This window comes from Larimichthys crocea, chromosome VIII (assembly GCF_000972845.2).
Source record: "Larimichthys crocea isolate SSNF chromosome VIII, L_crocea_2.0, whole genome shotgun sequence".
In the NCBI taxonomy this organism is placed as follows: domain Eukaryota; kingdom Metazoa; phylum Chordata; class Actinopteri; family Sciaenidae; genus Larimichthys; species Larimichthys crocea.
The window spans coordinates 10,030,901-10,102,989 of NC_040018.1; the positions used below are offsets into that span (position 1 = coordinate 10,030,901).

At 39.7% G+C, this 72,089-nt stretch overlaps 2 protein-coding genes across 8 annotated transcripts; one reads left to right on the plus strand and one right to left on the minus strand.

Annotated features, from left to right (window-relative positions):
- Nucleotides 1-26,126: 26,126 nt before the first annotated feature.
- On the plus strand, nucleotides 26,127-54,997 carry lmo7b (LIM domain 7b). Of its 7 annotated transcripts, none has more exons than XM_019261557.2 (30): nucleotides 26,127-26,260; nucleotides 26,451-26,554; nucleotides 30,123-30,193; nucleotides 30,751-30,820; nucleotides 32,355-32,461; nucleotides 33,918-33,948; nucleotides 37,640-37,753; nucleotides 37,834-37,999; nucleotides 38,667-38,811; nucleotides 41,783-41,842; nucleotides 42,568-42,736; nucleotides 43,207-43,352; nucleotides 43,556-43,739; nucleotides 43,933-44,559; nucleotides 45,566-45,892; nucleotides 47,178-47,292; nucleotides 48,076-48,237; nucleotides 48,389-48,564; nucleotides 48,703-48,766; nucleotides 50,188-50,213; nucleotides 50,341-50,448; nucleotides 50,556-50,642; nucleotides 51,371-51,564; nucleotides 51,803-51,847; nucleotides 52,322-52,374; nucleotides 52,468-52,639; nucleotides 52,772-52,960; nucleotides 53,062-53,170; nucleotides 54,122-54,224; nucleotides 54,398-54,997. In XM_019261557.2, the coding sequence occupies exons 2-30, from the start codon at nucleotides 26,486-26,488 to the stop codon at nucleotides 54,418-54,420; spliced, it is 3,912 nt and encodes a 1,303-aa protein (XP_019117102.2). In that variant the 5' UTR covers nucleotides 26,127-26,260; nucleotides 26,451-26,485; the 3' UTR covers nucleotides 54,421-54,997. The 7 variants fall into 7 exon arrangements, with proteins under 7 accessions (XP_019117102.2, XP_019117104.2, XP_019117108.2 ...); XM_019261558.2 differs by having other exon boundaries at nucleotides 26,128-26,260; nucleotides 51,374-51,564; XM_027281557.1 differs by having other exon boundaries at nucleotides 26,153-26,236.
- A 10,902-nt stretch (nucleotides 54,998-65,899) lies between these two features.
- LOC104922626 (BTB/POZ domain-containing protein KCTD12) lies at nucleotides 65,900-67,602 on the minus strand. Its single transcript, XM_010735508.3, has one exon. The coding sequence runs from the start codon at nucleotides 67,389-67,391 to the stop codon at nucleotides 66,591-66,593; it is 801 nt and encodes a 266-aa protein (XP_010733810.1). The 5' UTR covers nucleotides 67,392-67,602; the 3' UTR covers nucleotides 65,900-66,590.
- Between the last annotated feature and the right edge of the window lie 4,487 nt (nucleotides 67,603-72,089).

A 72,089-nucleotide genomic window follows, 5' to 3' on the forward strand; every position in this document is an offset into this window, starting at 1 on the left:
GCCATTCATTTCGAGAAATCTAAAATGTTTGTTTCGTTCTTTTTAAAACACAAATACAGATAGATTTTTGTGTTTTGCCACAAAATCTATATTGAAGCCCAACACTGTTCTGCCCATTCAACCTGGAGACATAGCAAGAGTACGAGGCAACATATTCGTCAGCCGGTTTATGTGTTGGTGATGAGCGGTGCCGAACGTGAGCAGGTATGCCCAAGCTGCAGGTGAGTGGCAGAGGGGTGGGTGAAGACAGCGGTGGGGATTATATATAAATCTGTGCATACTACATGAAGAGCAAGGTGTTTAGTTTCATCTGAGCTATTTTTTCATGGAAAAAAATGTCTAAACGTGGATGAACAGGGATGATTTTTTTAGAGGTTTAATCAATGCCAGGAAAGAAAATATGTCATGTTGGGTGCACATGGTCTAGGTGGTCTAATCCTACAGACTAAATCCATTTGTTACAGGCATATCATGCTCACAGACAAGGCTTTGAGAGAATTCTGCCGTTGTTTGTGTTAAGCACGCAGTATGAATGCTACATTTCTTCTGACAGTAACCTGCATCAAAGTGTGCACTTTTAAACACATGAAAGGAAGACATCTAAAACCCTCTCTTAAGCCCTCTTTACTTTAAACCGCTCTGACTTTTTTTCTATTCAGGGTGTTGTCATCAAACAGTAGTATTTATACATTCAGCAAAAGAGGTGGAGTTTTTGTGTTTGTTGTATTTTTAAGAGCAGCTCAAGTTAGAGTGTTAAACTTATATTACTAATAAGAACTGAAACATTATTTTGGGCACACATGTTCGTATTGACAATTGAATTGCCTTGAAATGAAGACTGAGATTGTATAACAATAGAAATGTATGAGTCACACATGAAGGTCTGAGACACAAGTAGTGGTCTGATATAGAAAGTTTCAGTTAAATAGTGTTCTCAGTTCAGGTCAAAAGACTCAGAGACTAAGGCGAATGTTTGAAGCAAGTCTAAAAGCCAGAGCAGCGTGCTGCTAAAATTGCAAAGCAGTAGCTTGAACTTGAAGACATGTTTGGACAAATGAAACAGGCACAGGAATCATTGGATCTTCATTTCATTTACAGAATCCCCTGTGTGAGGCATGTAAGGACAAATTATAAGAGTCAGAGCTGATTAAACGGGACAAGACTGAACTAAAAATATAGTGCTGCAACAGAACTCTGGCCCCACAACTACCCTGGAATAGTCAAGGTGAGAGGTGTACGGTTTCAGACCCCCACCTGCACACCAACCTTAAGATGTTTCTCGATTGCAGGCTTGATCTACAATGACTTAAGACAGGCTGGTGTTGACTTCCATCTTCTGCAGCAGTGCCCAATATAGTTGACTTCAAAGCCACCAAAGAAGTGCAGGAGAAAATGGGCGAAAAGGGTAATTAAGCAAGCCATCCGGGGCACTTCCTTTCACGTACAACAGGTGGTCTGACAACCTGAACATGTTCTGATGTAGCTTTTATCCCTACTATTACCCCTTCCTGCCATTAGGTAATGCTATTTGCTGCAGTTTGTGTAGAAATCCTAACCCAGGTCTTGCCCTTTCAGGAGCACACTTGTTCTCCAGTTGTGGAAGTCGTTTTTTTTCCATTGTGCTCTGTTTTGGTCATATTTCTCTAGCTGTTCAGAGAAGTTCAAAGGTAATATATCTCAGGTTGCAACAGGCCACCAAAGATAGAAAGCACTATCAGCAAAGCACCTTTAATAATATAGGGTCATACCACTCAATGTGAATGGGTTACATAATCCAGTGAACAGAAGCTAATTTATTCATTTATTATTCATTCATGTAAAATAAAAAGGGAAAACTCAGAGCATGAACATTTTAAAAATATGGGGTTTATTAATGTATTCCTCCCACAAATCAGATGTGTCCATATTACTCCCTAACAAAGATAAGTTTCAGCGAACTGCCCAAGTTAAAGATGATGAAAGTTGCTAAATTCAAGTTAAAAGGCAAGATACTACAGGAAACAAGAAACTACAAAGAAGTTACTTTATTAAACGTATATGCCAGCAGGTCATGATAGATCATTTATCAAAAAAAAGGATATTCAATCGATTAATCCAAACCTGCACAAGGGGGGAAGCCAAAATTCATTGATCATGCAGAAACTATTCAAGTAATCAGGTATGATAGATGTATGGAGAGACCTACAGTACAGTCCACAGAAAAGCAATTTACTTACCACTCCCCTCACCCTACAGAATACTTCAGAGTGGATTATTTTTTCATCTCGATCACAGATAGGCGCGGGATGAGCGAATTCAAGATAGGTGTTAGAGCTGTCTGAGACCACTCAGGAGTGTATCTTAGACTATACCCAGATAATAAAAAAGGAGGATATACTATTGAGACTCAACAGGGCTTTACTGAATGATAGAATGTGTGAAAAATAAATATAAAGAAAGAACTGAAAGAAGATTTGCAAAACAATAACAGTAGTAACTGTCTTGTGGGATGCTTGAAAGGCTGTGAGGTAAACTTACAGCTTTAGTTGCTTATGGTTTCAAGGAAAAACAGAAAATGCAAGTCCAAGATGAACCTAGAAACTCTATAGATGCTTAGACATTGGCTCAACTAAAATCTAAAATTATGAATGTATCCAAACAAGAAATCAATCTATAAGGAAGAAAAATAGGGTTCACTAAACAAAAATATTAGGAAACGGGTCTTATAGAAAAGCTAATAGAAACAAACAGTATTTACAAACTATTTACAATACTAGAAATGCAAGAAATACTAAAACTATAAAACTACAGACCCCATTTGTATGATGCCTGATCAGAAAAATACTGGGCCTCAAATTCAAAAGGACTGTTGTAGCACATAGATTCATTTAATCACCGTATGTCAACCCTTTCCCAGAATCAGTATTTTTACTGATTTTACTTTACTTTATTCTTAAAATGGTTATGACATTCATTCATTTCATCACTAAAGTAACAAGCAGTTAAGATAATTACTGGCAAAAATCTGATTGGTGTCGCATATCAAACTACCTCCTAATATGTCTTACCAAAAACAAAAAATACATTTTCATGCATTTTTTTTATTCAGACTTAAACTCAAATCAATCTGGATCTGGAATTATATGACAAAACTAGACATGTCAAACCAAATTGAAATTAACATCCATTCTGCACCTATTCTAGTGACTTCCTGTTGCAGTTTCCCCTGGATTGAATATCAGACCTTTGAATTATCAGTGATAAACATCGCTGTTCATCACAGATTTAGCTAAATGGAAAGATTTGAAATCAGTGCAATTTGAATTACTGGTACAGTCCATAGGTGATTACCTGCACCAGAACTGAATAAACCAAATTGTGGGGGACTGTAGAGGTGTGGAGACGGCTCAGGAGAGCAGTGCCAGGGGAGGTGATTAGCACACCTGTATCTGGCTGTCTAATCACTCTCCCTTTTTTTAACACAGTAACGTGCTGGACCTGGGCGCACGCCATTGAGCGCACCTGAATATAAGTCGCACCAGCTAAATTTTAAAAGAAAATCAACTTTGTACATATATAGGCCGCACCTGAATATAAGCTGCTATAAGGTTTTCATGTTGTAACATGAGATATTTAAACAGAAAGACAGTACACGGAAGATTTTTTTTTGTTTGTTTTAATTTAAGAAAAATTTTTTTTTTCAAACTGGACCTGAAAATCGGCAGTACGGCAACAACACGCCATCAACGCGGGATGCCAAGATTACGTGCAGTATCTCCTTCTTTGACGGCCAGATCGATTGCCTTTAACTTAAAAGTTGCAACATATGCATTTCTTTGTGTGTTTTCCGTGACGAGGGTGTGTGCATGATGTGCAAAATGACAGTTCAAGATCAAAATCAAAACTAGTGTCTTCTTCGGCGCATAAACTTTCCCCACATGTCTGTCTCACTTTCGTGTTTGGTGGCCGTTGACCAGTAAAAATCTATAAATTAGCCACACCGTTCTATAGGCCCCAGGGTTCAAAGCATGTGAAAAATATATAGTCAGAAGATTACGTTAGTGGCATACGATAAATTCAGTTTAAACCATCTTTACAGGGTACAAGCTTTCTGCATTATGGCTGATGATTGCTTTGAGTCTTTTGCAACTTTCAATGCATACAACCTAAAAAATAAAATCCAGATATCTGACTATAATACATAATTTTGTAACTACAAAACTGAAATTCAGCATTTCAGTGTGGTAATTTAATGGCAAACCATTTTCATATATTTTGACCTTCTATTTTTGCTCTCTAATCCATTAATATTACTATGGCAAAATCCTGGAAATACTCATGGCCTTGAATGAATTAAAAAAAAAGTCAATCACCTGGAGGTAGCTGCAGGCAAACCATGCCATCAAAGGATAAATGGATCGCAACTGCCAATGAAAAATACACTGTATAGAGAAACTGAACTTTTTCATCAAAAAAAGGTTAAGTGTGGGACAACTGGACCCTTTTTCCTGTTGCCCCAGACTTAACCTTCTTTGAAGAAAGATGACCTGGATGTCTGAGAACCTTCACAGAATTCTTAAACTTTTTCATAAGACTAAAATCTGAACAATTCATAAAATACTGGAAAAAAAAAAATCTGCATTGCACTAATGTGATGCCCATTGTTCTTCATTATTCCAACCTTTGCTCTTTTCTTTTTTAAAGCTGAAAAGACCAAAAAAAAAAAAAAGAGTTATCATGATGTAAATTTACATGCGCCATTGTGGAATATTCTATTTATATTGCCTGACCCCTTAATCTACTGTATGAAGCTGAAATTCATTATTCACGTGTGGATGCATGTGAATGTATTGCAATAAATAGAGAGCTTAACTCTCTAAAGACAGTGGAGATGGTTGTGGACTTCAGGAAGAACTATTATGTCCCAGGAGATAGAGCTGAACATCAGCTCCCTCATTATGAAAGCCCAGCAGAGAAAGCACTTCCTGCAGCAGCTGAAGAAATTCAACCTGCCAAAGACAATATTGGTGCACTTCTATACCATCATTGAGTCAATCCTCACCTTCTCCATCACCATCTGGCACACTGCTGCCACTTCGAAGGACAAGGGCAGACCGCAGTGTGTCATTCACTCTGCAGAGAAGGTGATTGGCTTCAACCTTTCGTCACTTCAGGACCTGTACACCTCCAGGAGGAAAGATTGTGGCTGATCCTTCCCACCTGGACACAAGTTCTTTGATTCACTCGTCTCTGGCAGGAGGCTGTGGTCCATCAGGACCAGAACCCCACGCCACAAGAATAGTTTTTTTCCCCCTGCAGTCCCTACATGTCACATAGACATAGTGTCTACAAACCCTATGTGTTACATTAACAGTTAGAATTTATTTAACATTTTTTGCATATTACCTGGTAAATACTTGCAATTCCTGCACAACTGTGCAACATGTACAATGTTTGTGCACCAATTACACCAAGACAAATTCCTTGTAAGTAAAAAACCTAACTGTTTTTTTTTTTTTTTTTTTAGCACTGATTGATAAGTTTGATTACTGTCTGAATCCTAGGTCATTAAATAAAAGTCTCTAGAAACTAGGACTCTCCCCGGAATTTTAGATTTTTGATTATAATGGGGGATGTAGCCCTGAGGGGGCCTGGTTCTCCGGTCTCTCACAGGGATAGATAGATGAGACAGAGAGAGATCAGTTTCGATATCCAGCCCTAATCAACACAATCAGCTGCAATGACAATTCAGTCTTTGGTCTCTGATTCTTTATGTGCCCTGCATGTCAGTAGACCTGCCTGAGTTTCCTGTGGTACACAGTGGAAGTTTAAGACAAAATTGAGGCCAAGAAAAAATATATTTCTCAATTGTCTTAATTTGCAGTGTCAAGGTAAACAAACGTACAGAAGCTGGACTGTAATGTCTGAATAGCATTGGGTGGCATGACCAAAAAAGTGGAATGGAAGATGGAGGGATAGTATCAGCAATGACAGGACACAATCACCTCTTTCCTTGAGCATAAACTAAGTAGCTATTGGTCATTCTTGACTAGGGCCTCCTAAATGGTAGAGGGGTTTAAATGTTTTTTAAGGCTGCCATTGTACACAGGACTTATTTGGCACCTTCGACTCTGCATGTGTCTAAGCAAGCATCAAGCTTAATGTGCTTAAGGGTGAGGTTATGCTTGATCAGAACTAGTTTAGTACGATGTTGAAAATCAAAAGTGTCTATAGCTGTGCCAAACAGCAACACTTGAAGGCGGAGAGAGAAAAGCTGGCATTCATTTAAATATGGGGATAATCATGCACATTTTCTTTTTCAGATTCAGGCACCTGAGAGATCCCCTGGTGTGTTTTTCTTTGAAGCTGTACCAAGAATGGTTGAATGGACGCCATCAGGCAAACTTAAGACACCATGGACTCCTCCAAATAAAGTCCAATGCAGTTTGTGTATTAAATGTGCTGTACCAATAAAAACTGATGGATTAGATTCATTATTTCACAACTCATTTATTGCAACTTGCTGCAGTCTGTTGCAAACTACTTTTTGGCACAGGCAGAATGAAACTAATTTTCTAACAAATTTTGAGATTCAAAACCACTGATGAATTCAGCTCACTTCTTATTTAAAAATGATTTATTTTACAATGGCTCTGATCGTAACCACTAAGTTTGAGTGATTTCACCCAAACCCTTTTTTATGATTCATCAAATTCATGTCTCACCCTACAGTTTACACCATGCTGTGATGGATCACATTAACCCGGATAGCACAGACAGATTCTGGATGTTTCTATAACGAGTCAAGCACTTGAGCACATGTGAAAAAAATAAGCACTTCTTCACCTTTAGTCACCTTTTTATTTTCACTTATAACTTGATGCAGACAGGAGTTCTGTGCTTTGGATTGGATTTGAACACACACTTTGTGTCCTCTGTTTTTAGTTTCTGTTTACTTTCACGTTTGATACTTTCATTTAAGCACATTGTGCTCCTACATTGGATTGCCCTTTGTGCTACAGCATCAATATTCTTGCTAATTAAGATTTAGGTCTGTGTTGTCCCCTGTTGAGTCTTTTGTCACCACAGTGTAAGTGATCTGTATTGATTTTATTTTCTCATTTCTTTTTAATTGCATGGATTGTGTCCCAGTGTAACTGAACCTCCCCACAATCACCCAGTTCATGGAACTTTTAACAGGATTTTTCCTAATAGACCGAGATGGTTTTTAAACATCAAATAATGCATTTAGGGCCAACAGTTCATTTCTTTTCAGTATGTGAATGAAAGCACGTGTACACACACACACACACATATACAAAGCTCCCTATCCATACCCAGCACCCACAGATGGAATGTGAACCACCCTGCGATCAATGCCACAGATGCATTCCCATCTGAACCAGAAGCTTAATGAGCCTAGTATTGTTCATGCTTATTTTTGTCAAATTATAAACACAAACCTCTCCTGCGTATTGTGTTTTTATGCAAAAAATGACAATAGTGAATAGTACCAATTATATGGATCAGCAAAGTCCCTGTAGTTATATTAGAGCTGATTATATTAATTGAGGATAAACAATAGTACTTCATTTTCCAGAGGGATATATGGAGTTAAAAAGTTATGAAGCTTTATAACTTCATTTATGACTTCACCTAAAGCTTAGCTCACAAGATCTTAAACTAACTTGTTACATACATCTTTTTAAAGGTCTGTTAGGTGAAACTTAGCTGCACATAATGGCTAATACACTGATGCTGACATTCATTTAATTTATTTAAAGCTTCATTCTGGAGTGTTCTCATTGAAATGAGTAAGGAAACTGTCTTTAGTCTTTTAACGCCATGGCCTGTTTTTCAAACGTGACAAAAGAGTGTCACCAAAGAGAAAAAAAGGCTCTTATTTTTGCGCTATTTCAAAGTACATTCATACTGAGAAAAATATCACACTTCAGTAGGTCGTGGCTGTCGTCAACTTTTCCTTATTTTTAGCCAAAAAAGAAACCATGTATATTATCATCCGCCGTGTCTGGCTACATTGAAAGAAAGTAAAACTAAGGCTGGGCGAAAGATTGAAATGTAAATGAGGTAAATGAACTTAGGTTGCTGTAGGCTTTGAAGCAGCTGGCAGTAGGATGAGGCGGAAGGCAACCCAACATCTTCCACAGATGTAATCGCTCCAACAGAGCAGGGGGAACATATTAGAACACAATAGAGCTGAGTATGGATGGGAAAATGTATGTGTTTATGGCTTTATTTTTAGGAGAGACACATGCCCTGTACTAGGAGGAGATACTGTACATGTGTTAGATGGATTGTGCCTCCATTACTTCAAGTATACCATACTTTTTAAGAGGACAGTAAAAAGATGGAAACAGTGTATGGTTACTTTGTAAAATGTAAAATTTTTCTATGCTTTGTGGATCTCTCTCCTAGTTTCTTTTGATTTAATCCTTGAAAAATCAAATATGTCCAATAAAATATAATTGTCTAGTTCAGTCTTCTGTCTCAAACTCTGACTTTAATTCAACCTGCATTTCATGCCCGTAGAAATACTTAAAATATACAGTTTACTCTGAGGGCAACTCTCTTAAATTGAACCTGGCTTGATCCTTATCCAGCCAGAGTGTAGACAAAGTGTTATACATAATTCACACTCCAGTCTCAAATTTAAAGGCCGTGAATGTGCTTTGGACAATAGGCTGAAAACATTACCACATTTCAGACTGGAAAACCCACTGTGAGGGAGAAATTATGTTAATAAACACTGTAAACAGTTATACGGATAATACACCATTCGAGTCCATTACAGGCAATGTGGCTATTTTCCGTAAGTATTCAGGAAAAGGAATGACTCAAACCTGATGCGTTTTCTGAGAACAAGTAAAAGTGAATTATAAAAAAGGGTTAGGCTTTTTCCATGAAGCACTTTTTCTTGTTTTGTTGTCTTTGACAGAGAGTGGTTTTAAAGATTCTGTCTAAGCTTATATTTAAACCAAAGCAGGTAATAGTGTGACCTTCCTAAAGCACAGAAAAGTTACAAAGTATTACAAAAGGATTATAGTCTGAAGAATTTTTTAATTTGACACAGAATGCTGAGATTTACATCCAGTCCCCTACCAACACTGAATGTCGGTCTTAACCAAGTATATTTAGTTACCTGAACGCAGATATACTCCGACCTTGGGGCTCATTTCAAAAAACACTACAATCTGTTTTGTGTTACAGGTCTGACAGCTTGCTGTCGTAGGAGGTGATGCAGCTTTTCGGATAAGATGATGAAGCCTGTCCCAGCTGGATCTTAGGTAATCCTTTGTTCTGTCTCTATGAAAGTGGTAAATGTAGAACTCCTCGGAGCATGAGCTCTTCAGCCGAGCCCTGTTCATTACCCTGCTACTGTGCAGGGAGCTGTCTGGTAAATGGCTTTATAATGGCTCTTCGCATCCACTGTGATTTCTCTGCCCATTTCTCCAAATGCTTCATGGTGCAAAGACCCATGTGACTCAAAACTACTATAAACCTAACAATAACTCTGAACATTTTACACTAACATTAAAGCTTTAATTTTTGTATTGTGAATGCACCTGTATTCAGTGCAAGGCTGGCCAATTGTCTGAATATTCATGCATTCATTTGTTGCATTTGTATTAGGATGAGTTGTCAAAGCTGGAGCTAGAGTATATATTTAGTAACTCTATACTAATACTTGGCTCATTTCAGTTTACACACACTATTCCGACTGCAGCAGCATCATCTACCTCCAACCCTCATCCTTCCACACAGGTAAGCCCCTGACCCCGGGATCACCTTATTTGATGTAAATAATCTATGCTCTGCCACTCTGGAGGTCGAGATGCATGAGATATATACGACCCACTTAGTAGTCGTGAAGAGTTAAAAATCTACAAAATCTATTAAAAAAAAGAAGAATTTACTTAAATATCAATAGTAGTATTCCTCATGAATTTTCATTTATTTCATTTCAGGGACAATGCACATTGATCAACATTACTGCAAATGTGCCAGAGTTAGCGAAAAAGGCAAATTTCCAGACGCTGTCCTTTGGCCAGATGTTAAATTACTCATTAAAACACAACATGTGAAATTAGAATAGGGCAAAGCATGAAGCAGCCCTTAATGAATGTGAATTTAAGACTAGCAAGGAGCTAACCCAAACTTCCAAACCAGAGTCAGCTGTTTCATAAGTTTAAGACTTTGAAGTACAGTAAGCGATGTGGTGCGGGCTGAATTCCTGATTGACTTGTTATCATTCAGAGGTTATTGTATCGTGCTTAAGCTGGCACAAAGCTGAAGTAGAGATTCCTTTCCTCATAGTGTCAGAATGACAGTTCAACATTTAAAGTACTGCATTAATTCATAAAAAAAATGAAAAGATCATTTCAACTGGAATACTTTTTATGTCATGAATGATCCAGTCTATTGCTATGTACTCGTACTACTCTCACAATTTAGAAATCTGCTGACAAATAAGTCAGTCAGATCTATGCCTTCATTATGTGTTACTTTTTTCATTTATTCATGTTTTACCTCTCATATTAAATCTGATTTACATCATATGTATCACTTGGCTTTATTGAAGACTCGGTTCTGAGCAATTCCAGCCTTCTACAGTCTAGTATTAGTTATTTATGTATAGCAGACAGCTGCTATGAGTCACAGACCTTTGCTATGGACATAGTTTTGATCATAGATCGGAGGAACGCAGAGGACACCAAAAAAATAAATAAAAAATCATTCTTAAATCAATATGTTGAGTCAAATTATTGATTTATTCCTTGTAATAAATGGAATAACGTACAGCAACACGCTTATTATTAAGGGAAGTGGGAACATTCTAAATTATCAGAAACTTTTGAATGAGTGACGGCCATTCATGACAGCAACAGCAATACTGTACTGTATTTTTAATGTCGTGTCCCTGGTTGTCTCGCTACAGTCTAGACTAAAACAAATTCCATGGAAGAAACCCTCAAATATAGCTACAGCTACTGCCAATATCAACCGTTCTGCTTTAGTTTCAACTTTCCTTTTACTGTAATGAAGTCAGATCACGGTGTTTTATATCCAAAAGCCATAAAAGAGCCCATTTGAAAGGCTCTGATTTATTCTACTGCTGTTTTCTGTCTTTTCCAGACAATCAATAGACACTATCAGGTAAACAGATATTACTGGCATGTGTCTAAAGTGAATTATAAGGGTTTTGTGCCACATTGATTTCAGACATATGGCATTTTTGAATGAACATTTCTTATTCTCTTAAACCACGAGTGGACTTGTAAAATATTCAGTAGGTGTAAATAAAAGTTTAGTTTGGTCACTCTACCTCCCCACATTATAAATCATGCACAATGTGATCACAATAACAAAAAAGTCGATTTATACTTTTATACTGTTATCATGCTCACTCTATCAAGACCATACCCACATGGACTCAGTGTTATGAGAGCATGTAAACGGCGGCATGATGTGAACGGTCAAAACAGGCCATTTACATAAACTTAGTTTGAGACTAGTCTTGGCCTTAGACTGCTCTTAAATTACCAGGTTTCACTGTGTGTTGCTTCAAGATTAACACTTATGTGAGGTGAGAACATTTGCGAGCTCTCCCTTTAGCTAAGCCTGAGGTGAGAACTTTGTTGAAATGCAACAATCTGTAAGAACATCAGGTAGAACACAAAGGTATACACAGGTACACTAAAAAAAGAAACAGAGGAGCAAATTCTATATTAATGAGAGTGCAACTTTCTCAGGACACAGTGCTTTCTCCATGCTGAGAATGGCAAAAGTTTGGTTTTTGAAATAAACACTGGGAAGACAGTTGTCAGGGTATAGATAAGATATACACTGATCACATCTGTGGGTGATGCTGTACTACATAAATCACTGTACCAGAGATTGTCTACAAGGTCTCATGTGAACTCAACAAGATGCTTCCTTTCTATCTTTCCTTTCCATATGTATTTTATTTATAGAAATATTAGATATCCCATAGGAGGAGTATTATATTCATGCAGTATTCCAGGATGGGGTTTTTTATGCTCTGTTAAGTTACATTATTTTAATTCCTTTGTTATTTGGTATGTTTATTTTTCTATTGATATATATTTCTCTTCATATCATACACCTCCACTTTATGATTCATCACGTCTTAGATGTCTGGTGAGAGAATATAATACTGGTATATATAATATAATATAATATAATATAATATAATATAATATAATATAGAATAGAATAGAATAGAATATTGATTTACTGCATTGTGTCTTTAAACATAAAACTAAATATATTCTAACTAAAAAGTATATTAAATATTAACATAACTGACATAATTTGTATTTTAATATTAAGAGATTACAGTGGTTTCAGTATTAAAAGGATAAACTTCATCATTTCCAATTTCTGTTTGTTTTTTCCTAATGCAGCTTCACAATTTTAAATTTTAATTTAAGATGCTAAACTTCAAGACTCCTTCACTGATGCTTTACAAATAAAGTCTGATTGATTGACTGACTGAGATTCTTAAACATGTCTGAACATCGACACCTCTTATGACCACTGGATTTATGCCCTTTGCCTTTTTTAGTCATTATCTTCCATAGTCGTGTCACTAAATAACACCTTTCCAGCATTGTGTTCCTGTGAAATGCTGAATCTATCAAATTTTCTCTTCTGTGAAGTGTCTTATTTCACCCATAATGCATTGTGTGACAGGCTATCAAAGTCAGCCTTACATTAGTCATTCATTGGGAGGCTTTATATAACAACTGCCAGGTCTGATTTAAGGTTAGATTTTAAGTAGGGCTGTACCTGACTCAGAAGTTGTCAGTTAGATTTGGCTGTTCAATACAAAGATTCCACTTTTCATTCCTTTCTTTTTCAGTTGAGCGCCACACTTTACAACTGCTCATAGCTTACCCATAAAATCACAGTGAATAACGTGGAAACTGTCCTGCTGGGCTGTTGAAAGCTCAGTCACAAAAATCAACCGCAGCAGTGGAGAAGGTTATACCAGTGTGTGGCTCAAAAGTGGTTTAGCCAGCTTCACTTACAGTCAACACCGCTGTCCTGTCTGACACTTTTTGGCATCACGCTTCCCTCTGTTAACTAGAATTCTACTCCACGTTCATTAGTTAGTTTTGTGAAGCTTACAGCCTGCAGTGCTGTTGCTCCAGGGTCATCAACTTTTTTTGTAGCCCTAATGAAGTCAAAGGTGAGGTATATTTTTAATGCAATTAGCACCATAAAAGGTTCATAAACCTCTCATCACTTACTAAAGCAATAGCTCCAGTTATGTATTTGGTAAATTGTAAATGGAGAGAGGGGTGTAATTAGCTTAACTATAGTGATTAAAACAGGCTACCTCTTGTACAAATATCACATTTCTGCACATGTGCAAAAAAAATACATATCCAATCCCAACTTGAGGATGTATTGAACCCAAAGCAGCAGTGTAGTCCCCTTTGCATAATACAATTGGCAAGTTATTGATGCTCTATTTTTTTACAAAGTACACATTCAATATTCTAGTTGCACTGTACAGTTTCAGTTACTTGGTGAGGTGCAGGGATTTATTTCTGCCTCATTTTTGGATTTGCTGTGCAAGCTCATAGGCATCATTGACTTTAATGAAATATGGGCCTGAGTTCTTCGTGTAGGCACTGGGAGACATTTTCCAATTTATAATGATTGCACACTGATACATCTTTCCTTATAATATAGTCAGACAGAAAAAGTACAGAGAGAGAGGTGACAGCAGAAGAAAACCACTACAGCTGCAGCTTTAGTTGAAGGTAAATGCACAAAAACACTATTAACCAATTACTTAAATCTGAAACTGTTGCACTCATCACCTCCTGAGCATTAATGCATAGTTTACAGGTGCTCTGCACCCTTTATGGTATAAACTATTGGAGTTTTTTTATCGTTTATTAATTTTTTCCATATTGGATCGTGGTATTCTCAGTGAGCCGCCCACTGCTCGGCACTTAGGCCAGCAACAGGCCATGTAGAAGGCATAATAATTAGGACTATTTCATCATGTCAGTTTAGTCCTAAAAATATCCGTGTTTATCATAGTCATACTTGCTTCCTTTGCAAGATCATCTAAATTTCTTGCCTGTGTCATGGTCCCGGGTTATCGTTTGTCATTCTTGATTACGGGCTGAAGGCATCGTGTATGTGAGCACCCTGTTAGTAACTGGTACAGCCACGGGGCTTAGTGGTAATTAAATCCCTCGAACAACAAATCATTTTACCAGTCCTACCTATGCCCTGACATCCTGTCTGTGACCAGGAAATGATCCTCCCACCCACACACACACACACACACGGGATATCAAATGCATTTAGACAGAATGAAGCCGATTCAGAAATGCTCTTTCTAAGATAAGTTGAAACATCTGACGTGCCGATCTGTAGGTCACAGAGGCACAGAGGAAAGCAGGAACAGCTTCTCTCTATCTCTGGATAACAAGTGGGTTGCTGTTGTATGTTAAACGTTATTTCCACTTCACTTTTCAAATAAGTTTGTACTCTAATAGATATACATTTTAGATCATGTATAAGTGAAGAACACTAGCAGCTCCAAATATTGAAAATCAAGTATGCATGACATGAGGAATAGTAAAAACGTATTCAGAAATCCTGTTATCAGGCTGCTGGGTGATTTTTTTTTTCTTTTCTTTTTTCATGGACAGCTCATCAACTGGAAAGAGCTCTGCAGAATACAAGACAGGGAGAGACCCAGAGACGTAATAAGCCAGAAATAATGACTGCTGCTAATGTTGGGTTAGTGGCACAGGCAAAGACTAGATAAGTTATTAAAATCATGAATATTCTGTGATGTGCTAACCCCTGTCACTGTGCTATTTTGAGTATTTTAGACTTAAGACCCTCAGTGGTCAACTGAATGTGAAACTTTAATATTTAGTGTAGCCTAACGAACGACGCAGATGACTATTTATGAGCTGAAAATAACAAACTGTATGTTGTGTATTTACTTCATATCAAAGATCTAACCGTCATTTTAAAATACCTTTATGTCAAATATTAAATCATGTAGCCGGAGGAAAAAAAAAAAAAGATTCATTTAACTAAACTCTCCCTGTATCTGTAGGACAGAGACAAAAGGTGCTGACGCATCCTAATGCCTCCTCTGCCTTTTCTTTTCAGGTCAGTCATTATCATATCGAATTTGCATCAAATCCTCGCTGTCCCAGAGCAGGAGCAGCACCTTTCTTACCATTCCATGCATGTTCCCTCTCAAGTAAATCCTTGCATTAATCTCTGCCCACTACCTCAGGGGCGTCGTCACTCTCTGCTTTTGTAGGTGGAAGTTTTTCCATCCCCGTGAACTTTTGAGTGTAATGTCAGACAGCGTTCACGGACGATAAGCTTTGTAGACATTCATAAAATAAAATAATTGATAATAACAGCTTATTTTTCATGTATTTTAATGGGTTTGTACAGTAAATATTAATCTTATTTTATTATATAATATTTTGGTTTTTGATTTTTGTTTTATTTGAGTTTTCTTCTCATCTATCTTGTGTATCGTGAGCTGCTGTAACAAGTAAATTTCCCCGGTGTGGGATCAATAAAGCCTCTTAGATTAGTTGTGTCCCAGTTGCAGATAAAATGAGTGTAAAAGTGGCATTATTTAATAGCATTTCATTTTGGGCTGTAACAATTCTGTTTCATGTTTGCGCTCATTGCTCTTCCCTTGGTAGGTAATTTCTTCCCACCACCTCCAGTGAAATTTAGCTGTGGCCCATTGCCTTCATTTCAGCCCACCAACACTCCCACCTTCTTGAATTCTTCCCATGACCTCTTTTCCACTTTCTGTGGCTTCCTATTAAGGGCTTGCCTATGCTGTGGTTCCCTCAAAATGAGTTGATCCGTCCCCACTTCCTTGTTTTAATCTGAATTTAACTGGCTTTCATTCCATATTTGATTGTTCATTTCACCCACATCGGAGCTTTTCATAATGTGAGGCGAGTTAAAGCGAAAAAAAAAAGCACATACACACACATTTTTTGATTCAGTGCAGCTTAAACCTCCCTGAGGATATCGAGTGACGTCGATCGAGAATAAACATCCATAAATCCACTTAGAAATCATAGGGGAGAAAATGCTCTTGAACTCCAGAATTTAAGGAATAATTTTCCACAAGTAGTTGCATGTGGAGGAGGCTTGCTGCTAATTACGTAAGCTATGGAAACGACTGAAACTAACATGATGCCAAATGATACAAAGTCTCTCTAAGGCCTAAGTGAATATAGAAAATGGATGGATTTTTAAAACTATTAGTTGTCAGTCTGAGTAATGTATAAAAAAAAAAAACACTGATTAATGTACTGTAACAGCAAAGACTACAGAACTACACAGCTTCATCCATTTAGGTATTATTCATTTTCATAGTTCAGTTGGGTGCCTATGATAATGAGCTGCATTTATCGGCCTTAATGGTGCCCAACATGAAATACCATGTGTCACCACATAGAGGTATTACACAGGTCAAAGAACATTACCAGCATTACATACCCTTTGAGATGACATCATTTATGTCTGCCAAAAACAAAATGATCTGTCAACAGCATATTTCATTTTCACTAACAATGCAAACTTAGTTTTATTGTCCTACATTCTGTCCCCACAAATAAGACAATTGTCTGTAATTGAGGGATTTCAATTTAATGTAGTCAATCTTAGATTTCAATATGTTTTTAGTGCTAATGTCACAACAGTGAAAGCTGGGAAACAAACAACATGAAGGATTGAACCCAAATGTGTGACCAGGAGGCCCAGCAGGTGCAGTTCAGATGATTTAATAACACAAAACTCAAAAGACTCACGGGGCGGTGAGGCAGACGGAGGTCAAAAAAAAAGAGAAGGCAGTGCAAACAAGCAAATAAATCTGAGTGGGAGCAGGCAGGAAATCAAAAGTCAAAACTGCAGGCAAGGTTCAAGAAAACAAAGCAAAGAGCCAAAGAAAAAAAAACACACACAAGGAATAAACACGAGGACAACGAGCAACACGATCTCAAAGCCAGCTCAAAGTACACTAATGAAGACAGGATAACGAAGGACAAGTGAAACTAATCGGGATTTTAAATAAAACAGGAAACAAACATTTAACTCAAAGCCATGGCAGCTAATGCAACAGCTAAATATTAAAGTGCTACAGTACGATCAGCTACAGATTTCACATGCTGCTCTACAAGAACAAACAGTATTTAAAAAAAAAATCCATGCTTTTCTGTCATTACACTAATTTTACTCTGATTAGTTGAACCATAGACAGAAGCTTTCTTCCAAGCTTACTAATTTAATATGGACTGCATTGTAGCATTAGCTCTGACACAAACAGCAGTCCAGGAACAGAACAGGAACTCAAGTTGTTTGCACCTGTCATTCATATAGAGGTTGAGGTGTCTGCACATAGATGCATAGTTATATCCTAATCCTTGTACTATTACATATATATGCTTTACATCAAGTCAAGTCAAGTCAAGTCAATTTTATTCATACAGCACATAAAAAAACAACAGAAGTTGACCCAAAGTGCTTTACAATCAGGGCGGAAATGAAAAACAACAAAACAAAAGAAAAGAAACATGAATAACAAAGTAGACAAGATTCTTAATAGTGCAGCCTCAGACTCAGCTAAAAGCAAGATCATAGATTTTAAGTAAGATTTTAAACTGGATTTGAAAATATCAATAGTGGGGGAGGACTTTATGTTATGGGGTAGGCTATTCCAGAGCTTGGGGGCAGCTACAGAAAAGGCACGGTCGCCTTTAGTTTTTAGGCGCAAATTGGGGACTGAGAGGAGCCGATGTTATGACGACCTGAGAGATCTGGTAGCAGGGTATGGAACTAAGAGATCAGAAATATATTGGGGAGCTAAACCATTTAGGGCTAGCAGGCCAAACAAGATAATTGTTTGGACTGCTAGCTGTTATTTTGGTCCATCCTGACTTTAAGGATATTTGGATAGGGGTACCAAAGAACTAAAGAGCTGTCAGGGGTGTTGATGATTGTGTTGTAATATATGTTAAGAGAGTCATGTAAGAAAGGGTATCTCAAGTCCCATACAGTGTTTCATTCCTGTGTGTGTGTTTCCTTTGACGTGGTTAAGGGAGAGATTTCAGGTCAAAGGTTAAGAGCAAATTGTTGGGGCATCCTGGGAGAGGGGACTCTCTTTTCTTCTGTCCCTATCTTATACTGATTTATACTGTTGTTTATTTAGACTGCATGCATTGTATTGTATAACCTCCACAGTATATAAGGGTTTGTCCCGCATAGTTCGAGAGAGTCTCATCATTTGGCCACGGGCTCTCCAAGTAACGTTTTACTTGCTACGATGCTGAACTTATTGTAATAAACTTGTTATACAACTAAGACATCTTCAACTGCATCACCACTGAATATACGACAAGGTTTAATAGGAAGTTTAAACTGCTTGGAATATAATAAAAAAGCTGATTTCTCTTATTTTAATACCAAATACTATAACCACAGAGATGCAGTACACAAACCTCACACACACCATAAAAAACACCATCAAATAAAAGGTAACTAAATCCAAACAACCTGACCACAACTGGAACTATTTTAGTGATTGTGATCAAGAATCAATAATCACAAACTGTTTCAAATCACCACAGCATTTAAAAGTGGCACAAGATGTCAGGAGGCTCCAGGATTATTCCAAAACGTCACAAATACAAAAGTCTCTGCTTTGTCCTGTGTGTCCAAACTCATCAGAGAGGAGCAGTCCTCCTTGATAAATCCCTCAGGGACAGTTTCCCAACATGAGTTGCCATTTTCCTCAGCAGCAGAATGTTGTCATATTCTTCCTGTGTTTCTACCTTCAGCACTAGTTGCAGTAGTCTCTGTGGCAGTATGGACAGTAGCAGCGTGCCTGCGCTTACCTTTGATTAGCAACAGGTGTCCCTGTCATTTTCCCCCTGTTGCCATGGTTGCTTTTTTCTTTTCTTTTTTTTTTCTGTAATAATATATGCTCTCACATTAGTATTTTGTTACGGGCTGTTTGTCATATTCATATATCCAAACTTGTTTGCCTCCCAGCTTTTATTATCCTTTCAGTGTACACATTCATAATGTGTTTTCATCTGTGCTGCATCTGAGCAAAACAAATGGACTGGTCTTTGTTCATTAATTGATTTTTAAATAATCATATTTTTATGTTGGTTTTTGTCTTGTCTTGTCATTTCCTGTTTTATTTTGAAAAGTAACTCTCCTCTCATTTTAGATCACTTGTCCTTCCTCATGTGTCACCAGTCGGCTTGTCTTCCCTGATTCCTGACTGTGTCCACCTGTTTCCCATTGCCCTCATGTGTCTTATAGTCTGCGTCTCCCTTTGTCCTGTGCCAAAGTGTTTCGGCAGTTCCAAGTCTTGTCACAGTCTAAGCGTGTTTGTTCTTCCTCGAAAGAGTGATTTTGTGTTGTAATTTTCATAGTCTAGCTTTTTGTTCCATAGTGCTTAATTTAGTTGTTTTTTCAGCCTCCCTTGGAGAGATTTTCAGTTCCTTGTTTTAGTGTATAGTATTGTCCAGCCTCCACCTTTCAGGAGAGTTTTTGTTTCTTCCCTGTTTTTTTTTTTTCTAGAGATTTCAGTTAATGTTTTGCAGCCTTTTGATTTTCCTCCTTGAGAGTGATTTTGATTTTGATCATTTTTCATAACCAGTATAGAGTTTTTCCTCCTTAGGAGAGGTTTTTGTTTTCCTTAGTTTAGTTTAGGTTAGTATTTCATAGCCTGTTGTGTTGTATCACTCTGTCGAGAGGTTTTTGTTGTCTCCAAATAAATCTGCTCACTGACACCTCAGCATTTAAGTCCTGTTTGAGTTCCGGCTTGACAATGTTCGAGAAAAGAACATCCTGATAAATATTTAAAATGCATACTTTTTATGTATGACAGCATAAAAAGAGGTGAAGAAGATGTACAGTGAACCTCAATTAAGACCTGAAAGTAAGAATAAAAATTGAATCTTAAATTGACCAAATCAAACACATATTAGATACACATATATAAATACAAACAATTAAAAAATATATATAACCAAAATAACCAGAGCAATGCAGCACCTTTCAGCTGATAATAATTATATACATTTATACAAAAGAACAAATACTATCTAACTAAACTAACCTTTATCTCAGCTAGACCTTTAGTCACAATAAAGACTCTTGTGGTTATAACAAGATAAAATAACAAGATTTTAAACTCATTCCCTCACAAATGTACTCTGTTAGAGTAGCACCTTCAGCGTGCAAACAGATCGCAATCAAAATGTTACACGTCAGAATGAAAGATCACAGCATCAAACTATTTTCCATCAAGAGTGGAAAATACATTCTGAGTTATTACAAATGCAGCTGTGCTCATTTTCATCCTGAGGTCTCTCAAGGCAAACACCTCCCAGAACAAGCTTGTATTGTTTCTGTGATCAAGGGCAAACGCATAAATATCTGATACAAATTTGTTAGGCATCAGAAGTGATTTTCACTGTAAAAGGAGTAGATTTGTTCATTCTGGACAGATATCATAAAAGCAGCATATAGTTTCATTTTCCATAAAACTATGTGGACACCCACAAAAGCAGTCACACATTCAGACGGAACAATTTCAACGTTAATAGTGTGTGCTCCTACAATTTCACTTGACGTTGGTGTTTGCATTTTAGTGATTGTGTGCACGAAAACTGCCGGAAAAGTTCTATATTTTTTGCATATGTCATTTTGATGCTATGAATAGTAATCAGTAACTATAACTGTCCTTTGAATAGCAGTTTCTCTCCTGCACGTATGTGTATCAACTGCAGTTCACCTTATGTCCGTGTATTATCTGACAGCACTTTCCCTTACACATGAACAGACACTACTACAAAACCACTTTACAGGCAATCGGAAAGGCAAATCAAGATCAATTCTGCTTTTTTTCCCCCCCCACAAGTCTAATGCCCATGTTTCCCCCTCTCTTTGGTTCCTCTGAGTTGCATCTCAGACTCAGAAGTAACATTAAAATGCAATGATAATTGAAGAATCTCCCAGGTGACTGGCACTGCAGAGGAAGCACTCTGAGTGTTATCCCAGCCCACATCCTGTTGTGATAATGTTTCAGACCTTGGCAGGGACAACACACAGCAGCCACTGGGGAGGAGAGGGCAGTGGAGGTGAAGGAGCTAAATGATAAGTCTGACTTCTAAAGCTGTTTCTAAAAGGAACAATTTAAAAACAAGGAATATGAATTCTCTTCATCTGTCTGTACATACCTTTAGCTTCAGCTGTCATTCATGTTTTAGTTCACTATTTTGGAGGAGAGTACAAAATGTACTGGTGGCGTATTAGCTCAGAGACCCTGAAAGATGGAAAATTACAGCCCCCGATGATGTGAAAATCCTTCATGTATCAGCTGTGAAAGAATAACAGCAGGATAACAGTTTATAGCAGCCAATAAGCTCCAATCGTTGCTGCAGTATATCACTCTGATTTTCACCTTTTATTAGTTCTCTGCATGCCATTTACCCAAATATTTACTCATTTTCTATTATTGGTTATAATCATACTCCCTGATGACACGATGATAAGGTTCCAGCTGTTCTTGAGCTCTCCACTCTCTCCATCCTCCAACATGGAGAAATTATTATTATTATTATTATTTTTAAACATTTTTTCACATAATAGCATTTCCTGACATAGGACTTCATATATTAAATGACAGGTAATATAAATTAAATTAGTAATAAATAACAAATATTGTATATAATAATTAAATAAAAATGAAGTACATAAAATAAATAAATAGTCACATATGAAAAGATGATAAAGGGGGTATTATAATATATAATATTTGATCTTTACTTTCCAGTCAAGTTCTTTCCACAATTGGCTATTAATTCCCTTATGACAACCTGTCCATATGTCATCCATGTAGTATATTCAATTACAACATTTGATTTTAACCATTTTTTCTTAGCGTGGTTGATGTTCTGTGAAGTGTCAGTTGCCGACCTTTGGTATATATGTTGTATTGTATAGAGTTCAGGTACGTAAGTAGGACTACATATATCTGCATACTGTACACATCTACATACATATTTGGTTACATATATAAATGCATGGATAAGTAAATAGATATGCTATTCTTTGTATAAGCATGTGTGAGTATCTGGTTATAAAATGCAAACAGTGGCAATAAGTACTTCTGTAGTGTAAGAGGAGACTTGTGTCTCTCCAGCTACTTTTTATGGCGTTCGCAGAGGAACACTGTAGGCAGACTTTTCCAGCTAATGATCTCAGATTTGCGTACCACGACCCTAATGATTCACTAATGCAGTCTCGACCAAGTATAACATTACTTCAGTAGCTCTCACTCATTGTGTAAAATAGCTAATATAATACAGTACAGAAAGTACTTTGGCTATGCGGACAGACATATCAAGTTAATGCCACAGTGAAGGGGGGGCTGAAGCGGATGCAATATATGATTGCTAATTGTTAGAGTAGGGATGTCAAATACATTAAACAAACATATTGGTCTTCATAAGATGTTCTTATTAAGTGATATGATGTTTAAGCAACAGGGAGAGAGATAGAACTATTACAGCTGCTGGCCTCACTCACTCTGTCTATTGCTATTATTGTAGTTCATCATGTTTTATTTATTATTTTATTCATATTTCAGGAACATGTGGTTCCTGAAATATTGAATCAATGATCATCAGTTCGTATTCTAGTATAGTATTCATGTGATAATGTGTTGTATGAATGTCGAAAATGTTCAGAATAATTATATATTTTCATTTAAGAAGCTTTAAAGTAACCCCACCTCCCAAAAAGACAACTTATATTCATGTTAGTCTTCATAATTATGTTTAAATACCATGATACTGACCATTTTCTAACAGTGGAACTGTCCTGTGCAGTAACCGAACTGGACAGTACCAGCTACAGTGAACTTTTGTTCTGCACAACTTTAGCTTCCATGCCTTTACATTAACAGCACACACATTTAGGCCCAAGTGGTTTTTTGACTGTCTGTATGGTTAAGATATGTAAATATTCAAAAATGTATCTTGTATCGTGTTGAGAGTTCAAGTCCTAAGCTCTTCGTTTTCAATTCAAATTCTATCTTGGAAATAATGGAAAGAAGATTAGCTGTTGATGTTGCTGCTGTTGATAACAGTGACGATAGTGGGTGTAATTGAAAACTGAGCATTCTGAGCAGCATCACATCACTCTTCTCACACTGGACTACACCCAGGGGAACAGACAAATGGGAAATATGGGAAACAACTGCGTCACGTGAAGGCGAATCAGATTGTCGTTACTGTCCATTTCACTCATTCTACCATCCCCAGTCTCCTAACTCAATACCAAGCCATCAACCCCCGACCAACCCCCCACACCCTAACCCCCCTCCAGTGATGCATGCACATGCAGAGTTACAGCAACACCTACTGGTAGTAGATAATTTCTTCAGTGCTGATAAGGTGATGTATTCATGGGAAATCTTGCCACAAATAAAATGAAATGCATTTTTTTTGCTGTCCGTGCTCAATGTTAGAGTTTTTCCTCTCAGATAAGATAATGCAAACTTTGACGGCTGCAAGTACAGGCATGCATTTGATGGAGGCATTGTGCATAGTAAATGTTATTTTTATTCCAAATAACAAAACAGCTGGGAAAGCTGCATGTGTATCTATTAAGTCCAGATAATTGCATGACAGACTTCTACCTCTTTTTAATATCAAATTAATTTAAATCAATCATTAATCTACTTGAGTTAAACTACTGCTGTATGTATTTTACTCTTATTGTGCCATGTGTATTCAGTACATACAGTAGAGTTAAAGATACAGCCATACTTCTATTTTCAGCTCTTATTTACCCCTGAACAAACATAATAAACATGTGTCAGATCACATTAAGCACAGTGTTTGAATGAATCGTCACAGGACCGGTGATATTGTTTGCATCGATGTAGTTTGATGAGCTGCTTCTACTTGGGCTGATACTGACTAATCTTATTCCTCATCTAATCAGCTGTAGATCAGCATGTGCAACAAACCCTCATTCCTGTAATAAAGATGATGAGCATCAATCGGTTTTCTCAAGTGCGCCACTCTTCAGTTTCAAGATCAATTAGCATCACATACGCCGGGGTGGTGGAGTACTATTTCCTTCAGTCTGGAGAGAGACACAAAAGACAGAGCTGAAGTGCAGAGCTCACATGAAGGTATTTACATCGAGGATAACTCAAAGCAAATATGCACTTTAAGGGAAAAGTTCTGTAAATTTCCCTCAGATTACAGCCTGTTGTTTTCAGATCTGGGGGTGAAAAGGTTAAAGAGTGTCTATAGACGTGTCCTTGGTTGAATGTTTTGTGTGGCTAACTGCTTCAGTAAACATCAGAACTCTTATTTAACACCTAACAAAAGTGAGCCAGAGGAATCAGGGTTGAAACAAAAAAAAACAAAAAAAGATAATCCCTATTGTTCTGTTGGTCTAATAATACAACCAGGTGGTGCAGGAAATTATCTTTTAATGCCACGGTTAAGCTAATAAGTTAAAAGTCTGTGAATATTATTGATTTATACACTGTTCTTTGTGCCCTTAATAGCCAAATTATTACATTTTCTACAGTGTCCTACGCCTCTGCACCTCATTTTACTTTAAAATCCCATAGAGATACCGTAGCAACCCTTGGTCTTCATATAGCACACATTCTTGGGCATTTGGCAGGAAATTGAATTGGGGTTTGCATGCGCTGTAATACAAGATGAGATCTTCTCACCAGATTCTTATTATGTTTTTCTTTTAAATATGTAAAAAAAAAAAAAAGAAGAAAAAAAACTGCACCTGCACACAAAAACAATTTTCTCTTCATAGACATTTGCGGTTCATGTGTGAAAATGAAATTGTCACAGGCCATCCTTCATCACTTCAGTATAAGAGGCAAGCGAGTGAAGAGACGTGCCCTTGAAACACACTGTCATATTTTGCATACGGTATCAGGCGCGTGTTATCGTGACAGGCATGAGAGGCATGGAGAATGTGTGGATGAAATAAGTCAAGGAGATGTTTTACATGTCTGTATCTGCCTATACAGGCTATTTAAATGCTCGTCATCCTCGGAAGTTAATGGGTTACATGAGTGACCGATTAACTCTCTTCAGCCAGAAGAGAGGGACCAAGCTCAGCAACGGCCACTCAGTGTGCACTGAACAACAGCTGGATGGAGGCTGTTTGTCATTTTCACAAAAACTGAAGAGGGTTACTTAGGTTTAAAGTGGTCTTGTCTTTAAAAAAAAAAAACAGGTCACATTGCTGCAAAGGGGGACCTAAAGAACCAATAAACAGCATCCCAAAGAACCGTTATGAAGAAAAATAGAATATTACCAAAAGTGCTGCAAACTTCAAAGGTTCAGGATAAAGAGTTCTCAAGTGAAAGAACCAGTGTACAGCTGGTACTGAGGACTTTATTTCTGGGTTTATTGTAAAAACTCGAAGTGCTGTTACATTACAAGTATCTTAAAATGGGGTAGGACATCATGAGATGAGTAGTTTAAGGTATGGAAATAAATAAATTAAGGATTTAGGATTTCTGTACTATAATACTTCTTAAGTCTTTAGAACACTATCCAGACCACATCGAGGAATAAATTCTATGTTCTAAATGTAATCACGCAGTTTTTTTCTTTCTTTTTTATTCAGTTGATACTGAGAACTAAGTTAAACCGGCTGACTGACTGAAGTTTTATTTTTATATTTATGTTATCCCTGCACCATAACTGTGTTTTTGAGCTATTGTTTTTGTCAGTCTTATTCTATCGTATCTGTATACTTCTATTTGAACTTGTTTACATTTCACTACAGCATTATCTCGCCTTGTGTAAAATGCACCAGAAATGTCTGAAAGGGTCAGGTGCGTCTCCTCTCTTGCCTGGTGTTCAGGTCACCCTGTGCGTCTCACACTGTCATACACCAGCAGGCCAGCAGAGGGTCGATGACTGACACTCTGCATGTCATCTCTTTGAGTTTCACTTCACCTCACAAACTTTTGCTTGTAGTTTCAAAGTGGGCGGAGACCTTCCCTCAGCACTTTACCCAATAAGCGGAACTCATCAGCGATGGGAAGTGTGTGGCAGAGGTGTGTGAGGAGTGTCCGGTGATAAACTGGACGTCAATTAGTGGAGAACTTTCACCGGTGAGCAGCTGCACGCAGCACAAGGTGACTGAACAAGCTGCTCCAGGCATTTGTTTAAAAATGTGTGTGTGTGTGCTTTTAGCATATTGCATGAGTTTCATCATGTTTGCTGACATTAATTGAATTTATTGGATTAGTTAGGTGGTGGTTCATGTCGGGGTTGCTGTAATTAATTAGTTTAACAAAATGTTAACTGTTTTTGCTCTGCCATTAGATTTGCCTGCTCAGGAGACTTAAAAAAAAAAAAAGATGGAGTGGCGCCAGCAGACCAGTGTCAGCTGTGCAGACGCATTCACCGAGGCTCAACGCTGGATTGAGGTACATGCTTTACTTTCACAATGTTTGTTTTTTTTTTCTACATCCTGTTTGAGCCAGACAGGTTAACCGCTTTAAGAAACAGGAAATGTTTATTAGTCAGTGGCAGTCATTTCAGCCCTGAGAGATCACTTGGCCATTGTTTTGCAAATGCAGATGATGCACATGAACACTCATAAACCTGAAGTGAGGCACCTTTTTTAGACTTGTTTTTGAGTGCAAATGCAAAATCCATCTTGATAAGACACAGGTGAGAGTTTGCCTCCTGACACAGAGAACTCTTCTGTGGTTGTGCAGATAAAAAAAATAATAAAAAAAAGATTTGACTGCAGAGCTCGCAGCATGTCAGACGGAAATGCACATGGATGGAAAGCAGATAATTAGTGTGAAAGACATGAGAAGGTGCATGCTTTACAGTATGCGGGCTGTGCTTTCTATGCACTGACATGATGTGCTGGGTGGCTTGTTTTCATTAGTCATTTTGAGCTCTTTGCATACTTACTGTGGTCAATGTGACAGGATGCAGTTTTTGTAGCAATGCATTTTTCTATCCTGTTCTAGGTCACTCCTGTCCAAACACTGTGAAAGTTGTAATTCTTAAATCATAAGCAACAAATACAACTTGTAGACCGCGGGCACTGAATGTTGACCAATTCTAAATGGAACCCATTAATGTCAATTTTGTCCGAGTGGATCATTATGAGAAAATTCTGTCCAGAGCTATCTTGGCAGAGAGCCCGTGCCAATTTTACCCGTCTATTTTCCTGCACTGACAGATGAAAGGATGGATGAACAGGCAGGAGGCCTGTGTGTCAGAAGCGAGTCGTGCTGCTTTTTAAGGGAATGGTGTCACAAACTCTCCCTCATGCCAAACAACACTGGGAATGTTTTGGCACCAACATTCAGTGTTACAGATTGCGCGATAATAAGCTTCCATATATTGAAGTGTCCGAAAATTGTTGCTGTTTATCATTAGCAGCAGTACCAGCAGCAATTACATGTAAATGTTTCCTCATTGCCCACTGGACTGTAGAATAGATAATGGATTGGCCTCCTCTACATTTTGTGCAGTTCATTTAGTTTCTGGTGAAAGTAGCACAGTTTTTAAGCAGGTGTTTTACGACAGGTCGTCATCTCCTAAACAAGAGGAAATTATCTCCTAAATCCATTATCAGTTAATCTGCTAATTACACTCTGTTAGTCATTTTACCTTTTTAAAATAGCTTGTTATAATGGCTATGCGCTCAAGGTGACATCCCCAAATGTCTTATTTTATCTGATCAACAGTCCAAAAAAGATGGTCGGTTTACTTTCATGTGTGACACTAAGGCCTTCATATCTTTATGTTTGAGAAGCTGGAAGGAGCAGATGTTTGTGATTTTTGCTTTAAAAATGCTGATTAATCAAATTTCACATTATTCTGTTGGCTACATGTTCTGACTGGATCACAGATAAGTTCAGTAAAGCTGCTTGTATTTGTAATAATTGCCTTTTTTTTAGATCTTGGAAACTAGTTTTTAAGGGTGTTTCAGTGTGTAGGGTTTAGTGACACAGAGTGGTGTAGACTGCAACACCGCAACGCATCTCCGTCTCCTTCCTAGCTTCAAGAGAAACTGCAGTGGCTACCAAACAGGCAAAAGGCCCTATTTAGAGCCAGTGTTTTTGTCCATTCTGGGTTACTGTATAAAGATGGTGGCTCAACTTCGTAGGTCCTGGGATCTTTAGATATAAAATCTCATTTTGAGGTAACAAAAACATGACAGTTCTTCAAAAAGGTTATGTCTGGGGCAACTGGACTGTTTGTAGATAGATGAAGACATTTCGCCTCTCATCCAAGAGGCTCCAAAAACTGAGGGAAACATCTTGGATGAGAGGCTAAACGTCTTTACAAATCTACAAACAGTCCAGTTGCCCCAGACTTAACCTTTTTGAAGAAAGATGACCTGGATGACTGAGAACCTTCACAGAATAACAATTCTTGTTTTCAGGCAATTAGACTCTGATGAAAACATAGTTATGCATATCATCTTTCATTTGTGCCATACTCTGTAAATAGAGCCCCCTAAATCTGACACAAAGGGCTTTCTAAGAACATATGGTTTGAATGTGTTTTCATTGGGCGGATTGTTTATCGAAATCACTAATTAGAGTTTTGGTGCTATAGGGCGGACAGTATCTTGAACACATGATCGTGTTGTATTGTGTTTCCCTGGCACTGCGTTGTCTGTCTTTTGATTCGACTGAGAAGCATCCCCTCCATGCCTGGTGCCCAGTTCTTGCAAAAACGGACTGTGCCCATGGATTCCTGGGGGGACTAATTAGTGAGAAGAATAGCCTTTTGGGGCCCTCTGTTAGTTATGGAGCCGGACCTCAATAGCCCCATTTTTATGTCCTCATTACAAACCCCCTTTCCTTGTACTTGCTTCTGTCATGTAAAATCATTTAGCTTATGTTTTTATTCTTTGATGTGACTAAAAAACATATTTTTCATTGTTTGTGGGAATGCTTGTCCACATACATTTTAATGGCCCATAGTTTGGCTTTGTACTTTGTGATTATTTGTATAGAGATAATTGAATCCTTGTTTTTGTGCAGTCGTTGGAAGACGCTCCATCTATTTAGGCTAAATCTAAATAGCACACAGCTCACTTAATGTGTTGACGATGGCTAAAGGGGAATGTTTGCATTGTTGACTGAAGATTTCTTAAAATTTATCTGGACCTTGTTTTCCTTGTTCTTGTCATCGCTTTTTTCCGTCCACTAACTGCCGCTGAACAGCTTTGTATCTTCACACCAGGAGTGCGTGAAGGAGCAGCACGACGTTCTACAGTCGAACCAAACCGTATGATTAAAACACTTATCGCTGCATCAAGCACACCGTAATTTACGAAACTTGTTGTTCTTGAATGCGATTTTCATTCTCTTGTTTTTCTCTCGAGTTTATAACTGCTGATCACCGACTCTGACAGATGTAGCCCGATGTTTACTTATTACTAGAGTCATTCTGAGGCAGTTTGCTGTGGTATTGGAGGACACAGTGGAGTCTGTAGCAAAGCATAGCAAAAGAAATGTGTAGTGCAAACATTTTCTATGATGGTTCATTACATCTTAAGACTTGCAATGATGCAGGTTGTTTTTAGAGGTGAAAAAATAAACATGTCAGCAGTTGAAATTGCATCTTTGTTTATACATTTTCCACATCATTGGCATTGCAAGTTATTTACTGGCTGACATTTATGCCTATACCAATATGCTAATAGACAGAGCTAATAACAAAAGCCTAATAAGGGTCAATATGTTTAACTATGGTACAAAAACCTTTTTTTCAGTGGTCTGCTTGCATTTGCATACCATCAGCTCAAAGTTGTCACAGTACCTGAGCTTCCTACCTGTCAACTATTGTAGTAAAAATAACCTGTATATGTAGCAGCACATGCAAGTTTCAGGTAATGATCTGAAAATGTAGCTGTGAGCCGGAACTGTGTGGAAAAGTGTTCATGTTCTGCAGATGTGTATTTGAAAGCAACACACTTGGAAACTTGGAAGTATAAAATCTCCCCTCTCTCTCTAGGAAGTGACTGGAAAATCTTTTGGTTGCAACGACTTCCGTGCTGCATTAGAGAATGGGGTCCTGCTTTGCGAGTGAGTAATGATGCTTAAACTTTGTTTTTTTTTATGAAGTCGCACTTAAATTTAAGATAATTAAATTCTAAGCTAAATTACCTTGCAAACCCAAGAGAGCATGTAGACTAATTAGCTAGCTTAACTTCAGCAGCGGCCCTGAATCAGCTTTAAAAAATAAAAAATAATAATAAGTAGTAATATCCAGGCCTGCTCTCTGGAGCGTCCTCTCTAAACATGCCTAGAATGAAGCTAAACAAAACATGCATTTTCATGTTAGTGTGTCATAAGCACATCTGAAACATCAGCTGACTTTTTTTTTTTACAACATCAGCTTGTAGCTACAAAAGAACACTGAGGACCACAGATAAGACTTGTGCAACAATCTAGGCGAGTAGGTTAGCCTAGTTATCTTAAAGCGCTTGTTTTTTTTTGGTTTAAGATGCAAACAAGGGCTTCATAAGCATGTGTTGTATTTATTTATTTATCATGTCAATAATGAGCCATTTGTGGGATGGGACCCTGATGATACAATACATATTGATCCTCACTGTTTGCTGACTTGTTCTCACTTACAGCTTGATCAACCAGTTGAAACCTGGCATTATTAAGAGAGTAAACAGGCTTTCTACTCCCATCGCTGGCCTGGTGAGTCTTGTTATAGTTCTTGTGTATTGCAGGCAGAGTTTTTTTTCTTCAACATCAAACAATGTCAAAGAGCTCTATAAATAATTGTAATCTCAGATGTGGCGGTAAATACAGTAGAAACAATGTGGTTAAACTGTAGTTTACCTACATTGATTGACCCGATTGATCTGAAAACAGATGAGTGACTCAGAGCCTCGCTTCAAAGAGGTGGATAATCTGAGTTTACTTGATTTAACAACCCCACTGCACCCCTGATTGTTATGTGATTGTCTGACAGTATTTAAAATGTGTCAGCGTGTCTGTTACCGACACAGAAGAAGCTGGCACCTGCCAGCCAGCCCGGAAGTTTTGACACATTGTGTGGTTTCCTGTTAAAGGCACAGAGAGTGTGTGTGTGTGTGTGTGTTACCATACTTTGGATGTTCATGAAACTGCATTTGACTGCAACAAACCCAACTGCTGAATATGTAACGTTTTTATTTTTATTGGGCTGAAATGTATATGCAGATTTTTTTATTTTGGCTTCAGGCTGTGTTTCGATGGCTTCACACAAGCATAATTTCCAAAACTGCCAAAAGCAAGGGCAGGGAAAGATCAATTGCAATCCTCCCATCAGGGGCCAATAAAAAGACGGAGCCCAACGCTGGATGCAGGGGTTGATGCAGGGGTGTCAGATGCAGATGCAGCGCAGAGACAGCCGTTACTTTGACAGCCTAAAGTGTTGGTTTTACATGTTAAACAGAAGAAAATATATCCTGTGATACTCCAAAAGCATAACATATGTGTCTGTATTGATTTTTCTCCCCATCAGACAGCCATTTAGTTACAAACAGAATAAATATCCTGTTTCTACATCTTTTTAAACCCTCATGGGTGATTAATCATGGTCAACACTTTGCTTCCTTTTTTAGTTTTGCTAAATTTGTTGCCTTTGCACGGAGCTCTGGTTTCAAAATGTACATATCAGGATGAAAATGATTGATCGCTATGCATGAGCTCTGTGTATCAGACTCCCATCCAGCAGTTTTGTTTATTTGCCACTAGAGAATGCCAAAGCATTATCTGACTAACCCTCCCTATTTGAGAGAGCCCACATCTACAGTATGTTGCACCTGAAATAACTCCCATCATTTTCAAAAACAACATCTGAGCTAGCTGAATAATCCCGCCATCTGCTTAGTAGTAAAAGTATTCATTGGATTTGCTCAGATTTTAACTACTGCTCCCTAACTAGCTGCTAACATAGTTAGAAAGAGCAGGCTGTTGTTTTTAAAGGCAGTGCTTAATTGACTTCCCTCAGTTAATGTTTATTGGCCACAGAAGATAAAATGTGTTAGTAATCCCAGCCTTAGTGGTGATGCATTTGAGAACAGGAGTTGTTTTGCTCCTCTGGACTGTGTGAAGTTGATGGCGGCATTTAGCAAGCTGACCTGACATTAACCGAACCCAAACAGCATCACCATCATCCTCGACAAGCTCTTGTGATACTCCAGTTTTCTACACGCTCTTATGTACATATTTTATGAATCTCCAGGATAACGTGAATGTATTCCTCAAAGCCTGTGGGAAGCTGGGACTGAATGTATCGCAGCTGTTTCATCCAGGAGACCTGCAGGACCTGTCCACTCGTGCAACACTCAGGTACAGACGTGCATGTGTGCGACTGTCCAAAAACTGCAGCTGCTCATGTCTGCGCAGCAAGCACACGTTGAGCTATGAAGTTCAACTATAGAGATGTTCCGACAGCATGTTTTTTCTTCCCGATACTGTGTCTGATACCTTTTACATATCAGCCGATACCAAGTATCATTCAGTACAAGTATGTTAAAGAATTTAGAATTTTTAATCTTTTACTTGTAACACCTTTATGATTGCAGGTGTTATTGTATAGCCTGGCTCGGGTCAAACATGAACAAATACAAACAGAAAAGGGACATCATAAAACTTTATTTTATTATCTAGTTTGTCAGTCAAACTACTAACATTTACCTGAGTCCGGATCATTTTACATTACCTGAAATCCATTCTTCTTCGTCTCTCTAAAACAGTAGTAGACCAATGAGGGTATAAAGAATGGACAGCATGTGTGACTTCACCCATGAGTTTCTGAAGAGCCGTTTTAAAGCTCAGATTGTAGTGGCTCTGGCTGACCACTGTCATGTTCCTGTCCCGGCTAATCCAAAAATCAACAAAGACATGGATTATCGGTTTACCTGAGGGTGAGCCAAATGACACCTCGGTGCTCAAATAAACCATCTGTAATGGCAACAGTAACCTGTCAAGCTTCTAATTCTGCATAACTTTAAGCCTTAATCTAATTTGAAGTGGTGAGTTAAATAGAAATGCAGACTGTGTACAGTTGTCATGAACGGAGAAGCCTCAAGTGGCTGTTTGATGAACTGCAGTTTTTCGGCACTTCTGCATTGGCTTCACTTTGTAGCCATGGAGGTTGCTGCTTGGACGTGACCTGCCCAACTTGTAATTGTTGCCTCTGTTGGTTGGTGTTGGGGTGAGAATATCAGGTTAAGTTAATCAGTCAGAGTAGAGTGGGTCATGACTTTGCCATCCTGGGTTAAACAAAGGTGAATGGGACACTGGTCTATTTTAGGGCTAATAAATGACATGGTATCAGTACACTGACGCACATACTTGCCAATACCCGTTCCTGCATTTTAGACAGTATCAGAGGCATTTTCAATATTGGTGTCAGTATCGGAACAACTCTACTTACAAATACCCTGCATAGTACATCCATAGTGTCTGAGATATGTCTTTATCATTGGCTGGCTTAACATTAAGTTATTTTATGGCGATACCTGTGCTGAAAAAAGGCTTATAGCTTGAGTGCCACAAGCTGCTTTGCATTTATAAAGGTATGAGCTTTACCTGACAAGCTGCTGCTTTATACCAGCTGATGGCTTGTTCTCTATAAATTTTAATAAGTAGCTGATTAGTAGAGCGTTGCAAATGAGATGTCACCATATCTTTACAGTTCAAGTCATTACATTTCAGTGATGTCACTGCATGTGCTGTCACAGTGTAAATTGCAGCATGAGGAGTATGTCTCATTTTCTGTCTTTGTTTTTTTTTATTTCAGGCGAGATGAGAGCAAGAGAAGACTGAAAAATGTAAGCTCAACCAGCATGACTGCTCCACTTATTCTCCTCCTCTGCTTTCTTCTATTATTTCATCATCATTTTATACATTTTCCTGATTCCCTTTCTTCCCTCCCATGTTTTAAAATCTTAAAGGTGTTTTTGTGCTGCTCCACTTAAACCCAGTAAAGACTCCTAACATGGGAGATGGTCAACATCCTGTTTATCAACCCAGTTACGACATAGCATAGGGCTTCCAACACCCCAACAGGATCAAGGCTCGCAATGATAATGATGATCAACAGTGTTGATTGGAGCTCATCCCAATAATCAGTGTCATCAACCCCCAAATGGTCTTAGCCAAAATGTAGTCTTATGTTTTATCACGTATACTTTAACCTAGATCTGAATTCGTCACTCCGAACTATGATGAGAACGTGTGTGCCAACATGTGAGCGCTGTATGTGTACACGCTTGTGTGCACTGCTGGTATTTTACATGTTTCATGAGGTGGTTTGGTTATCTGGGGGAGCTTCATTTGAATCGCACAATAGCTGACAACACAGAGCCAGTAATGAGGCTGTTTGTCAGAGCGCCCTTTCTTTGCAACGGGTGTTGCATTTTTCTTGTAATTAACCAATTAGGGTCAATTTGCTTTGCTTCTTTTGAGTTTAGCAGTTTTCAGGCAGGACTTCAACCAGATAACACAAATATGTCACTGTTTTTACATGCAGAAGTGATGCAATGTGGAATGATGCTGACATGGTTTGCAGGACTCAAAAACTGAGAATGACTTTCTTTATTTGGAGATGTTTTATAAGCTTGTTTAGCTTAATCATTGCAGCCATTTAAAATATTTACTTTTACAGTTCATGAAACCCTGTGAAGGATAAAAATACTTTGCATACTGCATTTTTAAATGTCTTCTTTAGGACAAACCTATCACAGTTTCTTCCTTCCTATTTTAACACATGGTTATCCATCTGTATCACCGAGGCAAATGACGGTGTAAAGGTCATTTACGGTATTTATCATTTTCACTGCGACAAAGCTGCACAATTCACTAATATTTCTGTTGCTGCAGCAAAATGTGTGCTAATGATCAGTGTTCTTATTATGATTTTTATTTCTATATAAAGCATGAACCATTGCTAAGTAAAATCATACGTGGCAAATAATGCCATTTAAATAAGGTTAACCCGCGATGACCTGTTGCATGCAGTGTAATCATTTTCTTGGCATGATGGTTTTGGAAAATAATGAACACATCCCATCCTCGCACTTAAAGCTGACAGTCTGACCTCACTGCTGTGTGTGTGTGTGTTTTTCACAGGTTGTACAAATGAGAGAAAAATAAAAGTAATGTTATGGGCATTAATGGCTTCAACATCCTTATATAGCTGAGAGCTTTACTTATTTAAGAAAACTTCATATTATAGTGGGTCTGTACATCATTAGTGCTGAAAAATCAGTAAGTAACCCTAAATTGAGTTATTTCTAGTCTACAGTGACACTGATTGCCGGAACTCCGATCATTTTTTGTATTCTGTGAATGCTTTCTATTGAGCGGTAAAAGTACCCGCTGCAGGAACTGAACAAGCGTAATTTGGAATCCATACAGGCGCGTTTATTACCACTAAAAAAAATCTTATTGTTTTCATCTAACTAGCATTGTGCTATAAAATATTAAGTCAGTTCAATCATCTCTCCGGGCCTTGTATGGATTTTTCAATGTGCTGTCCTCTCTGTGATCACTTTGTTAAGATACAGATGGAGAAACCGACACGTACAGTAGTGTTGGGTGGATATCCCTGTGCAGCACAGGCCGCTGCTCTTCCAGCGAGAAAGGCAGTCCGTCAAAAAAAATATCCCTCGCCTCGAGGCAAATGAGAAATAAATCGTGTCCAAAACGCTTTGCTCGCTGAAATAATAAAAAACTAAACAGGAAAAGACTCATATTTCACAGGCCTTTACTCACTGTCTTTGCTAATGCTTGTCAGGTGTGTGTCTGCCTGACTGTCAGTAGCGGTGTTTTAAACTGTCTTGTGAAGGCCACTTTCCCCCGGCTCATCAGTATTTCTTGTGTCTGATGCTGTGGGGGGGAAGTGTATCTTTATGGTACAGAGAGGAAAAACAAGTTGTGTTTCTTGGCAGACTCGTGGCAGTGTCAGTCAGTCGGATTGAACTGCCATGAAGTTATGTGTTCATGGTTCCCAGAGAATTAATCCTGATGAATTTAGTCACCACCTGGCTTGTCCTCTAGCGCCGCCATGAGGTCGACATTCATGCATTTGAATGAGATTTCTCAGTGAAATTTGTTACTTTCATATCATCTTTGTTATGGAATTTTCTATCCTTAGGTAACACGAGGTCACTTGTGGGCCTTGAGGTCTTCGGCAGTATTAGTTGTTTGTCTTTGACTAGGTGCCGCCATATCTCAACACTGTGGTGGCCAGGGTCGAAGAGACCTGTTGCTGCCTTCCTAGTCATAATAGATAGCTTGCCTTGCCTTTCATCATCCGATCTGCGTAGACAGACATCTGTGTCTCCAGACTAGAATGTGTTGACAATAACACCTCCATGAGTAAAAACATTATCTTTGACTAATTCTAGGCGTGTAGTATTTGTTGGTGTTATCTTTGGGTTTAGAGTGGATCTACCAGCACAAGCTCAGCAGAATGTGAGACCGACTCAAGCACCAAAGACGTACTTTGAGAGTGTCTCTAATTCTCCTTGATCAAGCGTCAATAAATAATACAGCATAAGACATGAGAGGCTCCTGAACACTTTCTTTCTTCCTGACCTCACCATTGACCTTTGACTTCAGCAATATCTCCACAACAATCTTGAGGATGAGTTGTAATCCCATGAGCACCATCATCAGGTCAAAAGTGTCATTTGTCTAATACCAATTGGCTGACTAATGACATTCCCATCAGCCTCAGCTGTGCTTTGTCTTTAGTGGTAACAGGTTAGTATGCTAAACTAAGCCAGTGAACACTGTGTGTTAGAACTGTTGGAATTGCCATTACGCTTAGTGTTATTAAGGCACAGCTGTGTAAGTCAGCATGACTGTAGTCTATTTTCTTATTTTCTGACTGCAGTGCTGCTCTGTATTTTCTCTTACGGCTTCCACAGCACATCCTCCTCTCTCAGTCAAGTGAAAACATCATGTTTCCCTGCACAGATTCACATGTACAGTACTTCTGTCATTTGGCAGCCTCTCTGCTCTCAAAGGAAGTTTTTTCCAAAAGCTTTACTTTTTACGTTTATGAAAGTGAGAGAAAGAGTTGCTCTTTCAGTTGTCGGGACCGGCTGCTTGTTACGTTACAATGACCTACTCAGCTAAAAAATCTTCAGGGGAAAACAAGGATAACCTTTGACTGATTTGTTAGGTCATATCTTTTTAAATTTGCCCCACAAAATATGGTGACACTTTAGTTTTACATTGGCCTTGTTCACCCTGACACCAATCCTGTGTCCTAATAAACCCCCCTCTGAGCTTTTGAGTTGGAGCAGATGAGTTAGATCAGGTTGGGCATTTTATGTTGTGCTTTAGCCGTTCCTAGATGGGCTATAACGAGCGATGAAAAAGAGACAGGCTGCTAAAATGAAATCAATTTACAGGAAACCCTACACTATCCTTTTCAGCAGGGAAGGAGAAGGAAGTTGTGTGTGTGGTTGGCTTTGTGTACCCCATGTGTGTTTGTCCTGCCTTTCTCAGGTTCTGATCACAATCTACTGGTTGGGTCGCAAGGCTCATATTGACGCCTTCTACAGCGGGCCCCAGCTTAACTTCAAGGCCTTTGAAGGGCTGTTAGGGTTAGCCTTGTCCAAGGTAAGCTGCTCTTCTAAGCTTTTAACACAGTATTCCCTTCTGTATTTTTTATCGACATTAATCCTGCCTTCTGGATCCAGGCTCTAGATGAGGGCAGCAATGTGTATACGAAAGACGGCGGGTACAGAGAGTGCTGGGACTCGGAGAGGGAGGAATGTCTGCGCATGAGACCCAGCTATAAGATCGAGAACTCCATGGACCGTATCGACACTCTGGACTCCCGAGCCATCCACCCAAACAGTGAAGGTAAGTTTACCTGTGCTTCCTCTCTGAAATGTATGCACTGCAGTGTGAGTTTCTGTTGTTGGGCCTCTTTTCTTTGTGCAAGCGAACCCTGCTCATATTGATTCCATACGAAAAAGTGCTGTTGCAACCTTTGCTGGATGGAAACATATCACCTCCTGTCCACAGATGGATTGGATGCTGTCAGTCTGCAAAACAATGTGTCAAAACAGAGATTTATTTATCAGAAACAGTCGACGATTCCACATGCCACCACGTAATTATGCTTGATCAAGCTAATTTTGCTGGATCAACAACATCCTTCAAGCTGCTGATATTCTGACTCAGTGTGTCATTCGTCTGCACTCTGCTGCGCTCAGTCTCTGTGCACGTCAGTGATAGATTGCGGGAAGTTCCACACCGTGGTGATAAAAGTGTCTGTGATGGGAGAGGGTGAAAATACTTGGCACAGTGCTTGCAAGAAGCTCTGCTGTGTGAAGGCTCAGTCATTCTCTGAAGGTTCTTCTGTTTTGCTCCGATACTGTGACTTTCTTCTTTTTTTTTTTTTCTTGTAATCATGAAACATTCTTCTTTTTAGTTGATTTAACTTATTTTCCCGTTTTCCACTCCTTGTTCTCCAAAGTTTTCTAGTTGCTGTTGCTCATTTTTCACATGTTTGTGCGGTCTCAAGGTTGTGGAAGTGACGCGGAAGCTGAGCAGGTGTTCAAGATGGAGACGGCACAGACCACCACCCAGCAAAGCAAAGGTCATATCCCACAACCCTTCCTACGGAGAAAACAAGGACTGGAGCAGAATTTCGCTAGTCCACTCTCCAGGTACTGCAGATATGTGGGCTAATGTTCGCTCACAGATACTAACTCACGTACGCAGTGCTGCTGACTGTCGGCAGTTGTTATTTTTCTTCAACGTGTTTCTCAGTCGATTTCAACATTTTCTTTTCTCTTTTTCTTTGTGTTTGCAAGTATAATGCATATGAAAGCTTGAACATACCCTAGAAGAGAGAATTTTATTTCCAGTCTCTGGAACACTAACAATAACACACAGTATTATTTAACTTTTATAATACACTACGTGGCGAAAAATGCTGCCGTGAGAAGAGAACTGTGCTTAATAATAGCTATCATTAGTATAATGACACTTATTGTTCTCGGATGAAACTCATTTTGCAAGTTCCACCATTTTCACACGGGTTAAATTTTGATCAGCTTTCAGACAGTCTGGTGTTTCTTAATTATTCTTAATTAATTTGCAGTTGAGTTCTTTTATTCTTCATGCTAAAACCCAAATCAACAACCTTTTGTGTGGACAGGCGCGCATTCATGAATACAGCCGTCACAAATAGGCAAAGTCACTTAGCACGGCACGTACTAAGTGGTAATTTTTTTTTTTTTCATATTTTCTGATTTTAATGCCCATTGTGTCAGATTTAATGGACTCCGTTTTAGAGTATGGCAGCAGTTGAATTAAGATATGAATAACTATGGTTTCATAAGTGTGTAATGAAAACAAGAATCTTTGTTTTTGTTACCGTAGAAGGAGATTTTTATATCTATAGGCCTCTTCCAAAATGTTACATCAACATGTTTCTGCAGTAATCTAGATCAAACAAACCAAATATTGTTTCCAAATCGGGCCCTTCAAATGCGAACGGCCAATATTTTGCTGCTGCTGTTTCTCCTTCATGCTTTGAAAGGAGGGAAGCATGCTGAAATGAACTGTGCGATGAGAACCATGGATGTCAGTGCTCTGCTCAGCTGTGTTATTACTCTACCACACTACTCCACTGCTTGGAAATGGCATTGTGTAACCCTAACCCTTATCCTCAAAAAGACCCCATGCATTAATCATCAGTCACACTGGCGCCTTTTCAACATTTTGTAGCAGCTCTGTGTTGTCAGATCATTTGTGAGATACTCGGTGTAGCTATTTCACCCAAAGTGGTGTATGTGTGTGTGTGTGTGATCATCGCCATCAGCTGAGAATAAACACAGCTGCGGGTGTACCACTCTTTGCTGCAGCATTGAAGATACCCCTTTCTCTCCTCAACCCAACCTCACTGTGTCTCCCTCCGAGTGTGCTTTTGATGAAGAGCTTTTCCTGCAAGCTCTGTGCGAAGAAGAGTCCGAAGACGATTATCCTGAGGCAGACCCCGTCCTAGACGACTTGTATTTGCGGCGAGTGCAGCAAAGCCTTCATCAGACATCTACAAACCCCAGCCATGACCGCTTCTTACCCCGATACTGGACGCCTGAAGAGGAGGTTCGTGTGCGCACGATCTACCTCGGCTCCCAGAGAAGACCATGGTATCGTAAAATGCAAGGCTTAAGGTCTGTTTGCTGTTTTTTTTTACTGCTCTATGATGCAAGGCAGTGCTGCTAGTGTGAAAAGCTTTTTAAGATTTACTCCAAACTAATACAAGGCAGAGCTGATGCTGCAGTTTTGTACTTTTGCTGGCTGCTTAATATGCAAAGTTGTTGATGCATTGCTTCAGCGTCGAGTAATCTTTGTAACTTTAAAGAAGCAGAAACATTACAGAGCTCATTGATGGGAATCTAATATGAAACCTTCTGTATGCGATGCTAAAGTAACCTGCTGTGACATTATAGCATGTGGTTAAATGCATTCTGTTCATTTTTTCTTTATGGCTCTAACATTTGATAGTTTATAAATCCAGCTTACTACACCAGCAAATAGACAAAGGGAAACAGCTAGCGACGGTTTGCAAAGATGACGCTCTAACCCAACAAATTGCAAATGTTAACCATGTTTATCCTGTGTCTCTTCTTTTCTGTAAATCATGTTGTACTCTTTTCATGCATCTCCTGTTCTTTTTCTTTGACTGTAGCCATAAAGCTCTGGGTTCTTCTGAGGAAGGCTTTGACTTCATTTCCTGGCTTGTGACATCTGCAACTGTACAAAACATCTCTGCCCCACCTGGAAAGCCTCAAAAGCATCTCTAAGAACGTCTGAGCATTCTCCCCTGTCATGAAGATCCATGCCTGACCTGCGCGCGCGCACACACACACACACACACACACACACACACACACACAGACACACAGACACACAGTCTCAAACTGTTGACATAAGCTCCACCACACTATCCTATTTGTTATCTTGTCATGTACCAAGCATATCTGTTACTTTTGCATTTGCAAATCTCTAATCCATCAGCAAACTACATCATTTGGTAAAGATATGCAAACTCTGCTCTGTTTATCAAATGGATGTTTTATGAAGTTCACATGTGTTTTTGAATTTGGACTGCTCCTGTCTGTTGAATTGGTCGGCATTTACGCTGGCACCTTTACAGTACTGATGATGTAAGGACCTTTTACAGCATCATGCTGAGTGACTCATTAGTTTATAATGTCTAAACGGATGACTCAGGATTCTGTTATGGCTATCAAAGTATGACACAGTGTCTGTTATTTCTAACACCTTCTTTGTGCCAGCGTAAATGTTTTCCAGTTTACTTTCTGAGAATGTGAATCTGGGTTTGGTGTAGAAAAATAAAGTGTTGTAGCAGGTCAGTGAACTGACTTAAATACTGTGCCCTGATTTGAATTTGTGCATTAAACACTCTCTGGCAATACCTTCTGTGTGTGTGTGGTAGGTTTGTATTACAGCTTTGCTACTGAAGACATATTTGTTGTGTCTGTCAAGGAAAATTGCCTTTTTGTACGTATACAATGTCTCTTAACTACTTTTGTCAAACCAAGTGCCTTCTATTTATATGCTTAATGGCGTTCATCATTCTTCGTGTCTGTTTCTTTGGTTCTGTAGAGCATATCAAATCCAGGTCAGACCTGAGAGACCAGTTCAGGTCAACCCTGGTTGGATTTGGTAAGTCCTGAAGTTTTTGGCCACAAAATTGGAGTGAAGCCGCTCTGAACACAACTGCTTTGTCGCTGCTTCATCTGGATGTGGTTTTGTTTTGTATTCAGCGTACCTACGAAGGAAATTTATGCTGCAAACATCATTTGCCTTTTCATAAAGATGGAGCACTTGGCATACCGCCCACTATTAATTTTCTGGGCCGAGACTTGACAGCTGAATTTATGACAAACTACCGGATTGTTGGTAATCACAGTCGTGGTTCCTCCCATCAAGTTATGTCAGAGTTATGATAGACCACCTGCTAAATGCTGCTGTAACTTATTTTGAATGTCACATCTGACATCTTGCGTTGCCCACAGCAGTGCTATTACTTGTTACAAGTCATTGCTGTTGTGTTATCCCGACAGCAACATCTGTTTCCATTTGTTCTGCCGCGTTACTTGACTTGCATGCTACTCCCCTGCTCGCACTTGGCTAAGGATTCTGTTGCTTGGATGCAGAATGTGCCGTGTTGCAGTTGTGCCGCGGCACGCTGGCCTCGTATGTACAGTTTTGTATGTGTAGAATCAACAACCATAGCAATGTTTGTGTGCACTGCATTGCAATGCTCCTGCTTGTCCTGCTGCATGGCATTCTAGTGACTCTGACACGCAACTGCAGTGTTTTAAATACCGTGCTTGTTTGCTCCCTCTATCCATGATTTATCTGCGTGTCTTGTCTGTCTGAACCAGGAGCAAATCACTCAGCGACATCCCGATGGTATACCCGGTGCGAAAAGTTCCTGGAGGGAACATCATTTATGATGTGGGGCAGGAGGCTGACATGACACTGGAGTGGAATCAAGAAAACAAACGCAAGTGTAGCGTTGCCGCCAAGGACAGTGAAGCTCAGTGGCAGGATGTGAGTCTATAAAAGTCTTAGAACAAGAAGAAGATGCTCCAAGGTCCATTTAGTAGCTAATTGTGTGAAATGCTCAAGTTTGCCAATCCGAAATTTCAGATGTTCACATTTTTCTAAACACCCAAGGGTTTCTTGTCCATGTTGATTTAAAGAGTTGTGATTGAAAGTTTATTTTACCTTAACAGCTATTCTTAAATTTAAGTTTTGAGTGTTAGAACACACATCTACATATCCATAACTTGGCAAACTTCAAAACTTCTGCTGTGATTGAAAGCTTCAAATCGGCTGCTGAACTGCATGGAATGATTGTTTTGTCCATTACTAACTTTCAATCTCAACAAAAGATGTTTTTTTTGTTGTTTTTTTCTAGAGTAAAATCAGCCAGACAAACTGTGTATTGAGCCTTTTAAAATATTACATTGTCATTTGCACAAAAGCAGCTGTGTCATTGGGTCATGCGTTTGTTTCAGGACTTGACAAAGTGGAAGAACCGTCGCAGGAGCACCAAGTCTGACCTCCGCAGGAAGTCGCAAGACAGAGATCATGTCATTAACCAGATGACAAATGGCTCTCTGGCTAACTTTGGGAAGAATGAAGCAGGCGGACCGCTAAAGAGGTACAAATGTACATGAAAACATAAAGCTTGCACTTCCAAACCTTGTCTCTACCATCTATATGAAAAGTTGCTGACTCTGCTTGGTGACTGTGTAGTACGCCACAGTGAACTCGTGTAATATGACCCACGCCCCCCCCCCCCCCCCCCCAATATCTTTTCTGCTTCCTTTATTACATTGGCTCCTCTTCCCTTACCTTCCCCAGAGACCAGCAGTCCCCGCGCAGACACAACCCTGCCCCCCGTCCTTACTCCACCTCCCCTCCATCAAAAGCATCGAGTTCTGATCTCCGACCGCGCACTCGAGCTCTGCTGGCCCGCAGCTACGCCACTGAGGCACCTTATAGCCCCACGGCTCCACTTAGCCCCCATAAGTCAGACCACACTCAGGTAAGTTCCGTTTCACCTGAACGTCCCTGCATGTTTTTACTTAAAAAATACTCGTGGTAGAAATGCCTACATGAATGATTACAGAGAAGGTTCCACCGATGCAGGTGCAGTTATGCAAAGCAAGGTGTATAATGCATATAAAAAATTCTTTACATGGCAAATCATGAGCTAGTGTGAACGTATTTCTTATCAGGGTTCATCGGTCGGAGCCATGCCTGCCTCTGATGGAAACCTCTTGGGAGAAGAGGCACACTTTGCCTCCCTGGCTTTAAATGGAACAGGAGTTACCACACCTTCACCGGACTTCCCCTTCAGCTCCCATACTCAAGTCAAAACCCAGGGCATACCGGCTCCTTTCCAGTCCACATCTGAACTTGCCCGGCCAGAAAATGTTTTTACAAACCAAATCTCCACCCTGACCACAACCATACAGCCAAATGAAACCACAAAGTCAACCAGCACCAGGGATCCTACTGCAACTATGTCCAGCTGCAAAGAACTTCCATACTGCGCTGATCCAAAAGGTCCAACTTTTTGCCCTGATGCAGTTCATCAGGCAGGAGTTGATGCTCTGGATGACCCCAAATCCCATGAAGAAAACCAGAAGACATCTTGGGAACCAGCTGTGGAGCCAGGCAGAGACCAGCAGACTTCAGGCGTCTACAAGTACTTATACAGAACTGGATCGTGGTCCGGCTCAGCCAGCCTTCCTCGTGGTTACCGGAGGTCTGAGGGCTCATCCCGTCTCTCTTCTGCAATCACAGCCAGACCCTTTGGATCCAAGCAGTCCAGGGTGTCCTCACTGCCAAGACTGTGCAATGTGAGTTAAGTGGTTAGCACAGTTTGTAGCACTGTTGCTCTTTGAATGTGTCGACATGGTCACACAGCAAGTCACCATTAAGCTACTTTTTTTTTTCTTTACCTTTTCTTGTCAACCTTTTACTCAAATGGAAGTAATTGCAAGTAAGTGCAAAGGAACACCCAAACAACGTGGCTTGTTGTGGTGTTTTTGTACTATAATGGAGCTCTTTGTTGGTCTTTCCAGGTGATTTTGTGCTATTAAGAAAAATATAGAAATTATTTTTTTTTAAAACAGAACATCTAACGGTCAACTTTAAAAAAAAAAAAAAAAAAAAAAAAAAAAAAAACTACCACCTTTCTTTGAAAACCCTCAGTTCAAAATACACTAATGGATTTTATATTAGCAACGACGTGTCTTTTGAACAGCACATCCCCGTGATCCATTCAGGCTTTACATCCTGGTGCAACTCAAAATGGGTCCAATTTTAGAAATCAAGACGCTCTAAAAATGCGAGTGAATTATGATGATGATGATGATGATGATGATGGATACGGTGGTAGGACAGAGATAAACAGTAGCTAGGTTTATGTCTCTCCTGTGAAAATTAAACGGTATTCCAAGAGAGTAGGACCTCCTGGTTTTTTATTTTAAACAGTCTCAACTGTTATAATTCAGACTTAATGTGAGTTCAGTACTCAGGAGGGTGCATATGGACTTGTTTAGTCAGCTAAACAAGCTCAAAGTAGTTACTGTAATGAGAGTATTTCCTCTACTATCCGTGTGTGTGGATGGTTAGGAGCATTTGTGTGTACTATATGTATTTTTTTGGATCGCCTTCCTCATGCACTATTGTACAGGGTGTCAACTGACTACAAGATTACATATTGTTAGTTTCTCTTGCTTGTAGACATTCTGCACAAACTGTCAGCGCTGTCGGTCACATTTCAATGCTGCAGGATAAATGGTGCAATCAAATGAATCTGTGCTGTCCTCCTCTGCACATCTCGTTTTTGTGCATCTCCAGGTAGACAACAACCAGGGCCTGCTGTTGAAAAGCGAGAAAGAGGAATCTCTTTCTCCACCCATCGAATCTTCTCTCAAAAGACAGACAGCGTCCACCCATCTGAAGGGTCAGCACCAGCCTTTAATCACACACAGGAAAGGTTTCCAGGCGAAGCAGCATGGGGCCGAACAAAGGGAGGAGGTGAAAGGTGTCACTCTTTCCAGCCAGTCGAATGGCTATCACCACCAGCCCTACAGCCAAACCCAGCTGCAACCTTATTCAAACCCACAGGCCCAACACAACCAAAGGTCGACCTTCTCAACTAATGCCAGCATTGACCACACAAAGGTATGTTGTATCATCTCTCAGCATGCAGCACTCGTGCTGTGTGTCTGTACAGGTGCACTTGACTGAGGCATCTTTTGAAACTTGTAATATTTGAATCTACTAAAGACGATCTTGGATGTTGGATCAATCTGAAAAACTCTTTTAAATCTGGGATTATCAAATCAATTTCATTTATTGCTAAGCCTGTTGAACAATAGAGAAACTAAATGAGCCAATGGCTTCAAAGAATACAGGCAGATGGAGGGAAAAATCACTTTTCTGAGCGGTTAGAAGCTATTCTACTTGGAGCAGTGATCAGGCGCTGATCAATATCTACTCATATTTATTGTGACCTCATAGGTGACTGATCAAAATCCTTTTTAGGCAAATAAATGAACACTCGTGGTTTTCACTGCCTTAGACGTCATGATCAGGGAGGCCAGTAGATGACGATATCCAGAATTTCCACTCCAAAAATGTCCATTTTGTTGTTGTCATCAGTGATCTCTCTTCTATTTCTGTGGAAATGGTGAGTCAAGCTTGGAAACAGACATAAAGCAAACATTTATATTACTACAGGGTTTTCCTCTACAACACACTTTTCGCTTCTTGACTATTTATTTGGTCCAGACATTTTGCCTAATCATCGCAGGAAAAACAAAGGTGTAATAAATAACATAAAAAAATGAGGTGAGCTAGTTCCAGTGTGCAGGTATTGTGCACGCTGCCTCGCTGTCACATTTCCCCAGTGCTTTTTCTGCCATGACAAGTCCAAATGCATGCTGTGAAAAGGGTATATTGACATTTCCCTCATGGTCCTGTTCTTTTTCTAGGACCTGTTAGTGTGAGACACCTTGGCTCCTTCTTTCTTTTTTTTTTATGTAGCATTGTTATTGGTTCACAGATCTCGCGTAAGTCCCAGAACAGCTCTGCCAGAGTTCAACCGAAGCCCAGCGTAATTAATTTAATCAGTAGAATAGGTGGCAACACCTGTGTGGGTGTGCGTGTCTTTTATATTAAGACGTTTAATAACGTGCATGTGCAGAGTTTCCATCTTGTCCTTTCTGAAGCTCATCTGACAACAGAACTTCACAAAGATGGCGTTCGTTGCAGAGCTCTTGTGATGATGGCACTACCACATTGTACATAATAAACTGGCCCCTCAGTGTATCCCTTACTATATCTATAGCAGGTCACTGATGTATCTAGTTTCCACCAGGAAGCGTGGGACATTGGATAACGTGGTATCACCTTTACCTGTGCGCGGGTGTGTCTGTGTGTGTGTGTGTGTGTGTGTGTGTTTCAGGTGGATCACAGTGACATGAGAGTGAGCCTTACTCTTAAACCCAACAGCAGACCAGACTTTGGTTTCCAGACTCATTGGGACTCCACAGGGGCGAGAGTCAAATCCATTCAGCCCGGTAAGACTTCTGCTACATTTACCTCTGGATTGCTGACATTCTGGCTCGCTCACATCACATTTGTACTTAGGCTGACATCGCATTGAGAGTTAAGCCTTTGAACTTTTAGATTGTGAAACAAGAATATTTTTAGTGACAGTGATGGCAACATTGTTCTCAGTGTTTTTTTTTTATTTTTATATTTATTTTTTTGCTTCTCTGAGAGGAAATGTGTTCTAACATCCCACTCTTAGAGACAAGAGCAGTAATTCCAGACACTGACAGGTCTCAGTGCAGACAGTGTAGACAAACTGTCACTACTGGAATATAAAAAAATGTTAGTGAGAGGATTTGTTGAGTTGTAAGACAAAGCAGCTTCTCGTGCGGCTGAGAAAAAGGCAGAAAGTTAACTTTCTTATGCTTTTAAGTGTCTTCCATAGATATTGAGAATTATTATAACAGATTATTATAAACGGCATACATGCGTATTAAAGCAATCCCAGGGATGTTAATTTTCACTGTTTCTTTTGGTGCATTTACTGTACTTGCATAAAATGCAGCCAGTGATTTAAAACTCGACCATGAATATTTAATTAGCTGTGAGAGGGGGGGGGTGTCACTTACTCGCTGCTATGTAGTTTTGGCTTACTGGCCTACTTTTCAACTCAAGAACAGCAACCTTGTCCTCAGTACACTGCAGCGTATTTCTCAGTTTGTGCTAAACAAATCATTTCCTTTTTTTCTGTTTTTCTGCCCTGTTGTCATCCTTCTTCATTTTCCTGACGCCTGTCCCTCCCTCCTCAGGCAGTCCGGCGGAGCTTTGCCAGCTGTGTGTGGACGATGAGATCGTGGCTGTTAATGGAGTTGCGGTGGCACACATGAACTACACCCAGTGGAAGGATAAAATGACATCTTCCCTGCAAACCGGCGGTCTGACTATGGACATCCGGCGCTATGGCAACAAGGGTAAGACGATGTGCCAAAAAAGAAGACATTCATGTCTTTCGCCGCCCCCTTAAATGATTTGTGATAATTTAACCTCTAACTTCTAACCGGCGGGTCACAAACATTGGTTTATAGTGTGGCCTCGGTTTTGATGGCTGGTTGTTTTTATTAGATTGGAGCACCAGTGAGGGCAGTCATCACAACCAGCCAGGCCAGAGCAGGATGACCCTCAATCTGACTTCTGCAGCGCCCGTTCTGATAGGTTGCCCTGATCACCATGCCAACGGTGGCGCCTCTACAGAAACCGCAGTCAGGAAAGTGTCCAATTTCAATGGGCAGACGGACAATGTGAGCAATGTTTTAGACAGTTAACACTTGAATTGAAAAAAAAAAACAAAAAACGGATGCACAGAGCTCTTCTTGTGATAGTGAGCCTTAATTGGAGGTGCATATCAGGTGAATCTTGGTGTTCTCTCACCTGCCCAGGTTGTACAAGGTAAAGTCATGCACGGAGAGCTTGCTGACACCCACAGGACAGCCAGAAGTAAAGGTAATAACAGGCATGAAGCATAAAGAAATGACATTACAAATCAAAACATGACAAACATCTCCTGTAAGAATAACTCCTCATGTACAGACTGTGCTTGTATGATTTCTCACCTCATCCATCCTTCCTCTTCATGTAGATTATAGTACTATAATTAAGAATAATCAGAAAAGGAGGGCAGAATTTTTCTCACAGAAAGGTAAAATTCCAGTTTGAACCTAAACTCCTCGTGCAGCAGCTTGGGTGGCTGGTGCTTGGCTTGGGTAATTGTTGGGTATTCATTAAAAGCGAATCAAAATGTGCATTTTCTCCTGCGGATGATGCACAGTGGTTAAATAAGAACTTTTACTTTAGTACCAGCATAATAACATTTAAACTGTGTTGTAATGAAAGCAGCCTAACCACAAACTAACTGTTTAAGGCTGTAGCATTTCTATATATTCATCAGTCAAAAAGCCATTAATGTGTCTTGCAAACTGGGGCACAAACCGTGCTCGTCTTGGCACCGTTTTTTTTTTTACCTAGCAACCGCAGAGCTGACAGCACTGATTATGTCTACAATATACCATGTGCATTGTGCAATAGATGCTCCTCCTTACTGACATGTTCCATGTTCTTTGTGTCAACACAGTGTCATTTTTAATTAGTAACTTTCTCCCTCTTTTGCACAATGACTCATTTGTACTGCGGCCCTTTGTGGTTGTTAATGAATCTAATGTGTGTTCCACTACAATGGCTTCTTTCTTCAGGCTCTGCGGGATTCAGCTCATGGGTTTACTTGTGTGGTAAATGTTTGCACTGTGTGTGGTGGTGTGTGTGTGTGTTTCTCTCAGCTACATGTTAGCATCATCAACACGTGAACAAAGCAGATGTGTGTTGTCATACAGCATGTGAATATGACACATGACTTCTTGACGCTCAGCTGTCTGTTTTGCAGTATTTTTAGGTGGGGGGTGCATTAGCAGATTAGTGTCCTGATTTGCATACAGACATGCTGCTGGTTGGCCTACAGATTTAATCTCCACTGCTCTCATCTGTGCAGACATGTGAGCCACTTGACGTTTGATAGTTATGAGCAGGTATTTGCACCAGTCCTGCAGGTAAATCTCCACAAAAGGGCAAAATTATAATTGCATTCACTGGGCTGTACGTGAGTCTTGTTTTCTATAAAGCTGCCTCTGGCTCTGGAGTCAGTGGTGTAAAGGATTTGTCAGGGATCAGCAGGATAAACAAAGTCTCATGCAAATATGCAAAGAAAGAGAAAGAACTTAAAGAAAGAAAGCACTTTGGATTCTGTCTTCTGATGTCTCCCCCCGTCTGTGTGTGGCATATGTGTGGCGTTATGATATTACACACAGCCTGATGTTCTTTGTGAGATACTGTTTGCTCTAAGCTCTGCGCTGACCTCTTATTTCCTCACGCAGGAGGTTCAGAATCTGCAATATCTGATGTAAGTCACCACTTGATCAAAGGATGTTTGCGTGTTCAAACATAACTTTTATGAGCACACATGTTTGTGTTGAAAGAGTTTGTGCGCTGCGCCGTGTTCATGTTTGAGTCTGTTTGTGCATCACTAGCTCCAGGTGCCATCCCTCAGCCCCTCCTCATCCAGCTGGTCGTGGGACCGGGAGGAGGACAGAAGGCGTCAGGAGAAGTGGCAGGAAGAACAGGAGCGCCTCCTACAGGTGGAAACTGTCTTTTTCAACAGAGAACTGTACAGGAGGTCACTTCTTGTTTATTCTAAAGTTTTAAAGCAGACATAAAAAAAAAAAGCCTTTGTGTCTTTTTTCAGGAGAAATACCAGCGGGATCAGGAGAGGCTGGAGGCGGAGTGGCGGAAGGCTCAACAAGATGCACTGGGGGAGTGCAGGAAGTCTGAGGTAACGCTGTGTGGTCCTTGAAGCCTTTTTCTAGTTATAAATGAGTGATCATAAAAATGATTACATCAGATATTTCCTCTATAAAGTCGCCATAGAAACGGTGCTCTTCAGAGTGTGTGCATTAAGGCAGAGGCTCCTCATTGACTGTACTTTCACAAAAGCATGTGGAATGCCAGTGCCAATTCATCATCAGGCGTCATACATGTGTATGTAGCTATGTACTTTCAACAACGTCATCAACAAAGGAGAGTTTGCATTAGGTAATGTTAATAACAGTGATGATGAAATATTTTTAACCCTATTATGAGTGATAAAACATGTTTTTTGCATTTGATAAGGTTAACTAGGATGCAGGGAGAGATGAAACATCTCCTGGTGTAGATAACGTTGATGGAACTATGACAAGCTTTCCAAACCAATATGTCATATTATTAATAAATGTTTGCTCAGTGTTGAATTTTTGAGTTTAGAATTATAGCTTTACCAATATTTGAATAAACTACAAAAACCATTTTCTTCATCCGCATAACGTAACTCATCGAGATCCAAAGATTTCATGTTTTCCTCAACGCTGACCTCAGATTAGGCTGGTTCAGACTAGTGGTTGGTGTTTTTAGCAGCTCTGACACATGTATGAAATTTCCAGTACAGGCTGGAAACTCAGCTCTTTTTCGATGGCTCGTGTAGTAGAACATGATTTATTTCCTTTGTTTTTCGTTCATTTGAAGCAGAACACCTTTGAGATGACCAATGGTGGTGAGAGGCCTGCCAGCACGCCGCTCCATGTCAATGGACTGGCCAATAAAACCAGAGAAGAAAAGCAGAGCCCTGACAGATATGAGCTGAAAGAATCAGAATCAGGATCAAAACCTCAAAGTAATGCGCAGGGTGTGCAGAATGACAAGACCGCTGAACGAGCCTGGTGAATAAATTCTTTCTTCCCTTGTTTTAATCGGCACATTTCCATCCAGAGCTGTGTGCGCTTCTATTGTTCACGCTTACAGTTAAAAGCAGAGTTTGAAATATTTTATTTGGCTTATTTTTTGTTTTGTTTGTTTTTTTTTGTTTGACTTGTCATGATCTTTTTTCCACTCTTGCTGAATGTGCTCTGCTTCCTGCTGCCTTTGTTGGGCATTCATGCTCTTTCTGCTGCACCTCAGGGCTGAGGACTCCTGTGGCTTCGCTCAGCTGTCTCCTGCACACAGGTCAGAACAAGAGTAGCTCAGTTTCCCCTTATTTTTCAAACATTCAGTATGACTTGGGCCTAGTACTGTACAACCCTTTTTTAATATTTAGCTTTGGGCATAAAGGCCCCGGTGCAATATCTTTGTCTACAAACAAGGCAATGTATATACAAAAAGTTTAGATGGGAGCTTCCTGGACTCAGTTTGGGTTTGAGGTGCTATGTGAATAAAGATACACATGCACACGTAAATCCCTCTCCTTTTAAACATTTAAGACATCTTTGTTGTCTCAGCATGGTCTAAAAACCAAAGCTGTTGAAGACTTGATGCCGAAACACATCTGAATTTATAGAGTGTTGGAGTTTTGTAAAAGAAAAACCTGCACTGAAGTCAACCAGCATGCATGCAGCTTGGTGCCGAAACCCTAAAACCCTCATCTTCCTCATAAATCCTCATTAAAGATGATGAATAATGTCTGTATTTCCCCTCTCATAGGGCAAAGTCCTTGTCTACCCCAGCATTAGCTGGCCACCACAAACAGATAAGAGGTTAGTCTACCCCTCTCCATCATAATATCCCCCTCTATTCTGTTACATGTTCATGTACTGGGCTAACCCCTCCTTAAACTTTGATTGGTGCAGGTGATGAGAGGAAAAGAAAAGGACAGTCTCTGTCCAAGATTGAGAAAGAAAGGCAGCAGATTTTGGAGGAGATGAAGAAAAGGACTCAGCTCCTGACTGACAACAGCTGGATTCGTCAGCGCAGCAGCAGCTTTTACAAGGAACCCATCTATGTTGGAGCTCCTCTGAAGAGGTGGATGCACAGTATACGCACCATAGCCTAGGCAGCTGTTTTGGTTATGTCGGTTCTTCTGTCTTCTCCTTTTTTTTTTTTTTTTTTACAGCCATACTGTTTTCTGAACTTCATCTTCTGTCTCCTCCACAGATTTGATTCTCTGGACAACCTGGACACTTTGCATCCGGCCCCGCTCACAACCGCTCCTTTCAATTACCCTCGTCCACACTCAGCTGCTGCAGGTTACTGTGCTCCGAGCAGGAACTCCTCCTCTCGCTACAGCACTGGAGCAATTGTATCCCAGAGAAACGCATCCATGGACCCCTCTAATCTCGGCAGGTATGTAATTCATGCAAATGTAGTGCATGCACAGGCCCTGTAAATGCATGCATTTGTTATTTTCTTATGTCTCTTCATACTGTTAACATGTGCTGCCTCAGGATGGTCAGTGGCAGGAGGATTTGCTGTGTGTGTGAGCGTGCCCTGGGTAGTGGGGCAGCCATGGTCATAGAGGCCCTTAGTCTCTGCCTCCACCTCGCCTGTTTCCAGGTGAGAGGTCATGACTGGGTTAAGGTGCGGTCACAGTAGCTCCAACCCTGCGATTAAATCCTCCTGTTTTCACTTTGTGGATAAAGGAATGCTGGTGGAAATGCCAGAATTTGGAAATAAGAGTTCAAATATCGGCAAGACGCCTGGCTGTGGTAGAAAAGTTTATCGATCGAAAAACAATAAAATCCAGTGGAAACGACAAAAAATTGTTCATCTCAATGAACCAACTCCTCCGAACGTGCATTCATCTGCATTTTCTTCGACTTCTTTTTAAAAAGTTGTGCTACGTTAGATGTAAACTTGAATAGACACCCACGATCATTCAGCCCCAGGATCTTTCCCGGAGCATGAAATCCTTTGTTTGGTGCTTTTTGTGGGAAAATTTCATTTCAGACTGAAGACTAATGTGACCGCACCTTTTTTAATAAGGTTAGCAGGAGTCTCATATCTTTAGAGGACAATAATATCTGCTTAATGGGCACACCTGGCAGCATGAGCAGTTCTGCCACCTTTTCTGTGCTTCTAACTTTCCTAACCAGTCTGTGTAGGACATCTGGCTTGGTGCTCATGTCTCTCTTGGTCTCTGGTTTTCTGCATAGTTTGGTGGTTTGGTTTGAGTAAAAGAAGCCAGCCCGCTGTCCTGCTTTGCTTTTAGATGCTTATTGTGAACATCTCACTGGCAGAGGCCCCCCAGACTTAGTTCCCCTAGGTTATTTAGCATGTAGATGTAAAACTCGATTCACTTCTGCAACTCTCTGCTCCATATGAGTTAGACGCACAATGCACAGTTTTTAGATACCGTATGTGTTTCTGTGCAAAGACAAAGCTTGGTTGTTCTGTGCTTGGGTGGCGGACAATCTGGTGAAATAATAATTTAGACACAGAGAGCCCACATTACAGGACAGCTGGATTTCTCTTAGCCTTTCTCACGTCTCTCTTCTCCCTCCACAGTGTGTGGGCTGCCACCGACATCTCGGAGGAACTGAAACCGGAGTCCAGGTTCGAATCCGAAATAGGAAGCCATACTGTGAGCCCTGCTATTTCCAACTCAAGTGTGAGTATTGGCCTCGACTCTTTCAGTTCAGTTTCTGTACCTCATGCCACAAGCCTTTTTTCCATGCCGTGGAAACCAGCAAAACCAAATGTACACTATCCAGGAAACTTGCATTTTATGTGCTTGACAAGTAAAAAATCTAACTCTGTTATTAATATTTCTTCACATTTCAGCCTTTGGTGCCCCCTCCATGTGACCAAGACACCGTACTCCATATTGTAGAGTAAGCAGTCGATTCACTGAGAATTCCTGTTGGATAAAACACAGTGGAAACGTCGTCCACACAGCCAAGCCATGACTTTTGTGTCTGTCAGTAATTGCTGGTAAAACTCTATGATGTAAAATCAAAGTAGATTCTTTTTGGCTGTTTTTTTTTGTTTGTTTTTTTAATCAAATATGGTTAATATGGTACTTAGTTTGTCTTTCCTTTTTCCTGATCATTTGTTCCAGAGAAAATTTAGATTTAATATATGAAATAAAGATGAATAGTGTTTGATTCAATGGTTTTATTGAATATTAGCATTGCTCTTTGTCATGTCTTTGTGTTATATTTGCTCTAGTTAAAAGCACATTAAAGCTATCAGACATTTCTTGTTAATGTAACCTGCGTTTGGAGGCACATTTGAACTTGTTCTGAGACACTTTGTGTTTCTCTTTTCACATTCTGTTTCTGTTGGAATCTCACCAGGTGTACTATGGGATAAATCAGTGAAAACGTGAAAACTCTTAACTAAAATGCTATTTTGTAAATAATAAAGTGTACTGATTATTCATTTGTGTACCACATGGTGGCATCATTGACCTCCAGAGGAAAAACAGAAATGTCAGCGTCATACTGTAGGTGGGAATTATTTGAATATACACAAATTATTTGAGACCGCACTTTTTGAATAGTGACACTTTAAATGTTTTGGGTACGTAGTGTACAATGACTTCTGTTTCTATGTTTTAGTGACATTGATCCTGAAGTACAGGAACTTTCCAGTGTCTACTAATATGACTTCAGCTGACTACAGTAGGATATAGTAACAGGGATCCATTTACTAAACAAGAACTAACAGCAGCTGCTGTCATGCAGCACTTTTTACACACTCTTTCGAAAGACTAAATAGTTTAAATGCCAACTAATCTTCTTCCTGTCCCTGATTTGTGAGTGTAACCTTTAGTTAATCTTTTAATCTATTGCAACAACATTTTATCTGTGTAAAGCATCAACATTTCGCAGAAATAAACTATTCTGTGCTAGTATGCTCTTCTGTAGAAAGGGACGGCACCTAAAACCTTTCAATCGGTACATATATTTTCTTGATTATCTAATAAGTTTAAAAAATACTTTGTTGGAAATCTAATGCTAATTAACTAATTATGCTAATTATGATTCCTTTCATGTGCAACCAATAAACTCTTTTGTTTAAATACTTTAAAACTTGCATTCCTCTTTCTTATCCTGACTCTACAGGGACTTTGAGTGGTTAAACAGAGCATTTTATCAAAACACTCCCATGCAATGTCTGTGTCGTAAGTCTTATATGGTATTCTTTGTGAAGATGGTCCAGATCTAACTGGTTAGAATGGAATTTATTTTTATGAAGTGCTGCAAGTCACAGTTGTTGTTTTTTTCTTCCTTCTTGGTATGAAAGATCTCTTTCTGCTTTTCAAAATGCTGATTTATGTAAACACTTATTGCCACTACAGAGCGCGTTCTTTCTTCACTCCCCAGGAAAAGCTTGTAAACAGGATTTTTTTTTTTGTTTGTTTGTTTTGTAATGTTTTGCAGAGCCAAAAAAAAAATCCCATTCACCTCCATTTTTGCTAAGCAAGGAAATGTTCAACGTTGTTTGGGTGAACTGATCTTTTATGGGAAGTAAGTGAAGAAAGGTTAAATGGACAAAAGGGGAACAGAAAGTTTTGTCATATGGCCTTTTAAATGGGGAAGTGCCCTGCCTAAAATGACATGCTTTGACAATGCAAATGAAGTGTGCACGGTGCACAATACCCGATAAACGAACAGCCAGTTTTTATCTTGATGCCACCTTTCAGCTCAGATGAATGAGAAAGATCTGAGGTAAGGAAATAAGGTGGCAAGAAGCTTTACAAAAATGTAGGTCACTGAAGTTCCTTTCTTTTTCTTTTTTTTCTTTTCTTTCTTTTACCTTGTAGAAATAATTTTATTGGTGAGCAGACTGAGCTCTCAGTCAAACTGAGATGTTAAAACACTGGCCATCCAGCACCCTTGGCTTGATAGATGGAAATGTTTTTATGGTTTTTCTCTGACCTGGTCTTTTGGAAGGGAGAGTTCAGTTCCCTAAAGGCACAAGTAGATACATTTTTCACTTTCTGGCATGCTCCATCTGTTTAGGATGACTCTTGCGACTCCAGCCTGACCCATTTAAATAACCACATGTACAGTAAGCCGGAAACAGCAGGGGTTCAAACAGGCAGCACATGCGGAGCCATTACTTACTACAAATTTAGCTTGAGAGTTGGACGATGAACCGGATCGACTGCGTGGATGTTTACAGAGCAGCTGACATGTTGTGTGCATCAAAATGTGACATTTTCCAATCATTAGTCAGTTATATCCAGACTACTGTATAACATAACATAACTATGCTGCATTTTTTTACCTAAAACATGTACAATATTTGTCCCTTACCAGAGATGTAACACTTTATTGCATCTTTAGAACTGAGCAATCTTTAAAGGGTGCACTCACACATCACTGCAACCTTAATATGTGCTAAAGATCCTCCATCTGGACCACAAGCAAGTGGGAAGCTGTTGAATAAATGCTGATTTGTATGTTCGAGCATCTGCAGAGACACTGCCAAGACAGATGCAAATTTTTAAATCTGTCAAACTGACAAATGGGAATGGTAAAGTAGTCGGACACATGATGGGAGATCCATCTTGAACATCAACAAGAACATTTTCAAGTTGCGTTTTTTCTTGTTTAAGACATAATTGCGAGCAGCTGAGTGGAAAATCATGACCCTGGTCAAAGGCCACTGTTTGCATATAGAGATTTTTTTTTTCCTCATGGGAGAGATTCAAGGATGCCCCAAAAATGTTACTGTTTTCCTGTTGGTTTCAGAGGAAACAGTTTTTCATGAAAAACATGTTAGTTAAAAGTTCCCTGACTATGCCAATGTCCATCGTAAAGGTCCAGTTAGTGAGATTTTGGTGGCTCTGTTTACAAAATATTAATATAATACGTGTAATGTATATGTTTTCATTAGTATATACAGTAATCACCTGGAAAACAAAACACTGGCTCTAGATGGAGCCTATTGCAGTTTTGTGTTTTTTTGCATGTTCCGTGGCCACCATGGTTTCTTCTTCGCTCGAGGAAGGAGCGGGTGAAGCGAAGGGGTGTCAATCAGCAACTAAACCATTGGATCCTACTAGATCTTACACACTGCTCCTTTAAATCTTGTTTATCTTTGCGAATACATTTTTTTTTAATTAGCAAACTATTGTTTTTATCTAGAGTAACAAACCTCTCAGTGGATTGCTAGCATGAGATCTTATCTGAATGGTCTTTGTTAACTTTTACAGCACAAAAACTGTTATATAATAACTGTTTCATAACCATGGGAGGCATTTTTCTAACAAAGGGAGTAAAACAAACAGTAGCAGCGCCTGTAACGCAATACGAAGCTGGCAAACAGACTGCATAAAACACTCATGATGTTCTATGTGTCAAACAGGAAGTCATGATGACATGAGGAAATAGTTACAAGTTACAACGAGTGTGGCACTAACCCTCTCTGTCTACCTGTCAATCACCTAATCATCTAGATGACCCAGGAAGAGAGGAGGAAGAAGTTCCTTGCAGATATCTGGTGAGTGTCCTCTGAGTGGAACATCAGTGCTGTAACAATGTCCAGAGTCCAAACAGGCGGGCAGAGTGACAGACATTACAGACTCAACAGAAAGACCTGGAATCTCTTTTTACAACCCTGTAATCATGACTAAGTATAATGTTTGGAGCCATAATTCAAGGCTACACAAGGTGAACACAGAAGAAAATCAGTTCATTACACTAAATACTGCCTAAGCAGTTGTTCACACAGGCGGGTCTGGCAATTAGCACTTTTTTTGATGCAAAACAACTAACAGACTTCTAACAAGACTGTGTGCAGTCAGCAGCTCCGTGACTTTGCTTCTTTTTTCGAACAATATATTTTTTGATAACCTCTTAAACACAGGAGAAAACACAGAATTGAACCAGACAAGAACCACAATTGAAAAACAATGGTATCAGAAAGGAAGAACTATATAAGAAAACAAAGACTTATGATGTAAGAACAACATTTACACACACTGGTAAATGGAGATTAAAATCCAGTATGCATGTCCATACCAAGCGGCAGCCTCCATGGCTGTGAAGTGAAGCCAACACGTAGTGCCAAAAACTGCCACTTGAGGCTGGCTACAGAAGGAGTACACTCCATAAGTCCCCATATTAAAATGTCCAACTTCACAGCAGAAATAAACATGTTTTACAGCCTGGTACAAAAAACAGTTTTGGTGTCTATAGCTATTTTCTCCATTTATGACAACTGTACTGAGGGTGAATTTATATAGAACTCACCTGTTTGAATTATATTAAGGCTTAAAGTTATGCATAATTAAGTGTGTAGCTGCTTTGATAGCCAGGTGGGTGCCGTTACAGGTGTCTAGTTTGAGCACCAAGGCCACCTTAACCTTAACTACACCCATGCTTCAAGTCTTTGCCTTTTAGTCTAGCCATGAGCTGATAGAAGAAGGACTGTTAAGATAGCAGGAGCCAAAGCCATCACACTCTTGAACTCTCTTAAACTTCACAATGGCTCTGTGGGTTACGTCATGGATACCCACACACACACACACACACACATTTTATACAGTCTGTGGTCCAGCATTTCCATGCATGTGTTAATTCATCAAACATATCTCATTAACTCCCAACAGGGTGAGGCATCGTGATTTCTTCATCAGTGTGCTCAAAATGACTGCTGATGTTTGGCAAGTATAATGGTTACCTAGTTCACCAGCTAGCATTTACTAATTCACACTGTAACAAAGTAGGCTACAGCTGAGGCTCCAAAAGTATTAGACAAAAGTCAGGGGATTATTATGTGATTACAAATTATCCTGGAGGGGATGTGAATGTTGGTACCCTATCATGTGGAAAGCCATCCAGTAGTTGTGGAGATATGTCAATGCTGGTGGCAGTCCAGGAAAAGTGAGGGGATCACCAAAGTCATTAGAATTCATTAGGACCGACAAACTGGCCAACTGATACACAGACGCTGGCCTCAAATGACCCATTTTATTTGGCTCCACTTTGCAGGTGCTGCAATGCTTTTGTATGTCACGTCAACGGGAACAAAACCAGACCAGCTGCACATGCAAAAGAAAGGTGTACATTTATAAGCTAATAGGGTAAAGGCGATACTTCCTCCAGTGTCAGTTAGTGACAGGAACTACTGTTTCGCTGAATCATTGTACTATCAAGGGACAAAAATAATAGCGTCCTATTCATGAAATTGCCTTACAACTCAAATGAAAGTGACCAACTTTGAATTGGCTTCCTCCTCATCTTGCCCTTTTAGACAGCCCTGAGGGGGAGGAGAGGGAGGGAGGGGGGGCTGGGTAGTTGCACTTCTTGTGAAAGGAAGCCGGCTGCAGCCACAGCAGGGGAGGAGGATGCTCCCGCTCTTCCTCTCTGTTCCCTGCAGCTGATTGATGCTGGCAGCCTTTTAGTTTACCGGCACAGTGCATGGCTCAGCTCTGTCGCTGGGAGCTGTACCAATCTCCGGTCTGCTGCTGGGAGTCGAGAGCAGCTCAGCTGAGACTGGCGACATTTACTCCCTCCCTCTACCCCTCTAACAAAAACTACACAGAGCCGACAGGGAGCGAGAGAGGGAGACTGTGTTGTGGTCAGAGACACATATTTTGAGGCCTTGAAAGAGACAGACGACACGGCCACTGGAGAATTACAGACTTTAATCTGTCTGTCTGCAGCTATACCGTGTCCAACTTTTGGCTGATGGCCGAAACAATTATTAGAATTGAAAAAGAATTATACTTCCATTGTTTTACATGAAGTAATAGTAGCTCTTAACTACCTCTTGCATGTGGCTGGTTGCGAAAACACAAACTCTCATTTAATAAAAGTCAGTTACAGTTTCTCGGTAGCTCAAGACTGCAGTTGTATTCTTCCACGAATGTTTATTGCACTGGTGTGACCACACTTTGTCATATTTAGTGCACAGTTGCAGGCAGCTCTAATGCTTCTGCAAGTAGTGTTACATGAGTCAAGTCCTTTAAATAAGAACAGGCTTTATCGCCTGAGGGCTTTGTGCGATCCTGTCATGATTAAAATTGAGCTCATCGGCCTTGTGGTTTTTGTTATTGCTTTCTTTTTGCCATGCTCTGTGCCTCAGCAAACATGCTGGTAAAAGAGCAAAAGGTTGTTGTTGCTTTCATTTCCTGCATCTTACCTTTTCTCCAACACGATGATTGAGGCTCATGCTGTACTTGGACACAAACACACTCACACACACATACAAAACCTACAATAAAACATTAACTCAAGAATGCACTAACCTGGTAATGTATCACTTATTTTAACCAAAGAGGAAATGAAGACAAATAAGGCTGTATTTCGTGACAATGAGAGCACTGTTGGATTATCAAACCGAAGACAGAATAAAAGATAAAAGATATCTGCATCAAATTGCTGTGCCACAATACTAGAGTGTGGCCGGGCTTTCAAATGATCGATTGCGGTTTTAAACAGTGCTTCAGTGACTCTGCCAGACGGCTGCTTCGGGGAAAGATTTGTGAAAGAGGATGTTTGTTTTCTTGAGAAAATGAGTTTGGAGAAATAACAGAAATGCTCTCTAATACAACACTCACTATGATTAGACACAATTACTCACAAGGACCTTTTTTTTATTTTTTTTTATTTGACACAATCCTGAGAACTGTTAATGATTCAACAAATGCACAGTCCCTAAATGGTTTTACTGCTTGGTAACACAAACACTCAACTGGGCTGATTATATGTTCAGGTGGTTAGCAAACACTAACAGTCAGAGTCTGCAGTGATTTAAGTTTGTGATGGTCTGTTGCAATGTGTGTACTTTCTATTAGCAGTTAATGGCTGCAAAACTCCTCAGGGTTTATTCAAACACTGACGCGTTTGCTCTAATGATACCAAGATACCTGAGAAAATGAAAGAGCTCGGAACAAGCGGGTGAGTGGACCTTGATTTGAGATAGTTTTGTCAACGTCAAAGTCAAGAATGAAATGTCAAGTTCAAATATGAAGTAAACATGGAAAATATAGTCCTAAAGGTGCTTAGAGCGAAGGAAGGTCTCCATATTTCGATGACAACTGAGCACATTCAACAGGCTAACGTGGGCCGTGAGATACGATGTAAAGATCCAGGACAAGTGACCTAGTCGACCTTTTTTCTTTTTTGAAGCACCCAGGCTTTTTTCAGCTCACCTCAGCTCCATCAACAATCCACGTCTTTGCCCATTTTTGGATTAACAGGCTGGCGGCAGAGGCAGGACTGCCAAGACAGCAGCAGCCAAGGCCCACCACACTCTGAGCTTTAACAATAGCTCTTCAGAAACCTGTGGATGTGGTCAGAACCGACAAACTAAACACTGGATCCAGCCTTTATTATTCTTACCATGCTCCGAGGCCACCGTAGTTTTTTCATCATGCTGGGAAAGGAAAGGTTGAGTCAAGGGGGAAGCAATCAGCAACTGCACTGCTAGATGCCACTAAATCCTGCATACTGGTCCTTTAAAGAAGAGTGATACCAGTCTCATGTCCGTATATTTTGTGTTTAAATATTCCTGAATAGTCTTTAACAGTCTTTAATGGTCTTCTCTGCCTTTCTGCATATTACAGAGCTGCAGCAGATCCACCAGAGTAGCTTCACGTGGCAAATGGAAAGTTCCATTCTGCAAAACATCTTAAGCAGAAAACAGCCTTTTTTTTCTGTAAAAGCAGCAAAATCCTGGAACTTGTTACCTAATCACTTCAAATTCGCCACAAAACGTCACCACTCTGCAGGGTGCTGCCACGTCCTGGTTAATTCTTCCATTGGATAGCTGTTTTCAGTTTGTCTATGTATACTTTATCTGTCCCTATTTAAATAAACCGTACATAAACAAAGAATATGAAATTCCAGCTCTCAGCTCCCTCTTAACTAATGAAATCATTCACAGTGTATATTTCTAATTTCTTTAAGCTGCACAAAAACTGAAGTTGTGGTTTTATTTATGCAATCGATGAGTTGGTAGGTTGTTACCTTCAGACAGAGACAGGCTAACAGTTTCCCTTTGTTTCCAGTCTGTGTGCTAAGCTAAGCTAAGCTGTTGCTGGCTGTAGCTTTAAATTTAATAGACACATGTGAAAGTGATGATAATCTTTTCTTGTCAAGTTTATTTCCCCAAATGGTGATCTATTATTTAAAGGACAAGTGTGCAGGAATAATTGGCATCTGGTGGTATAGTTGTGGATTGCAACCTCCTCAATTCACCCTCATGTTCCAGGTGCAAAGGAGAAGCTGGTGGCTGTGAAAGTTTTTTTTTTTTAGTTTTAGTCAATGGGGCAGCTCATCTAGTAGAGTGTGCACCTCATGTACCAATCCTGATTCCTTACTGCAGCGGCTGGGGCTCAATTCCAACCTGTGGTGCTTTTGCTGCATGTCAACCTCCTTCTCTCTCCTCACCTCCTGTCTGTCTTCAGCTGCACTATCAAAAAAAAATGTTGGAACAGCACCAAAAAAACAAAACAGAAAACACATTACAACAACAACATTAAAAGGATCCACTGTGTCTGCAAAAGGCTCATTCTAACTTATAAACTTCTATTTTCTGGTGATTATAGACTAATGAAAACATAGTTATACATATTATGTTACATTGCTGCCATATTCTGTAAATAAAAGCCCCCTCAATCTGACACAATGGACCTTTAAAGAATACTTACACAGTTTTTTTTCTTTAGGCGATGGATGCCTTTGTGGTCGAGACAGCCTTTACCACACTAACCTTCATGAATAAAATATATCCACTCTGTAAATGAAGACAGCTTTGTGTTTCATGTTGAGTGAAATCCTTGTTTAATTAATAAAGACTTATTGTTGTTTTAAGCAGATTGAAGGTGATTTAAGGATTGCGAAATGTTCCGCAGCCGGCTCGCTGCTTCTTTATTACAGTATAACTTTTACTGTGGCTATTGTACTAATGTTTGTAAGGTGATTATAAGAGAGCAGAGGCAAACCGATTCACCTATAGTTTCCCCGTCATGTGGAAAAACCATAGCTTCACTTCTTTGACTTTTATGAGGCTTTCAGCCCTTTTGTTATTGTTAAATCTGCAGGCAGAATATTGAGTTATTTCTCAAAAGGGCTAATTTTTCATTCTTATGCTTCGCAACTAAGCTTAAGTACTTGAGAAATCCTGCAGTACTCAGTATTGATAAATACAAATGGAACAGCCGCTGCTGTCATTACACGACTTGAAGGAGCTCGACAGTATATGGGACGTTTCAGATAACATGGAAAAGACGGGAGAATGTTCTTGAGGGCTCCCACATTTTATTTGCCGCTCTCACACTTGATTCCAAACAATGAGAAACACAGCTTAGTTTAATTATTCATGTGTTGTTCTCTCTGCAAACAGTGTGATGTGTCTATATAGGAAGTGCTAGAGATGGAATAAATAAAAATTAAGCTGTATTACATGCAGGTCGCACTGAGCTCCAAGCAGAGACTGTGAGAGAAAGTGTGAAAGATTTAGCACACAGGGGCTGATATGAAGAAAGCCAACACGTCCGTGTTATCTCCAACTCTGCAAATTGGCTAATTTGGCTCTCTTTATCTGTCTCCCTCCTGCGCTCAGTGTGTTCATTTATATGTGTGTATGTATATGTGTGTGTGTGTGCACACACATTTTCAGTATTTGGCTGCGTTGGTGTAAAAAAAAAAAAAAAAAAAAAAAGTATACATCGAGTGAAACATGTTTTGAAGATGTTTTATCACCAAGTAGACACACATACACAAACACACACACACACACTACAAGGCCTGTATTAGAATTAACTGCTTGGCAAAGAGACTTGTCGTCTCAGAGGAACCAAAAAAGGAAATTTAATGACATGTTTTATGTGTTTTTTGACCAAAATTTCTCCTATCAAATCATACCATGTAATAGAGCATGTTGTTTTCTCATTATAATACAAGGCAAAAAAAGCCCTACGATGAGGAGCAGTGTGTCTGATTTTGTCAAGGGCAACGAGTGCTATGTCCTGTTTCTGGAGATCACACTAAAGGAAGAGTTGCGGTCGATCCTTCCTTTTTCCTGTCCAGATGGCAGCATCAGCTGACAGCAGATACGAGGTCTCTTGTGCAGACATGTCTATCTTTGAAGCTCTTATGAGGCTGCTTGGTAGCAGAAGTGTGTGTGGGTGGTTGGGTTGTCAGAGGTCTGGTGTGTGCGCGTGTTTCTGTCCATGTTTGTTTGTGTAATATCTTCATATGACTTTGCATTTATAGAGTTTGGAAACAAATCTCCTTTAATAAATTTTACAGCTTTAGTGCTTCTGGACATCTGACAAAAAAATTGATTCATTTTGCTTTTTACACATTTGTATTCAAGTACACTCCAACACAGCCCACACAAAGCCGTTTTCTGTGTTAGCCTTAGTCCTGGGATAGTTTGGATTTGTGCCCCAGGATCCCACAAGGGAACAGACATTTGATTACTGTACTTGTCAGCCAAAGAGGACCCCCTCCTTTTCCTCCTCCATTCTCCTTACCATCCTGCACTGGGGAGATAACAGAGCTCTTCTGTGTTACGGAGAAGGACATGGCTATGTTCAGCCAGATCTGCAACCAAGTTTTTGGCTACGATTTGTTGGCATTTATCTTCATTTTAGCTTGACCTGGACATAAAACATCCCCCTGAGGTAAAAGGAGAAGTAATTTAGCTGAAATGGTTGAAGGAAAATCAGTGATGCAACATAACTTACTTAGAAATGAGACCCAAAGCATTCAATATGTAGAAATCAGCAAATTCACAATGGTGTTTTGAATGAAAACAACTTTTATCTGTCTATTTTAGTGCCTGTGTATTTTTAAGTAGCATGACTGATGTGATCTTTTACTATGCAACACATGATTTGAAGGCACATTATCACTGAAAGCAGTTAAATTCATGCTGCAGTCCTACTGCTAAATGCATCATCTCTCTCTTCTTGATACAGTGACCTCTAATAAATGTCACGTTTAATCTTAAAACCAATATAATGTGACTTCATTCAGGTCGAATTCTCATCAAACCCATTTGGTGGCAAATACAGTCTACTGAGGTCATTGTGTATTCAGGAAGAGCGGGTGGATTTTATCTCTACGTGTCCATATTTGTGTCCGACTGCATGAAGTCAATCCGCTGACTATAACAACGGACATGTGCAAATATTTTTTTCTTTGAAAGAGCCTCGATTAGAAGGTTTAAATTTCTCTGTATGGCAAAGAGAAATCACAGAGAGACCTGAGGAGATGCGTCCGTGCTGTGCGAAGAAAGCATCGGTGTAACTGAAAAAGACATAAACAAAAAGAAGAGTTTTCACGGTGAATTCAAAGGGGACGATGAGTCGGATAGTGTTACAGTGTCACACTTTATTTGCTGTAGGTTTATATATATCGAAAGAGAAAAACAATGACACACAACAATGTAGCACTGTGGTAAAAAAAAAAAAAAACAACGTGTAATCTTCTTCTAAAGCAGTGATGCTGCATGTGAGTGGGTAGATATAATCCAATAAAAAGCATCATATCAAAGACGCAACATTAATGTTCATCAAACAGAGCGAACGTCAGACTATTTAATGTCCTAGTTAACGTGATCAGAACATGAAAAGCCTTTCTATAATAACGTGACAATGCGAGCACAGTTCAGTAAGGATCAAAAGAGAAACAGCTCCCTAACATTTCTGCCACCAGGAACCATTCATCACTTCACTTCAGAACAGAACAGTCTTTGTTGAAAGCCATAAAGGTTATGAGGCATAAAAACAACCCAGCTAAAAGAGCCTGTGACACATCAGAGGATTGGTTTTTGGACTTTCCCCTCACTGACCAAGCTTGAAGTGAGTCCTCCTCTTTTTAGAAACAAAGAAAAAAGTTAAACTATGTGCTGATCCCAGAGTCCCCCACCACCCACACCCCACAATCAGAGAAACCAACACACAAAGCAGACACAGCTGCTAAAAAAAAAAAAAAAAAAAAAAAAAGTTTGGGATGTTAATTCTTGTGAGAACTTATTCTAACTGTTGATGGTGTTGAAAGTTTCACCGGCAGAAAACATACTCGGTGTAACTGGTCCACATTTTGTCCTCCCCCGGGTCATTGCTGCCGTATGAGCACGTCCCCGTGGAGTTGCAGGCCACCATGTGGAAGCCAGCCTCGGCCAGCCGGTCAAACGCCTGCTCCAGAAAGTTATACTTGAGGTAGTACCTGGCGGTGTATTTGTCCGGCGGCCGGTCCGGATCACGGCTCTCGTTCAGGGTTTCCCCAAAAACCTCTTTAGCCAGAGAGATTTTGCTGCACACGGTTATTCTGGCAACCCTGCGGAATTTCACGTCCGCCTGGATGTCTCTCCCGATAGTGTAGCTGCCTCTGTACCCGATTGTGATGAATCCAGCGTTGGCCCCTGGAGAGCGCACGGTCCTGTCCGAGGAGGAGGAGGAGGTGACCGGGCTGGTGATCTCAGTCTCCTCCGGCTCCCCGCTGTCCTCCGCGTAAAGGCTGTCTTTACTGACCGCTGCCAGGCGCCTGGACAGCTCCGACAGCTGGAAGAAGTCCGCTTCTTTCTGCAGCCTTTTCCTCTCTTTGAAAAACTCGGGTAGAAAAAGCTCCGAGTCCCGTAAATAATCCAAAATGTAGCGGAACAGAAAGCCGTCCCGGTCGAAGAAGAAGCGGCCCTTGCTGTCTTTTGGCAGGTCGCCCGGGGAGCTCTGGGTGAACTTGGTCCACAGGAGAGAGTTGGGGGCCGCGGTGAGAGTTTCAAGTCGGGTCACATACACCTGCCCGCCCACGTTTAGCTCCACTATCTCAGGGAAAGCTGAACTTTGGCTGGAGTTTTGTGCCATCTTCCTCTCTCTTTTTCTTCTTTGTATCCCAGTAGTGTCTCTGTGGGCGCTCTAACAAAGACGGATAGTTGGAGAGTCTCCTCACTGTACAGAAATGTTTGTATTGGTTTGTCTGTGTGGGAGGAGAAGGGACAGGACGGCCAAGTGAGACATTAACTGTTCACTGGGAAGCTCTGACAAAAACATGATGCTGCCTTCAGGGGCTCCCTGTAAGCGTCAACTTCCTATTTTAGCACAGCTTTAGTAAACATGTGTGCAGCATTATGATATCCAGACTACTGTTCTTAAAGGAATAGTTCCACAGTTTGGGAAATATGTTTAATCTTATTTTCCAAGCGTTAAATGAGAAGATAGACAGCACTCATGAAGTAGTGTTCATAAGTGTAGTGGTGTAGTAGTTTGTCACAAAGAGTAACAACATTTGCCATCCACAGCTGACTAATTCATTTTTAAAATTTCAACCTCAGGATTAAATAACCAAGATTAATTATAATATGAAAAATACAAAACATTATTTTGTACTTTTAAACTTCCAGTTTCCGCTACTTCATATACTTGGATACATTTCACAAACTTAACCTTATAGATATAGAAGTTTACACATTTACATGCAAAACATGTGCACAGCTTATAAAATATAATAATATAAAAATATAAGATAATATATAATCAGTAATATATCACACTATTATTCTGCTGCCTTGTGAGTACTTGTGCTGCTAGTACTTGTATACTCTGGGTTTTTACTTGTGTATTCAACAAAAGCAGAGGAAACACTTATGTAATGAAGTCTGTACGTGTTACAAAATTTGCTATGTTCCTCAATTAAGTAGTCTGCAATCACTTAACTAATTTTTCACAGCGAGTGGTGAAGATTTGGCAACACTGTATAGCTTTTTGTAATGGATAGTGAAGGTTTTATTGCCTGCCATAATGCCTTTACGACTGCTCATTGACATCTTGTGTTGACGCCTGTAACATAGTGTTTGTATATTACAGTAAGAAAGGACAAGATGTAATATGTTTTCATATGGGCTACACTTATTCCACGTGGCTGCAGAATCTATGATATAGTATGGTATGTACAGATGATATTAATACACCTTTATCAGAAGCAGACAGGCTGTTATTATTATGAAGACAAAGTTATCATGGGAACCATAACAATTCTCCATTCATTATGTTTACATAAAACACCGGGATGTTCAAACATATTACATAACCTGTCACAAAGTAAGCGGTGTGATTTTAAACAGTTGGAATACTTAAGGTCAGTCAAACATTTAATGTGAAGCTCAAAGTTAATTCTTGATCAGTAGTTTCACCTTCAGTGCCGTGTTTGTTCTGTAGCTTTCAGTCCTTATCAGCCTCCACTAAAAGTCTTGCATTTATTTTAGGAACCAAGCAGTTAAGCTGCATGCCAAAGTTCAGGAGGGCGTTGTTATTTTTCATTTCTGCCGTGGAATGTTTTTTTTGTTTTGTTCTGGGCCCCCTCTAGGAACCAAACTCATCTTCAGGCCTCCCACGTTCAGGCCCCAACACTGCACGCGAGGTAAAGCTGCACTGTGTTTGACAGGAAGTTGAAAACATCACCTTGGATCAGAATCAGTCTTGTTTCCAGGATGAAATGCAAGAACCCCCAGTTGTCCCGTACAACTTCAAGCAAAGACCAACAACGACCAGAGACACACTTTGTGTACAACACAAATACCCCAGACACTGCACTGCACTGAAAATAGAATAAGTTCAGGGCACATGATTTATCAAAAGCTACTGTCAGGGTAAGATAAAGCCAGTCTGATTGATACATCTCCAAAATCCATTGGAAGGAGGCAGCACCTTTCCTCAAACCCACAAAAGTCTTAACACAGAATCGATTTCAGCTTAAGACCAAAGACTTCTTTGATCCAGTCTTGAAATGCAGTGTACTGTATTCATATTTTAGTCCACACACCAGTATTTCTGCCAAGCAGGACCACTGACATTATCACTCATAATCTGAGTGAGATGTAATTGGTGTGTTATCGCAGATGCTGAGTTCTGCTTGATGCATAAAAAGCATCAGCTATTTGTAAGAGGGAATGCTGATTAAGATCCATCTAGAAAACAATGCTTGTTATGGTATCGCTTGGAAACAAATGAGATTTTAGAGATACAGCTGCAGCCTGCAGAAATGATATAGCAAGTGAAAAACAATCAGAATTCTTTTGCAGTAAAATTGCTGTTCAAACAGTTGTACAATAAATATGATGATGAAATATAGTATGGAGATTTAGAGCAACGTTAATTCAAAGATACGGCGCAAATATTGTGCAGCAGTATAAATGCTGATTGAGATTTTGAGAAAGTAAAATGCATATGAAACATGTAACTATTCAGTACAAATCCTGGAATAATGCAAGTTTAAGATGCAGCTCGGCAAAATCAAATACACACAGAGGAAATATGTAAATTGGACGATGAGTTAATTAAACCACCACCTCCATTATATCAGACATTATAATGATTATAATGATTCTTGGTTATAAAATCGTGTCCAACTTTTGCAACTCAAAGCACATAAACTTGCATACTTGGTCTTGTTTCACATGTTTCAGCTTCTTTGCTCCTACTGGAGAAAATCTTTGGATGATAGTGACATCTAGTGGTCAATAAATGGGGCTGCAGGTTGTTATTTGTTACTGTGATAGAAACATTTACTCTAGTACTAAACCACATCCTGTCCAGCTTTTTTATGATCCACCTTTAGGTTAACTGGTCCTCATTTGTAAGTTATAAAATAAATTGTTTTAAGTGAATTAACCATGCACACAATCTCTAAAACATCAGAAAAAACAGCTGAACAAAAATGAATTCTAAAGCTCTTCTGTGTAACAGTTTCTCTTCTTCTTCTTCTTCTTCTTCTTCTTCTTCTTCTTCTTCTTCTTCTTTTTACCCCACTATATAAAACAAGAGCAGTGTGTTGGTTTATCTGGTTTGTTTTCATATTTATAACACTGAAAAAGCCGTCTGTCACAAACACTGGTCACTAACGTTGTTATAATAAAGTCCATGATTGAGTCTCCGTCTCTGTCTTTTCCTAAAATGTCGTCCTCTGTCCGGTCTCGACTTCATTACTGTGCCATCACTGTTAAATGTTACAATTTTCTCACAGTCTGGCAGACGATAATTGGATAAAAGAAGTTGTAACTTTCAGCTTTCCAGCCATTTCAGTGTGAAGGATAAGAGAGAGGGCAGCTCATTAACTGAGCACACGGTTTCCTCTCTGAGATCCATCAGTTCATCTATTTATTGGTTGAGATCATACATCACGTTGTGTTGATGGAGCAGACATCATAGACTGTATGTTGATGTAACACTTTGATATTTGATACCCATTAATGTCTTTCGGAGAGTAGTTTGGAGATGTTTTTAGTGTCATGATAGAATTTTGTTCACCTGAAAACATGTTTTGGTGTGTGTCTTCTGCAGTGGAGGAAGAAATACCAGCAGAACAATGAGAACATACTCTATTACAAGTAGTAATTCTTTTTTAACGTTATACTGTACACTGTTAGTTCAATGTTTTCTAGTTAAGTAGCTGGGTTCCTGCAACATGAATCTAAACAGTTGTGGGAAGAGTTTACTTTTTTGGGATATATTGAATAATTTGACCTCTGTAGGCCTCTAACCATTAAACTATCTGAGATGTTTGGAGGGGAAATATCTCCTAGGTGGAATTGCTAACAGTTTATAGATGTCTAAAATCATTTTTTCATTTGTGAGGAGTCAAGAGGCTAAAATGTTGGAAACAACTGGTTGAATCTGTACACATATAAACTGATCACACACGCAACAAAAATGTATGTCTTTGGAGTCGAACTAAAGTTCTGAAGTTAAACTATCTCCAAGCTCAGTGGAGGAGGTTTAGTTGCAGAGAAGAAAACAATGCAAAAAAAACTTTATATTTATGAAATTTACAACACAAGTTGTCTTTTTAGAAGCAACATTTCTTGCGCAGAAACTCAAATACAAATGTGCAACCATGTTTTCAGTCCACCTGGCGCCACCTAGTGGTCAGAAGATAAACAGGTTTATATACAGAAAATTATTGCACTTTTACTCCTTGTGCGTTTGTACATATTTTTATGGATGTGCTATATTACATCATTATATCAATCATGCAACTTCCTGCTTGTGACAATAAGGCCATTTCCTGATGTGACACATGGCCAAACACTGTCATTCTGTAGTGTACTGGAGCGTGACCTCCACAGCACTCTCTCCAGCACCCGGCTCATCATCCATGTGCTGTCTCCCCTCACTTGCCCTCAACCAGCTCCTCTCCAGTGATCCTCTCTCTGCTCCTGCTCCTGCCTGACACACAGACAGAGACGAGAGGCAGAAACCTTCTCCTTCTCTCTGTCAACACAGAAACACTCATCCTAACTATAGTATAGCTCTGGTACGGTCTCTGCAAGGCTTCTGATTTCAGTCAGGACACTTGTATTTTAGTTTTTAGTTTAGTTTGGTGATGTGACTGTGCTTGTGTGATGCAAGACTGTCCCTGAGTTCACAAACACATGTTCAAATAAATATTGCTAAAACAGAAGGAGGGCCGGAAGATAGAGAAAAGCTCAGTGACTGCATGTTGACTGAATGAGGGCCCAATGTTTATATGGACCATATGTGTGATTGAAGAAAGTATAGTGGCTAGAA

Coding starts and splice junctions, on each gene's coding strand:
- lmo7b (XM_019261557.2), top strand. CDS start 26,486: ATGGAGTGGCGCCAGCAGACCAGTGTCAGCTGTGCAGACGCATTCACC. Junction 37,754..37,833: donor TAGGGTTAGCCTTGTCCAAG/GTAAGCTGCTCT, acceptor TTCTGGATCCAG/GCTCTAGATGAGGGCAGCAA. Junction 45,893..47,177: donor CCAGCATTGACCACACAAAG/GTATGTTGTATC, acceptor TGTGTGTTTCAG/GTGGATCACAGTGACATGAG.
- LOC104922626 (XM_010735508.3), bottom strand. CDS start 67,391: ATGGCACAAAACTCCAGCCAAAGTTCAGCTTTCCCTGAGATAGTGGAG.